The 72,089-nt window shown below is 43.1% G+C and overlaps 2 protein-coding genes across 3 annotated transcripts; both read right to left on the bottom strand.

The window, feature by feature from the left end:
* Window positions 1-14,385: 14,385 nt before the first annotated feature.
* Window positions 14,386-38,124, bottom strand: LOC106565709 (uncharacterized). Of its 2 annotated transcripts, none has more exons than XM_045691856.2 (9): window positions 37,908-38,124; window positions 20,690-20,795; window positions 20,202-20,327; window positions 17,152-17,307; window positions 16,914-17,025; window positions 16,602-16,789; window positions 16,105-16,179; window positions 15,942-16,006; window positions 14,386-15,743 (listed from the first exon to the last, which is right to left on the bottom strand). In XM_045691856.2, the coding sequence occupies exons 1-9, from the start codon at window positions 37,983-37,985 to the stop codon at window positions 15,264-15,266; spliced, it is 1,386 nt and encodes a 461-aa protein (XP_045547812.1). In that variant the 5' UTR covers window positions 37,986-38,124; the 3' UTR covers window positions 14,386-15,263. The 2 variants fall into 2 exon arrangements, with proteins under 2 accessions (XP_045547812.1, XP_013988586.1); XM_014133111.3 differs by having other exon boundaries at window positions 16,914-17,007.
* A 1,161-nt stretch (window positions 38,125-39,285) lies between these two features.
* Window positions 39,286-47,675, bottom strand: LOC106565937 (uncharacterized). Its single transcript, XM_014133628.3, has 10 exons — window positions 46,910-47,675; window positions 45,717-45,762; window positions 42,561-42,665; window positions 42,266-42,446; window positions 41,832-42,046; window positions 41,467-41,667; window positions 41,124-41,279; window positions 40,858-40,877; window positions 40,501-40,753; window positions 39,286-39,723 (listed from the first exon to the last, which is right to left on the bottom strand). The coding sequence occupies exons 1-10, from the start codon at window positions 46,967-46,969 to the stop codon at window positions 39,494-39,496; spliced, it is 1,467 nt and encodes a 488-aa protein (XP_013989103.2). The 5' UTR covers window positions 46,970-47,675; the 3' UTR covers window positions 39,286-39,493.
* Between the last annotated feature and the right edge of the window lie 24,414 nt (window positions 47,676-72,089).

The following is a 72,089-nucleotide window of genomic DNA, read 5'->3' as shown; positions in this document are numbered from 1 at the left end:
CCTGACGAGCCGCCCCCAGGTGGTGAGGGTAGGTAGCAACACATCTGCCACGCTGATCCTCAACACTGGAGCTCCCCAGGGGTGCATGCTCAGTCCCCTCCTATACTGCCTGTTCACCCACGACTGCATGGCCAGGCACGACTCCAGCACCATCCTTAAGTTTGCAGACGACACAACAGTGGTAGGCCTGATCACCGACAATGACAAGACAGCCTATTGCGAGGAGGTCAGAGACCTGGCCGGGTGGTGCCAGAATAACAACCTAGAATAAGGTGATGATTGTGGATTCCAGGAAAAGGAGGACCGAGCACGCCTCCATTCTCATCAACGGGGCTGTAGTGGAGTAGGTTGAGAGCTTCAAGTTCCTTGGTGTCCACATCAACAACAAACTAGAATGGTCCAAACACACCAAGACAGTCGTGAAGAGGGCACGACAAAGCCTATTCCCCCTCAGGAAACTAAAAAGATTTGGCATGGGTCCTGAGATCCTCAAAAGGTTCTACAGTTGCAACATCGAGAGCATCCTGACTGGTTGCATCACTGCCTGGTACGGCAATTGCTCGGCCTCTGACCGCAAGGCACTACAGAGGGTAGTGCGTACGGACCAGTACATCACTGGGGCTAAGTTGCCTGCCATCTTGGACCTCTACACCAGGCGGTGTCAGAGAAGGGCCCTAATTGTCAAAGACCCCAGCCACCCCAGTCATAGACTGTTCTCTCTACTACCGCATGGCAAGCGGTACCGGAGTACCAAGTCTAGGACAAAAATTATTCTCAACCCCCAAGCCATAAGACTCCTGAACAGGTAATCAAATGGCTACCCGAACTATTTGCATTGTGTGCCCCCCTCAACCCCCCCAACCCCTCTTTTTACGCTGCTGCTACTCTCTGTTTATCATATATGCATAGTCACTTTAACTATACATTCATGTACATACTACCTCAATTGGGCTGACCAACCAGTGCTCCCGCACATTGGCTAACCGGACTATCTGCATTGTGTCCCACCACCCGCCACCCACCGCCCGCCAACCCCTCTTTTACACTACTGCTACTCTCTGTTCATCATATATGCATAGTCACTTTAACCATATCTACATGTACATACTACCTCAATCAGCCTGACTAACTGGTGTCTGTATGTAGCCTCACTACTTTTATAGCCTCGCTACTGTATATAGCCTGTCTTTTTACTGTTGTTTTATTTCTTTCTTACCTATTGTTCTCCTAATACCTTTTTTTGCACTATTGGTTAGAGCCTGTAAGTAAGCATTTCACTGTAAAGTCTACAGCTGTTGTATTCGGCGCACGTGACAGTTAAACTTTGATTTGATTTGATGAAAGAACACCCCAAATTGCAGGCCGCAATCACACACTTATGAGGGGGTTAGTTTATGTGGCCTGTGTTTCCCTGGTGGGAGGAGTTTGAACAGGTGATAAATGATTATCCATGTCCTAAACCATACACCATATCCAAGATGGCGTAGCAGTGCAGACGTCGTTTATCGTTCTCCCATGTACATTTTGTATTTTTTGTATATATTTCAATTTATTTTCAATCTCTTTTCCATTTTTAAATTAAATATACCTTCCGGTAACCCGCCTCACCCAATGTGATACGGATCTGCTATTTTTAGACCTAATAGGCAGAACCTTCATCAGAAGGTAGCCATCAGAAGCTAACCAGCTAATTGGCTACTAGCTATTTAGTCATTGTCAGCCACTGCTAGCGGCCGTTACCTTCTGCACAGACACCAGCCGCTTTTAGCCTGGATAATACTGTTTTCTCCACTACAACGCCGGATTCCTGCCGTAAGCCCTGGACCATTACTTCCGATCATCACAGCTTGCTAGCTGCCACCGAGTGGCCCAGCCCCGAAGCTAGCTCTGAGCCAGGCCCTACTCCCGGCCTGCTCAGTGATCACTTGGCTACACAGCTGATGCCTGCTGGACTGTTCATTAATCACGGTACTCCATTTTGTTTATTATTATTATTTTTTTATCTGTCTGCCCCAGCCTCGAAGTCAGGCCCTCTCTGCCCATTCATCGCCATTTTACCTGTTGTTGTTGTCTTAGCTTATTAGCTGTTGTTGTCTTACCCGTTGTTGTCTTAGCTAGCTCTCCCAATCAACACCTGTGATTGCTTTCTGCCTCGCTTTATGTCTCTCTCAAATGTCAATATGCCTTGTATACTGTTGTTTAGGATAGTTATCATTGTTTTAGTTTACTGCGGAGCCCCTAGTCCCACTCAACATGCCTCAGATACCTCCTTTGTCCCACCTCCCACACATGCGGTGAACTCACCCAGCATAACTAGCCCGTCCAGAGATGCAACCTCTCTTATCATCACTCAATGCCTGGGTTTTCCTCCACTGTAAACGCACCCCACCATACCCCTGTCTGTACATTATGCCCTGAATCTATTCTACCACGGCCAGAAATCTGCTCCTTAGCTGATTAGCTGTTGTTGTCTTACCCGTTGTTGTCTTAGCTAGCTCTCCCAATCAACACCTGTGATTGCTTTCTGCCTCGCTTTATGTCTCTCTCAAATGTCAATCACAGGTGTTGATTGGGAGAGCTAGCTAAGACAACAACGGGTAAGACAACAACATTCACTTTCCCCAACGCACTAGACAACCAGTTTTGATAGCCATTAGCCGTACCCTCATCCAACTCCTCCTCTGTTCATCGGGTGATGTGGAAGTTAAACCAGGCCCTGTAACCGAAAAAGCCTTGGTTTCATGCATGTTAACATCAGAAGCCTACTCCCTAAGTTTGTTTTACTAACTGCTTTAGCTCATTCCGCCAACCCTGATGTCCTTGCCGTGTCTGAATCCTGGCTTAGGAAGGCCGCCAAAAATTCAGAGATTTCCATCCCCAACTAAAACATTTTCCGTCAAGGGGGAGGAGGATAGCATGGCCAGAGATATCCTGCAAAGTTCTGTCATACTTTCCAGGTCTATGCCCAAACAGTTCAAGCTTCTAATCTAAAAAATGAATCTCTCCAGAAATAAGTCTCTCACTGTTGCCGCCTGTCATAGACCTCCCTCAGCTCCCAGCTGTGCCCTGGACACCATATGTGAATTGATTGCCCCCCATCTATCATCAGAGTTCGTTCTGTTAGGTGACCTAAACTGGGATTTGCTTAACACCCCGGCAGTCCTACAATCTAAGCTAGATGCCCTCAATCTCACACAAATTATCAAGGAAACCACCAGGTACAACCCTAAATTTGTAAACATGGGCACCCTAATAGATATCATCCTGACCAACTTGCCCTCCAAATACACTTCTGCTGTTTTCAATCAGGATCTCAGTGATCACTGCCTCATTGCCTGCATCCACTATGGGTCCGTGGTCAAACGATCACCCCTCATCACTGTCTAACGCTCCCTAAAACACTTCTGTGAGCAGGCCTTTCTAATCGACCTGGACCAGGTATCCTGGAAGGATATTGACCGGATATTGATCCCGTCAGTCGAGGATGCCTGGTCGTTCTTTAAAAGTAATTTCCTCACCATCTTAAATAAGCATGCCCCATTCAAAAAATTTAGAACTAAGAACAGATATAGCCCTTGACTCACTCCAGACCTGACTGCCCTCGACCAGCACAAAAACATCCTGTGGCGGACTGCACTAGCATCGAATAGTCCCCATGATATGCAACTGTTCAGGGAAGTCAGGAACCAATACACGCAGTCAGTCAGGAAAGCAAAGGCTAGCTTTTTCAAACAGAAATTTGCATCCTGTACCTCTAACTCCAAAAAGTTTTGGGACACTGTAAAGTCCATGGAGAAAAAGAGCATCTCCTCACAGCTGCCCACTGCACTGAGGCTAGGAAACACTGTCACCACCGATAAATCCACGATAATCGAGAATTTCAATATGCATTTCTCTACGGCTGGCCATGCTTTCCTCCTGGCTACCCCAACTCACGCCAACAGCTCCGCACCCCCCGCAGCTATTTGCCCAAGCCTCCCCAGCTTCTCCTTCACCCAAATCCAGATAGCTGATGTTCTGAAAGAGCTGCAAAACCTGGACCCCTACAAATCAGCTGGGCTAGACAACCTGAACCTTCTCTTTCTAAAATTATCCGCCGCCATTGTTGCAACCCCTATTACCATTCTGTTCAACCTCTCTTTCGTATCGTCCGAGATCCCTAAAAATTGGAAAGCTGCCGCGGTCATCCCCCTCTTCAAAGGGGGTGACACTCTAGACCCAAACTGTTATAGACCTATATCCATCCTGCCCTGCCTTTCTAAAGTCTTCACAAGCCAAGTTAATAAACAGATCACTGACCATTTCGAATCCCATCGTAACTTCTCCGCTGTGCAATCCGGTTTCCGAGCTACTCACGGGTGCACCTCAGCCATGCTCAAGGTACTAAAAGATATCATAACCGCCATCAATAAAAGACAGTACTGTGCAGCCATCTTCATCGACCTGGCCATGGCTTTCGACTCTGTCAATCACCGTATTCTTATCGGCAGACTCAACAGCCTTGGTTTCTCAAATGACTGCCTCGCCTGGTTCACCAACTACTTCTCAGACAGAGTTCAGTGTGTCAAATTAGAGGGTCTGTTGTCTCTGGCAGTCTCTATGGGGGTACCACAAGGTTCAATTCTCGGGCCGACTCATTTCTCTGTATATATCAACGATGTCGCTCTTGCTGAGGGAGATTCCCTGATCCACCTCTACACAGACGACACCATTCTGTATACATCTGGCCCTTCTTTGGACACTGTCTTAACAAACCTCCAAACGAGCTTCAATGCCATACAACACCTAGGTGTCTGGCTAGACTGTAAACTCTCCTTCCAGAGCCTCCTTTACTCATGCCGCTAAACATACCCTCGTAAAACTGACTATCCTACTGATCCTCAACTTTGGCGATGTAATTTACAAAATAGCCTTCAACACTCTACTTAGCAAACTGGATGCAGTCTATCACAGTGCCATCTTTTTTGTCACCAAAGTCCCATATGCCACCCACCACTGCGACCTGTATGCTCTCGTCGGCTGGCCCTCGCTACCTATTCGTCGCCAGACCCACTGGCTCCAGGTTATCTATAAGTCTATGCTAGGTAAAGCTCCACCTTATCTCAGCTCTCTGGTCACGATAACAACACCCACCTGTAGCACGCGCTCCAGCAGGTATATCTCAAAGCCAACACCTCCTTTGGCCGCCTCTCCTTCCAGTTCTCTGCTGCCAATGACTGGAACGAATTGCAGAAATCGCTGTAGCTGGAGACTTATATTTCCCTCACTAACTTTAAACATCAGCTATCTGAGTAGCTAGCCGATCGCTGCATCTGTACATTGCCCATCTGTAAAAGCCCATCTAATCTACCTACCTCATCCCCATATTGTTTTTATTTACTTTTCTGCTCTTTTGCACAGCAGTGTTTCTGCTTGCACATCATCATCTGCACAATATATCACTCCAGTGTTAATTTGCTAAGTTCTAATTGCTTCATTATAATGGCCTATTTATTGTCTTACCTCCTCACGCCATTTGCACACACTGTATATAGACTTTCTTTTTTTCTGTTGTGTTATTGACTGTACCCTTGTTTATTCCATGTGTAACTCTGTGCTGTTGTTTGTGTCGCACTGCTTTGCTTTATCTTGGCCAGGTCGCAGTTGTAAATGAGAACTTGTTCTCAACTAGCTTACCTGGTTAAATAAAGGTGAAATAAAAATTTAAAAAATGTCTAAATTATGTTCATTTTGGAACCGGGCTGCCTCCCAAGTGTGAGACAGGTGCCCCCGGCCTGGTCGACAACCAAGTTGGCTCAAAACAAAAGTGACGTAAATAAGCACGTGGAGTAAGGAGGATTCTGTAATGGGTGCGTGTTGGTGGCAGGGAAGTCAGGCGCAGGAGAATCGAACTTGGTATAAATGGAGTTGTTTAATCAGTGCTTCACAAAACTCCAAAACCAAAATTACAAAATAATAAAAAGTGGGTACAAAACCTGTCGCGCACCAACACATAATACACAAACATACAATCAAACAATCTCCAACAAGGACATGAGGGGAAACAGAGGCTTAAATACACAACATGTAATGATGGGATTGGAACCAGGTGTGAAGGAAGACAAGACAAAACCAATGGAAAATGAAAAATGGATCAGTGATGGCTAGAAGGTCGGTGACGTCGACCGCCGAACACCGCCCGAACAAGGAGAGGGACCGACTTCGGCGGATGTCGTGACAGATTCTGTGTTTTCACATGAAATAGTGAAAGCTTTTAATAAAAAAAATCTTTATCCTTCCCAATTAAAACTAGTTTGAAACATTTTATGGAAAAGAGATATATTTTTGGACGATGCACCATGCTGCCTTGTTGACAACATAATTACTGTTTTATTTGAGGAAGGAGCTCCCCCCTCCCCGCTTTTGCCTGATGACATGACGGGCCATTGCCCAGTTCAACCTGCGCCAGCGTAATAGAACTTCCTCATTGTCGGCATGGCCACTACCCTTTAAATACGTCACTCATTGCTTCAAGCCACACCCACCAAACGGGAGAAAATGCAGCTCAAAGTCTGTTCAAGAATGTACAGGAAGGTTTCAGGGAAAAGGTGTCGTTCAGTACAAACCGTTCCGTAATATAGCAAACGTTCAAGCGCTCTGAACGCACCTTAGCACTAAATTGTTTTCTGTAGGAGGTACAGAACCATAGATGCAACCATAGAGAATGATAGAGGCCTCTAGTGGCTAAAAGGCCGTATTAGCATGGACAGTGCCATTGAGGGCTTCCACCACTTCCAAGTTCATTGCCAGATCCCTTCTGGTGAACCTGGCAGAGTCATGTCCAACCAGGTCATCAGGAGGGATCAGATGATCGTGAAAAATAAAATGTACTACTTCAAAATGGAGATTACCTCAATGGGGCTGCCCAGGCTGTCACAGACACTATAATAGCACAGATACAAAGATGAGTCCTTTTGTTCTATCTATCTTTATGCATTCAACCTATGTGTGATTGAAATGCCAAACAAATGTTTTAAATGTTTACCATGTTATGTTGTTATCTATATGATTGCATATAGAAAGAATTGTGATCTTGACTGTACTTGGTTGGTTAGAAAGCTTTTTTGATGATGATTTTTAACCGGAAACTAAAGTTGATTCTGCTGGGCTGCGTGCAGTACATAAAAACTTTATGTAATGTTCAATTGGACGGAAATGGTGCTCTATTGGACAACAAATTGAAAAACGGGGTGGGGTTGGGTTGTGGGTTCAAAATGCACAGCTGTCCTTTAAATACGTCACTCATTGCTTCAACCCACCAAACGGGAGCAAAGTCTGTTCAAGAAAGTACAAGAACGTTTTGGGGAAAGGTGTCGTTCAATACAAACCGTTCCTCAACGTAGCAAACGTTCAAGCGATTTGGTTGAACATCAGTGGGGAGAGGACAGGGATTTCCTTGGAGCGTCAATCAACATTATTTTTCCTGTGTAGGCCACTCTAATAATTCCATATAAATCATAGTATAGTTACTGACAAATAAATACACAATGAATAACGATAACTTTGCTGTATACACAGGGTACCAGTATGTATTACTAATAATCTGTAACCAATCAATTGCTTCTTGTTTACAGAGAGAAAATGCACATGATAAAACAGGAAGGGGGAAAAGCAGTTTAATTTAGTCCATCATTTAAGTTTCTCAAAATATCAACAAAGAACCCTTACACTGGAAAGTTGAATCATGTTTTTCTCTAACAGTATATGTGTAAGGACCGACGCCGGAGACGAGAAGCAGGTACGGGGAGTTGACATTTAATTAGGAACAGACAAAGAGCAAGACAGAAACGCCGTCAGCCCACGGATACACAATGACAAACAACAATCAATGCAGCAGTGAGGAACAGAGCTGGGGAACTGACAAATATATGGGAGGTAATAAACAGGTGACTGAGTCCATTTGAGTCCAATAATCGCTGATGCGCATGACGGGGGGAAGGCAGGTGTGCGTAATGATGGTGGCAGGAGTGCGCAATGCTGGGGAACCTGGCGCCCTCGAGCGCCAGGGAGAAGTGCGGAAGCAGGCGTGACAGTACCCCCCCCCCTAGGGGCACCACCCGGCGTCCCACCTGGGCGAGCCTAACGGGCCGGGCCGAGGCACTGGCATTGGACAAGCCGGCTGGGCGTGAAACCCCGACAAACCGGCAGAGGCGTGAGAGCCTGGCGTGCCGGCTGAGGCATAGGAGCCCAACGATCCGGCTGAGGCATGAAGGCCTGTCGATCCCACTGAGGCGTGGGAGCCCGATGATCTGGCGGAGGCGTAGCAGCCTGATGAGCCGGCCAGGCGTAAAAACCTGACGATCCGGTTGAGGTCTGACGTGGGATGGGCGCCTTCCGAGCCAACCGGGTGAAGAAACCTCTCGAGCCAGCTAGGGTGTGACAGCCCAACGAGCGGGCTTAGGTACCCCTGGTTTCATTAGCGTCGGGCCCCGGACCCGACGTCACCCCCAACCGGAACGTCAGCACTCCCCGATGCTTCGTATAATGGCTGCTGCATTCTGTAAGGACCGACCCTGGAGACGAGAAGCAGGTAGGGGAGTTTACATTTAATTAGGAACAGACAAAGAGCAAGACAGAAACAGCATCAGCCCACAGATACACAATGACAAACAACTATCAATGCAGCAGTGAGGAACAGAGCTGGGGAATGTGGTAGCAAAACTAATGCAAAACTCATGACTCCAATATTAGCAGGCAGTGTTTAGACTGTCCACTTTGAAGTGCTAAGACAGAGTGGCTATATAAGGAATGGAACATATATGAACAGGGCCTGCTACCATTATAACCTATACAGCTGTCAGATGTGGGCGTTAACAAGCAAGAACTGAGATGAAAAGATAATGGTGGAGAAAGGTCAAGAGGAGTTATATTTTCTTATAGAGGGAGGGGATTCTATACGTAATGCAAAGATGGGAGAACTATAAGGCCAATAGGAGTTGTTCATGTACATACAAGGAGTGACTATATGTGCTATGTAAAGATGGGAAAAACTATAAAGTCAGAACTCTGTGATTAGAGAATTTGGTCTTTTCCATGGAAGGGCTCGGCTCTGTTACATTTGTAATAAAGTCTAAATTGAATTCACTTGTTCGGGTAGATTTTCCGCAACAGGAACTGACAAATATAGGGGAGGTAATAAACAGGTGACTGAGTCCATTTGAGTCCATTAATTGCTGATGCGCATGACGGGGAGAAGGCAGGTGTGCGTAACGATGGTGGCAGGAGTGCGTAATGCTGGGGAGCCTGGCGCCCTCGAGCGCCAGGGGGAAGAGCGGGAGCAGGCGTGACAATATGAATACAAATGAAATCTTCTCATACAAGCCATAATGAATCCTAAACAAAATTAAGGTATGAATCTAAGGTTATTTTCCTACTAATGGTGAAAAATTTGGGACACTTTGAGCCATGTAACATTTAAAGTGTACTGAACAAAAATATAAACGCAACATGTAAAGTGTTGGTCCTATGTTTCATGAGCTGAAATAAAAGATCCCAGAAAGGTTCCATATGCACAAAATGCTTATTTATCTCATATTTGGGGCAGAAATGCGTTTACATCCCTGTCAGTGAGCATTTCTCCTTTGACAAGATAATACATCCAAGAAGATGATTAAACAGCAAGATCATTAAAACAAAAAAATGCAGCCGGTGGGGATGGGTGCCGTTTTACGGGCTCCTAACCTATTGTACTATTTTGTGTGGTTTTTTTGCATTGTTTGTAACTTATTTTGTACATAATGTTGATGCTCTTATGACTGAAAATAGCTTCTTGATATAAGACCAGTGATTAGTCCCCTCGATCTGGACGAAGATTTGTTCTTTAATGAGTCTGAAGCGAAGGACATAATATTGCTCCCAGATAAGGCCGAAACCCCTGTCATTCGCATGACGAAAAGAAGGAGATACCAGGGGCCCAGATCAGGGTGCCTTGTGAGAATTCGCCGGTGAGTGGCTGACCCGCCTCTACCATCCGTTCTATTGGCCAATGTGCAATCACTGGAGATTAAACTGGATGAGCTCCGTTCGAGACTATCCTACCAACGGGACATTAAAAATGTTGTTTCACCAAGTCATGGCTTAACGATAATCATGGATAATATACAGTTGGTGTCACGACTTCCGCCGAAGTTGGTCTCTCTCCTTGTTCGGGCGGCATTCGGCAGTCGACGTCACCGACCTTCTAGCCATCGCCGATCCATTTTTCATTTTCCATTGGTTTTGTCTTGTCTTCCATCACACCTGGTTCCAATTCCATTAACATGTTGTGTATTTAACCCTCTGTTCCCCCCCCATGTCCTTGTCCGTAATTGTTTGTTGTAGTGCTTGTGCACGGTATGCTGGTAGTTACTGGGTTTTGTTTGACCCATTTATTATATTTTTCTGTTGACGGTGGTTTATGGTTATTAAACACAACCGTTGTAAATCAGTTTCCGCTCTCCTGCGCCTGACTTCTCTGCCGCCAGTAGCATCGCATTACAGTTGGCTGGGATTTCTGTGCATCGGCAGGACAGAACAGCTACATCCGGTAAGACGAGGGGTGGGGGGGTGTGTCTATTTGTCAATAACAGCTGGTGCGCGATGTCTAATATTAAGGTAGTCTCGAGGTATTGCTCGCCTGAGGTAGAGTACCTCATGATAAGCAGTAAACCACACTATCTATATTTTTCGTAGCCTTCTATTTACCACCACAAACTGACGCTGGCAGTAAGACCACACTCAACGAGCTCTATATGGCCATAAGCAAACAAGAAAATGCTCATCCAGAAGCGGCGCTACTAGTGGCCAGGGACTTTAATGCAGGCAAACTTAAATCCGTTTAACCTCATTTCTACCAGCATGTCACATGTGCAAACAGAGGGTAAAAAAACGCTAGACCACTTTTACTCCACACACGCGTACAAAGCTCTCCCTCGCCCTCCATTTGGCAAATCTGACCATAACTCTATCCTCCTGATTCCTGCTTACAAGCAAAAACTAAAGCAGGAAGTACCAGTGACTCACTCAATACGGAAGTGGTCAGATGACGTGGATGCAACGCTACAGGACTGTTTTGTTAGCACAGACTGAAATATGTTCCGGGATTCATCCAATGGCATTGAGGAGTATACCACCTCAGTCATTGGCTTCATAAATAAGTGCATCGACGACGTCGTCCCCACAGTGACCGTACGTACATACCCCAACCATTAGCCATGGATTACAGGCAACATCCGCACTGACCTAAAGGCCAGAGCTGCCGCTTTCAAGGAGCGGGACACTATTCCGGACGCTTATAAGAAATCCCGCTATGCCCTCAGAGGAACCATAAAACAAGCAAACCGTCAATACAGGACTACGATTGAATCCTACTACACCGGCTCTGACGCTCGTCGGATGTGGCATGGCTTGAAAACTATTATGGACTACAAAGGGAAACCCAGCCGCGAGCTACCCAGTGACGCAACTTTAGCAGACAGGCTAAATGACTTTTATGCTCGCTTTGAGGCAAGCAGCATTGAAGCATGCATAAGAGCACCAGCTGTTCCTGACAACTTTGTGATCACGCTCTCCGTAGCCGATGTGAGCAAGAAATTTAAACAGGTCAACATTCACAAGGCCGTGGGCCAGACGAATTACCAGGACGTGTACTCAGAGCATACGTGGACCAACTGGCAAGTGTCTTCACTGACATTTTCAAACTGTCCCTGACCGAGTCTGTAAAACCTACATGTTTTAAGCAGACCACCATAGTTCCTGTGTCCAAGAAAGCGACGGTAACCTGCCTAAATTACTACAGCCCCATAGCACTCACGTCGGAAGCCATGAAGTGCTTTGAAAGGGTGGTCATGGCTCACATCAACACCATCATACCTGAAGCCCTAGACCCACTCCAATTTGAATATCGCCCCAACAGATCCACAGATGATGCAATCTCAATTGCACTCCACACTGCCCTTTTCCACCTGGACAAAAGGAACACCGATGTGAGAATGCTGTCCATAAACTACAGCTCAGTATTCAACACCATAGTGCCCATAAAGCTCATCACTAAGCTAAGGACCCTGGGACTAAACACCTCCCTCTGCAAATGGATCCTGGACTTCCTGATGGGCCGCCCCCAGGTGGTAAAGGTAGGCAACACACTGATCCTCAACACAGGGGCCCCTCAAGGGTGCATGCTTAGTCCCCTCCTGCACACCCTGTTCATGACTAATACACCATCATTAAGTGTGCTGACGACACAACAGTGGTAGGCCTGATTACCGACAACGGTAAGACCGCCTATAGGGAGGAGGTCAGAGACCTGGCAGTGTGGTGCCAGGACAACAACCTCTCTCTCAATGTGATCAAGACAAAGGAGATGATTGTGGACTACAGGAAAAGGAGGGCCGAACACACCCCCATTCACATTGATGGGGCTGTGGTGGAGCGGGTCGAGAGTTAAGTTCCTTGGTGTCCACATCACTAACAAACTATCATGGTCCAAACACAGCAAGAAAGTTGTGAAGAGGGCACGACAACGCCTTTTCCTCCACAGGAGACTGAAAAAATTAGGCATGGGTCCTCAGACCTTCAAAAAGTTCTACAGCTGCACCATCAAGACCATCCTGACTGGTTGCATCACCGCCTGGAGTGGCAACTACTAGGCATCCGATCATAAGGCGCTACAGAGGGTAGTGCGTATGGCCCAGTACATCATTGGGGCCAAGCTTCCTGCCAACCAGGACCTACAGTGCATTCGGAAAGTATTCTGAATTCTTATGTATACAGTGCCTTCGGGAAAATATTCAGCCCCCTTGACTTTTTCCAGATTTTGTTACGTTACAGCCTGATGCTAAAACTGATGAAATGTATACACAATACCCCATAATGACAAAGCAAAAACAGGTTTATAGAATTTTTTTCTAATGTATTAAAAATACAATAACTGAAATATCACACTAACATAAGTATTCAGACCCTTTACTCAGTACTTTGTTGAAGCACCTTTGGCAGCGATTACAGCCTCAAGTCTTCTTGGGTATGTCGCTACAGGCTTAGCGCACCTGTATTTGGGGAGTTACTCCCATTATTCTCTGCAGATCCTCTTAAGCTCTGTCAGGTTGGATGGGGAGCATCACTTTACAGCTATTTTCAGGTCTCTCCAGAGATGTTCGATCGGGTTCAAGTCCGGGCTCTGGCTGGGCCACTCAAGGACATTGAGAGACTTGTCCCTAAGTCACTTCTGCGTTATCTTGGCTTTGTGCTTAGGGTCGTTGTCCTGTTGGAAGGTGAACCTTCGCCCCAGTCTGAGGTTCAGAGCACTCTGGAGCAGATTTTCATCAAGGATCTCTCTGTACTCTGCCTCGATCCTGACTAGTCTGAAAAACATCCCCACTGCATGATGTTGCCACCACCATGCTTCACTGTAGGCATTCAGGCCAAAGAGTTCAATCTTGGTTTCCTCAGACCAGAGAATCTTGTCAAAGACTCCAGTCACCCAAGTCGTAGAATGTTCTCTCTGCTACCGCACGGCAAGCAGTACCGGAGCGCCAAGTCTAGGTCCAAAAGGCTCCTTAACAGCTTCTACCCCCAAGCCATAAGACTGCTGAACAGTTAATCAAATGGCCACCTGGACTATTTGCATTGACCCCACCCTTTGTTTTTGCACTGCTGCTACTTGCTGTTTATTATCTATGCATAGTCACTTTACCCCTACCTACATGTACAAATTATCTCGACTAACCTGTAACCCCGCACATTGACTCAGTACCGGTACCCCCTCTACATAGCCTCATTATTGTTATTTTATTGTGGGACTTTTGTTTTTACTTTAGCTTATTTAGTAAATATTTTCTTAACCAACAATGCAGTTTTAAGAAAATTGAGTTTAGGGCTTAAGGAAGCATTTCACTGTAAGGTCTACACCTGTTGTATTAGGCAAATGTGACAAATAACATTTGATTTGACTACACAGGTGCACCTTGTGCTGGGGACAATAAAAGGTCACTCTAAAATGTGCAGTTTTGTCACACAACACAATGCCACAGATGTCTCAAGTTTTGAGGGAACGAGCAATTGGCATGCTGACTGCAGGAGTGTCCAACAGAACTGTTGCCAGAGAATGTAATGTTCATTTCTCTACCATAAGCCACCTCCAGTATCGTTTTAGAGAAGTTGTCAGTACGTCCAACCGGCCTCACAACCACACACCACGTGTAACCACGCCAGCTCAGGACCTCCACATCGGGCATCTTTACCTGCGGGATCATCTGAGACCAGCCACCCGGACAGCTGATGAAACTGAGGAGTATTTCTGTCTGTAATAAAGCCCTTTTGTATAACGACACAGGGCGAGACCCAGATGCAGACACAGGAGGCAGATGGTTTGAGTCTCTAATATTTATTAAAATACAAGGGGCGGGCAATAGGCAAGTCGAGGACAGGCAGAAGTTCATTAACCAGGTCAGAGTCCAAAAGGTACAGGGAGTCAGGCAGGCTCGAGGTCAGGGCAGGCTGAATGGTCAGGCAGGCGGGCTCAGTGTCAGGGAAGGCAGAACAGGTCGGAACCGGGAGGGCTAGAAAACAGAGACTAGGAAAAACAGGAGCACGGAAAAACATGCTGGTATGCTTGACAAGACGAACTGGCAACAGACAGAGAACACAGGTATAAATACACTGGGGATAATGGGGAAGATGGGCGACACCTGGAGGGGGGTTGAGACAAGCACAAAGACAGGTGAAACAGATCAGGGTGTGACATTTTGTGGGGGGAAACTCATTCTGATTGGCTGGGCCTGGCTCCCAAGTGGGTGGGCCTATGCCCTCCCATGCCCACCCATGGCTGTGCCCCTGCCAAGTCATGAAATCAATAGATTAAGCCCTAATTAATTTATTCCAACTGACTGATTTCCTTCTATAAAATGTAACTCAGTAAAATCTTTGAAATTGTTGCATGCTGCGTTTTATATTTTTTTCTATTGTATATTTACAACATTCACAGTAATTACATACATTATTCACATATCAATCATTCTTTGAACAGTCATTGACAATCTATTCAGGTGCTCAAGGCTTTCCAGCACAGCACGTTATGACAAGTCCATGCCTAAGACACATGAACAGTCATTCTGTGCAGTCTCTCTCCACCAATTCAGTCAGCAACAGTAGTAGCATTCATATAAAAATAGAGCCAACAACCAGCGTGAAAAAAACATAATTAAAACAAATCTATTGTCTGGTGCTGTCCTATTTGCTACCAGTCCTCAAACATCATTTCCACTCTCCTGTATTGCTGTAAGTGCCTCTTTTCCGCCCTCTTGCTGTGGCATGTTCACATACACCTCCTCCTCCCTTGATAGAGGGAGCTCAGGGTCAGCCTGGGATGAGTCTATGTGGGTGCTGGTAGGTGTGGGGCATGACCCATTTCCTATGGCCACAGGGTAGTTAACAGTGATGTTGACATTAACTAGAGGACTAGATGGCAGGGGACTGGTAGGCTGGGGGCTGGTGGGTTGAGGGCTGGGCTGGGTGCTGGGCTGTGGAGGAGTGGACTGGAGGGGGCCTATTGACAGGCCCTCCAGGCTGTTGGAGCACCCTGACACCCAGGTCCTTCTTGTATCCTGCTGGTTCTCTGCCTGACTGGGATTGCTGCAGTTTCCCTTTCCCAGCAAACATTGCTGCTGTTCCTGATAGCTGGTAATGAATGAACTGTTCTGAAGAACCATTGGTCCGTCACTATCAAACTGAGAGAGAGAGAGAGAGAGAGAGAGAGAGAGAGAGAGAGAGAGAGAGAGAGAGAGAGAGAGAGAGAGAGAGAGAGAGAGAGAGAGAGAGAGAGAGAGAGAGAGATGTGATATGTTTAAGATTGAGTTGAAGCTGTTGAAATGTTCTTGTCTCCAACATATGCTTTACTTAGGTCAAATGGCAACAAAAAAACTAACTTTAATGGCCTCACAATTTCCATGATTATCTTCTGTAGAAGATACAAGCCTGGACCCTGTGAAGACTGTAAGAGAACATAGTAAACCTACACTAAAATGTCCTTACAGTCGGTCAATTATATTGTTATTACCCTAATCAAGTGCTTAATCTCTAATGCTTTACCTTTCTTGTAAATGATTGTGCCTATGATCAGCAGCAGGATAACACCTCCGATAACACCTCCGATAACACCTGAAACTAATAGACACAGGAGCAGAGGTACAACAAAGCGGTATCCGTACATAGGAGAGATGGAGGCAAAGAAATAAAAAAATCCTGTGTGGTTCAACAACTTCATATCTCTGACACATGGACTGCTGTACAGTTGTAGAATCTTAATTTGATCACTCTTTTTTTGCTGAGAATTCTCCTGCACAGCACGAAATGCAAACATGTAATGTATTCAAGGTTTAAGAAAACTTCTAAAGTTTGTCATTTCCACTTTAAAATGTCAGACTTGATTTTCCATAACAAAAAATGTATCAACCCCTACAAAATATTTCCATGAATTGTAATCCACATAATAATTCACATTTTCTCTTGCTGCAGGATTATTTTCTTGCTGTAGCAAACTTTCTCAATTTAAGATCCTACATCTGTATTTAGCTGCCTATATTTACCTATACGAAGGTCAAAGCCTGGTGATTTGCCCTCTGTATGCAGGCTCTGTAGACTTGGTGTGGTATGCCCTGTACCAGAGGTCGGAATTCTGGTCGGTGGGCTGGTTGGTGGTCTAACCTTAGGTCCACACACCGCATTTGATGTGGTGTTACCATAAGTCAGTACACTCCTTCTCTGCGACACACAGCTGAGGATACAGTGTCATTGTATGAACATAATAAAGTTTGTGTGTGTGTGTGTGTGTGTGTGTGTGTGTGTGTGTGTGTGTGTGTGTGTGTGTGTGTGTGTGTGTGTGTATGTGTGTCACTTACTCTGTGTGGTGCTGGCAGGTCTGGGTGTAGGAGTGCTGGTCAGAGAAGGTTCCATCAGGGCATGGTGCACAGTTCACATCTGAATCTGTTGTCCCTGAAACATTAACCAACACTAACACATTTACAGTGAAAAGTCATACTCAAACTTTCAACTTTCAGTATAATGTTTAATGAGGACAGAATCATGTTGAATTTGTGAGAAATACTGTCAGGCCGAACTCCTGTCTAGCTATAGTACCTTCTATGGCAACACCATGGCCAGGCTGGCAGTGTGTATAACTGACACACTCCTCACAGTTTGGGTGTTGTTCCATTATGCAGAACATCCCAGTCTGGCACATACACTGGGTTTTGGTGGTGCTGGAGCAATTCTGGGCATACTGCAGGCCTTTGTCTTCTCACATAAACAAATAAGATGCTCATTACAGATTAGATGTATCAACTCACACACACACACACACACACACACACACACACACACACACACACACACACATACATACAAACACACACACACGTACACACACACACACACACACACACACACACACACACACACACACACACACACACACACACACACACACACACACACACACACACACACACACGCAAAGGAATAAATACAACAAATCTAAATCACTGCTACAGTGCCTTCAGAAAGTATACAGACATTTTTACAAATTAATAAAAAATAAACACCTCTTACATCTAGATGTTCCGCTAGCGGAACGCCTCACCAATATCAAATGGTAAAGCGTGGCGCGAATTACAAATACCTCAAAAATCCGAAAACTTCAATTTTTCAAACATATGACTATTTTACACCATTTTAAAGACAAGACTCTCCTTTATCTAACCACATTGTCCGATTTCAAAAAGGCTTTACAACGAAAGCAAAACATTAGATTATGTCAGGAGAGTACCCAGCCCGAAATAATCACACACCCATTTTTCAAGCTAGCATATAATGTCACAAAAACCAAAACCACAGCTAAATGCAGCACTAACCTTTGATGATCTTCATCAGATGACACTCCTAAGACATTATGTTATACAATACATGCATGTTTTGTTCAATCAAGTTCATATTTATATCAAAAACCAGCTTTTTACATTAGCATGTTTTGTTCTGGTGAATTCACTAAATTACTCACGATAAACGTTCACAAAAAACATAACAATTATTTTAAGAATTATAGATACAGAACTCCTTTATGCAATCGCGGTGTCCAATTTTAAAATCGCTTTTTGGTGAAAGCACATTTTGCAATATTCTGAGTAGATTCCGTCTAGCTATTTTGACACCCACCAAGTTTGGCACTCACCAAACTCAGATTTACTATAAGAAAAATTGGATTACCTTCGCTGTTCTTCGTCAGAATGCACTCCCAGGACTTCTACTTCAACACCCAATGTTGTTTTGGTTCCAAATAATCCATAGTTATATCCAAATAGCTGCGTTTTGTTCTTGCGTTCAAGACACTATCCGAAGGGTGACACGCCGGCGCATATCGTGACAAAAAAATTCAAAATATTCCATTACCGTACTTCGAAGCATGTCAAACGCTGTTTGAAATCAATTTTTATGCGATTTTTTTCGCGTAAAATAGCGATAATATTCCAACCAGGAGACGTTGTATCCGTTCAATCACTGAAAGTAGAAAATGGAGTCTTCACATGCACGCGTGCGCCAGTGTCATTGTTCTCAGAACGACCACTTTCCAAAACCCCTACTGTTTTTCGCCCAGGGACTGCAGTTATCATTCCACGTTCTGGTGCCTTCTGAGAGCCTATGGGAGCCTTAGAAAATGGCACGTTACAGCAGAGATCCTGTATTTTCGATAAAGAGGCTACAGAAGGCCAAAAAATGGTCAGACAGGGCACTTCCCATATAGAATCTTCTCAGGTTTTGGCCTGCCATATGGGTTCTGTTATACTCACAGACACCATTCAAACAGTTTTAGAAACTTTAGGGTGTTTTCTATCCAAATCAAATAATTATATGCATATTCTAGTTTCTGGGCAGGAGTAATAACCAGATTAAATCGGGTACGTTTTTTATCCGGCCGTGAAAATACTGCCCCCTATCCTAAACAGGTTAAATGTTTTGAGTAAATAAGTATTCAACCCCTTTGTGCTTAACAAGTTATATAATACGTTGCATGGACTCCCTCTGTGTGCAATAATAGTGGTTAACATGATTTTTTTAATGACTACCCCATATCTGTACCCCACACATACAATTATTTGTAAGGTCCCTCAGTCAGGTAGTGAATTTTAAGAACAGATTCAACATCAAAGACCAGGGAGGTTTTCCAATGCCCAGCAAAGAAGGGCACCTATTGATAGATGGATAAAAAAAAAAGCAGACACTGAATATCCCTTTGAGCATGGTGAAGTACGATGTTCGGCTGCATTAACAACACTGTTCGCTTGAGAAGGGTTCAGTATGAAACCAGAAATCTAGTCGTGCTGAGAGCTTTTGTGAAAGCTGTCACTTCCGCAGGTAAGATAGGCGAAAATGACCAGTTGGTGGGCCAGTGACTCCATTTATGTAGGCAAGGGACTCACTTCATTCGCCACTCAACCTGTCTGTCTCCAACAGATGATGTGATTGGTTACTTCAAATGTTCTCAAGTGGTTTAGTTACAGTTTTGACTTAAATCAGCTTGAAAATCAATGGCAAGACTTGAAAATGGCCGTCCAGCAATGATTAACAACCAACTTGTTGAAAATGGCCGTCCAGCAATGATTAACAACCAACTTGAAAGAGCTTGAAGAGTTGTAAAAATAATAATGGACTAATATTGTACAAACCAGGTGTGCAGAACTCTTAGCAACTTCCCACTGGTACACACTGGTTGAATCAACGTTGTTTCCACGTAATTTCTATGGAATTAATTTGACCCAACGTGGAAAAGACATTGAATTGACGTCTGTGCCCAGTGGGTTACCCAAAAAGAGTCACAGCTGTAATCGCTCCCAAATGTGATTCTAACATGTATTGACACGTTGAATAGTTATCTAATCAAGATATATTAGTGAATCAAATGCTTTATTTTTTAAATAATGAAAAAATCTGTCTCCAGACAGAAACAACATAACACATTCTGAAGTCATATGGGGCAGTCTTACAGGCATGGAAACAACATTGGCTATGGATACGGTGGGAACATGTGTGTCTGAGCAAGTACGACGTCATTAATGTTTGAGAAATGTATGAATACTTTCTGAAGGCACTGTATATAACATGACCAATCATTTACTGCAATATAATCCACCCACCTTCTGAACACTTGGGACATCTGAAGCATTTTGGGAAGTAATTGAAGTTCCCACTGTATTGGCCTCTGGGACATGGTTCACACACTGTGTCTGAGGTAGTGCTGCATTCATTCTTCTGGCGTGTCCCTGTCATGACATTTAAGTAATAAGGCATGAGGGGGGTGTGGTATATGGCCAATATACCACCGCTAAGGGCTATTCTTAGGCATGACGCAACATGCAACCCCCGAGGTGCCTTATTGCTATTATAAACTGGTTACCAACGTAATTAGAGCAGTAAAAATAAACGTTTTGTCATACACATGGCAAACTGTCTGATATACCACGGATGTCAGCCAATCAGCATTCAGGGCTCAAACCACACAGTTTATAATAATGCATAACTTACAGTAATCATCTCAGTACATGTACATCTTTCTATCCCTGAAATCCTGACTTTCATATTATGTACGGAAACAGTTTAATTAATGTTGACGATCATCCCTTACCAGGAGCACACTTGCTGCAGCACAGGTTTCTAGGTGTGTTATAGTATTCAGCTATTTTGTTGCGACAGGCATCAGCAGAGTCTGGCGTGTATGGCAGAGTGTACACCTGTAGGGAAAAAGAGACCATGAAGTGCACCTGATCAGAAGGAGGAATGATGAGTAACATGTCCACCAATATTTTCCTTTTTCTTCTATTTAAACTCCTAGTACAACCCAAAGGTTGTATATTGTGTCCGAATAAAGACTGATTATATTCTATCTGTTGGAGACTAGGGAATATACACTGAAACATTAGTGGTATAGTCATTATTTGCCAGTAGACACAGGGCATGTAAAACACACAATGTACTGACAGTAAAACACATTTTAAAAACCTGTGGTAGGAGGAGTGGTAGGTGGTAGGAGGAGACAGGAGAGAGAGAGAGAGAGACTTTTGATAAGCTGCCAGGACTGGCTACGTGTTCTGACTGAACAATACAGCTATACCACTGCCAAGGCCTCACACTATCATCCTCCCTCGCAGCCTTTAGGACAGAATGCCTTTAACAGCCATTTCCTTTTCACGTATGGCAGCCACCCAAAACAAACACATAACAAATCAGGAAAAGTGAATCTGGAGTTTTCTTGACTGGAGGAAACCCTCAATCTTTTTCTCTGGCACTCCCCTAGGACTAGTGTCATTGAGGAAAGTGGTGACTACAGAGGCGTACACAGGGTGGGGAGCAGTTACACGAGGGAAGAGAAATAAAAGATTGTGGTCCCCACAGCTCTGCCACATTCATATAAATAACCTTGAACCGATGACAGTGCTTCATGCTTTGATGCCCTTCAGGACAGACAATATGTGTAGAATATTATGTACATCATGCGCTGGGAGTTCGACCCTAGTCCCTGTGTCTTTGGTTCAAATGACGATGCAAGCCGATCATTCACTGTGAACACTTTAATTCCAATAGTAGCCAGAAGAATGATGGGAATAGTTCTAAACATGTTGTCACGCCCTGTTCTTTCACCTGCTCCTGTGATTGTCTCCAACCCCTCCAGGTGTGGCTTATTTTCCCCAGTGTATTTATCCCTGTGTTTCCTGTCTCTCTGTGCCAGTTCGTCTTGTATGTTTAGTCAAGTCGGTGTGTTTTTCCCGTACTCCTTTTGCTATTCTCCTTTTTCTAGTCCTCCCGGTTTTGACCCTTGCCTGTTTCTGGACTCTGTACCCGCCTGCCCGACCATTCTGCCTGCCTTGACCACGAGCCTGTCTGCCACTCTGTACCTCTTGGACTCTGATCTGGTTTTGACCTTTTTCCCTGTCCACGACCATTCTCTTGCCTACCCCTTTGGATTAATAAACATTGTAAGACTCCAACCATCTGCCTCCTGTGTCTGCATCTGGGTCTCGCCTTGTGCCTTGATACATGGAGTTATAAAGATGTGGTTTTAACAAGAGAGAAACAATTAAAAAAAGATACAATTAGTCATGTATAAGGAATCATCAACAACACAGTAATGGCAATTTGTTGGATATATGCACAGTGGCGTGTATTCATGGATGCCAAGGGAAGCCAGGCTTCCCCCAAAAAATTTGCCAAATTATCTTTCGTCTCTCTATTTCATAATTTTCCTTCAATTCGCAAGAGGCTGAATGTATCTCTCACAGGAGAAAGCATCCAACCGAGTGAAACTGCGCCCGTCTGTCTCTCTATGTGTAAGCCATCTGATGATGTCTGGTCCAAATGAGTATGACATTGTTGCCGCCCGTAGCATTGATTGCAAGGGAAGCCAGCGAGCATTTGGCCTCCCTTGATAGAAAAAGTATAAAAAATTAGCCAATCAGCGTTGAGCTAAACTGAGTTGAGCTCAATTCTGAATGGTCCTGGCACACTCAAAAAAAGTGTCAAGGGAAGCCAGCTTGGATTTTGGCATCACTCTAATCAAATCGCATTGAGCGAATTGTTGCATCTCGTTGCGTTGTTGTCCTCCGGTGGCTAGCTAGCTAAAATTGGCACTTTCCGAAATTAGCCATGGATAGGGAATTGGACTTGTGGTTGTATTTAATTCTCCGTACTGGCCAATGATTATAATGGCGATTCTGATCCAACCATTAATTCATACATTGTTGTCCCCCTGGCCTGAGAGGATGGAAGTTCAATATGTAGCTAGATGTAGAAGGCTAATGTTAACTAGCTAACATTGCCCATGAATGGAAGTTAGGCTAGCGAGCAAGCATTTTAGCCAGGTAGCCTAGGACAACAAAAAATAAAAAGTGGACTCTATGACAGAGTGATAGACCGTTTCGTCAACATGAAAGAGAGGAGGATGGCATTGGCGTTTCTCTACCAGTAGGCTGAATCAACATGTTTTTCTACTTGCGTGAACCAGCATGCACACACACACACACACACACACACACACACACACACACACACGCACACAGAAACCAGAACCATGGACAGCCACATCATATTTAGCTTACGTTGATTGGTGCTGGAATAGTGGAGGCAGCGCTTTGTGGACTTCACTGGACAGAGGTTGATATCCAGTTGTATGATAAAACAAAGGTTGAATTTATTCTGCCACTGTGTCTTCTTATTGTCTCAGCCTTAAGGCCTATATATCACGGTCGCAAAGCAAATTAATTAACAGGTTAACCTCTTACATCTAGACGTTCCGCTAGCGGAATACCTGCTCCAATATCCAATGATAGGCGTGGCGCGAATTACAAATTCCTCAAAAATACAAAAACTTCAATTTTTCAAACATATGACTATTTCACAGCATTTTAAAGACAAGACTCTCCTTTATCTAACCACACTGTCCGATTTCAAAAAGGCTTTACAGCGAAAGCAAAACATTAGATTATGTCAGCAAGCCAGAAATAATCAGACACCCATTTTTCAAGCTAGCATATAATGTCACAAAAACCCAGAAGACAGCTAAATGCAGCACTAACCTTTGATGATCTTCATCAGATGACACACCTAGGACATTATGTTATACAATACATGCATGTTTTGTTCAATCAAGTTCATATTTATATCAAAAAACAGCTTTTTACATTAGCATGTGCCGTTCAGAACTAGCATACCCCCCGCAAACTTCCAGGGAATTTGCTAACAATTTACTAAATTACTCACGATAAACGTTCACAAAAAGCATAACAATTATTTTAAGAATTATAGATACAGAACTCCTCTATGAACTCGATATGTCCGATTTTAAAATAGCTTTTTGGTGAAAGCACATTTTGCAATATTCTAAGTACATAGCCCAGCCATCACGGGCTAGCTATTTAGACACCCGGCAAGTTTAGCACTCACCAATATCAGATTTACTATTATAAAAGTTTGATTACCTTTTGTTGTCTTCGTCAGAATGCACTCCCAGGACTGCTACTTCAATAACAAATGTTGGTTTGGTCCAAAATAATCCATCGTTATATCCGAATAGCGGCGTTTTGTTCGTGCGTCCCAGACACTATCCGAAATGGTAAATCAGGGTCGTGCGCATGGCGCAATTCGTGACAAAAATCTAAATATTCCATTACCGTACTTCGAAGCATGTCAACCGCTGTTTAAAATCAATTTTTATGCCATTTTTCTCATAAAAAAAGCGATAATATTCCGACCGGGAATGTCCATTTAGCTAAACAGAGGAAAGAAAACAAAGCTTTCGGTCGACGCGGGCACGAGCCTGAGTCTCACAGTACTGTAACCAGCCACTGGCCCAGAAATTAGAATATGCATATTATTAGTAGATTTGGATAGAAAACACTCTGAAGTTTCTAAAACGGTTTGAATGGTGTCTGTGAGTATAACAGAACTCATATGGCAGGCAAAAACCTGAGAAAAATCCAAGCAGGAAGTGGAAAGAATTGTAGTTCTTCTTTTGATTCTCTATCGAAGCTACAGTGTCTGGGGTGACGTTGCACTTCCTAAGGCTTCCATTGGTTGTCTAAAGCCTTCAGAAAGTGGTTTGAGCATTCTCCTGTCACTGGGCAGAGTATAGGAGCTCAGTTACTGAGTGGTCTGCCTGGCAACAAAGGGATTGAATATGCGGGGTCACGCGAGCACGCCGTTCCTTCTTTTTCTTCTTGAATGAATATGCTATTGTCCGGTTGGAATATTATCGCAATTTTACATAAAAAATACCATAAAGATTGATTTTAAACAGCGTTTGACATGCTTCTAAGTATGGTAATGGAATATTTTGACTTTTCGTCTCTCGTTCCGCGCTCAAGCGTTATGCCTTTGGATAAGTGATCTGTACGCACGAACAAAACAGAGGTATTTGCACATAAATATGGATTATTTCGAACAAAAACAACATTTCTTGTGGAAGTAGCAGTCCTGGGAGTGCATTCTGACGAAGATCAGCAAAGGTAAGAGAATATTTCTAATACTAATTCTGAGTTTAGGTTGCCCCGAACTTGGCGGGTGTCTGAATAGCTCACCGTGATGGCTGAGCTATGTACTCAGAATATTGAAAAATGTGCTTTCTCCGTAAAGCTATTTTAAAATCTGACACAGCGGTTGCATCCAGGGATAGTCTATCTATAATTCTTAAAATAATTGTTATATATTTTGTCAATGTTTATGATGAGTATTTTTGTAAATTGATGTGCACATTCACTGGATGTTTTGGTGGGAATACATTTTCTGAACATCACGCGCCAATGTAAAATGCTGTTTTTGGATATTAATATGAACTTTATCGAACAAAACATACAGGTATTGTGTAACATAATGTCCTAGGAGTGTCATCTGATGAAGATTGTCAAAGGTTAGTGCTTCATTTAGCTGTGTTTTGGGTTTTGTCCTTGCTTGGAAAATGGCTGTGATTATTTTTGTCTATGTACTCTCCTAACATAATCTAATGTTTTGCTTTTGCTGTAAAGCCTTTTTGAAATCGGACAATGTGGTTACATCAAGGAGAAGTGTATCTTTAAAATGGTGTAAAATAGTTGTATGTTTGAGAATTTGCCGCCCTGATATTTCACTGGCTGTGTCCCGCAGGTCTAGCGTCCCTCCTAGCCCATAGAAGTTAAAGAAACAATTGTAATTGTAGAGTTTAAAAAAGCAAGTGTGTCAAGCGCCAGCATATCTTTGCCTTCTTGGGTACAGTATCCCAAAGGTCTAGAGTCAGGCTAAGGGAGAGTGGGAATCATGTTAAACTTCAGTTTTTGCCATATATGACTATGCATAGCTTAAAATAAGCATTACTAATACTTGTCATATTTTGTGTTTCTTTTTCTTTTCAAGTCTTTTGCTATCACTCTCTTAAGAACCCAAAGGAGGAGGAGAAAGTGAAAAGCTCCAGCTGAAATGGCATTATCAGTTGTACAACAGGAGGGGTAATGGTAGATAGAGTATGCATAGTGTGATTATAAATTTGAGGCCAGGGCTTTATGCCATGGAAGCAGATTACATAGTCAGTGGCCATAAGTCTCTGAGGTGTAAACATACAAATCAACTGAGAATATGAATCATGTATTCATTTCAAAGTTTATATAATGTTGAACAGTATGGAGTTACTATTCAAAAAGGAGGGACTGTTGGATTCTAGCTTGAAATATACTCATTCATGTTACCATACTAGAACTTATTGATTACCTTACATGTATAAGGAATATATATGTTGGGGTCAATGAAGGGTGGATAGGAACTTGGTGTATGGAAAGTTACTGAGTGAGACAAGGGGAAATGCAGAAAGTTCATATTCTGTTCCATGTTTCTAAGGAGGGAGGTGAAGGGTAATAGTTAGTCTCTGATAAGGCAGGCCAGCTGTGGGACTAAGGAGGAGCGAGGACTTCGGCTTGAGGTCAAGTCAACAGATGACGTGAAAAGAAACCCTTGGGAGGGGGGCCAGAGGGGCCACCACAACGACCCTCTTACTACAGTCCTATCTCACACACATACACTTCCACACCCACAAAGGTTCAAGCATCAGGCAGGGCCATGACTACACCAGTGAGAGGAACCAATTAAGTTCCTGCCTGTCTAGATTCCTGTCTAGATGTGTAAGGAGTAGGAGGTTATAAATATATGTGATTGTGTAATCATGCTGTCTTTGCAGCTGTATGACCCAGTGGGTGAATAAACTTGGTTTGAGCTTTTTCTAGTGATCTGTTTGAGTTTTTACACATTTTAAAGAAGACACTGGGATTGCAATATTTTTCCTAGAGTAGACTTTGGCACTAATTACAGGCAACTTTGTGAGATTATAAATAATGTTACAATCAAAATGTTTAGGGTTATGTATGTTATAGCAGAGGTAACATGAGGTAACGTGTAAAGTTACCACTCAAATCTGAAAACAGTTTTTCCCAAATTCCACCAAAATGTCTCCTGCCCCACTGGAGGAGACAATACAGTAGACCACATGTATACAAACATTCCGGAGGCTTACAAAACCATTCCCCTCCCCCACCTGGGACAGTCTGATCACCTTTCACTCTTCCTACTCCCCAAGTATTTACCCCTCATTAAACACCATCAGTGAGGACAGTGAAAGTGTGGCCAGAGGGGTCAGACTCATTACTACAGCACCAGTTTCAACACACAGACTGGAGATTGTTTGCCACTCAGGCCACCCTTGACTCCCATACGGACATTGACACATATGCTTCTTCCATTCTGGATTACATCAACATCTGCATCAACAATGTCACCACCCATAAACTAATAAAGACCTTCCCCAACCAGAAGCCTTGGATGAAGAAAAAGGTCCGACTACTGCTAAAGGCACACAACGCTGCTTTCAGATGCGGAGGCCTACAGATCATCCAGGGCCAACCTGAAAAAGGGCATCAAGATGGCTAAACATGACCACAAACTGCAGATTGAGGAGCACTTCAACAACAACTCTGACCCTCGACGCATGTGGCAGGACATCCAAGCCATCACAGACTACTGGCCAAAACACCCTACCCCACAGCCAGCGACATCTCCATCGCCAACGAATTAAACAGGTTCTATGCTCACTTCGACAGGGACAACAAAGATCCAGCCATCAAAGCTGAGCTCCTCCAAGACGACCCCCCCCCCCCCCCAGACTATCGATCGCAGATGTGTTTTCTGCACTGAGCAGGGTGAACGCATGCAAGGCTGCTGGTCCTGATGGCGTCCCCAGTCGTGTGCTCAGAGCATGTGATGGGCAGCTGGCCGAGGTCTTCACTGACATTTTCAACCTGTCACTGGCCCAGGCGGTTGTCCCCACGTGCTTTAAGACCGCAACCATTGTGCCAGTGCCGAAGTAGTCGACAGCATCAAGCCTGAATGACCTGTTGCACTCACCCCCACGATCATGAAGTGCTTCGAAAGACTGGTTTTGGCCTACCTTAAGTCCTGCCTCCCTCCAACACTGGATCCCCACCAGTTTGCCTACCGACCGAACAGGTCTACAAAGGATGCCATCTCCACAGCATTACACTCTGCCCTGACCCACCTGGACAGAACCAACACCTATGTGAGAATGCTGTTCATAGACTTTAGCTCAGCATTCAATACGGTCATTCCCTCTAGGCAGGTCACCAAACTCCATGACCTAGGGATCAGACCCTCTCTCTGTAACTGGACTTAGGACTTCCTGACCAACAGACCCCAGTCTGTCAGGTTAGACAACTTCACCTCCTCAACCCTGAACCTGAACACCAGTGTGCCACAGAGCTGCGTGCTGAGCCCCCTCCTGTACTCCCTCTTCACCTACGACTGCGTTCCTGTACACGGTTCCATCACCATCGTCATGTTCGCAAACGACTCCACGGTGGTAGGCCTGATCAGTGACAATGACAAGTCAGCCTATAGGGAGGAGGTCAAGCACCTGCCTGCATGGTGCGTGACAACAACATGGTCTTCAATGCAAAGAAAACTAAGGAGCTCATTGTGGATTACAGGAAATCTAAAAGCTGCAGCCACACCCCAGTTCTCATTGATGGCACTGAGCTGAGGTGGAGCGTAAGCCCAGCTTCAAATTCCTGGGTGTCTATATCTCTGAGGACCTCTCCTGGACCCTTAACACCTCAACCCTGGCCCAAAAGGCGCAGCAGCGCCTGTACTTTTTGAGGAGGCTGAAGAATATGGCCTGACTGTCTCCCAAGGTCCTGGTGAACTTTTACGACAGCATGGTTGAGAGCATTCTGACTAACTGCGCCACAGTGTGGTTTGGCGGATGCTCCGTGGCCGACCGGAAGGCCCTGCGTTGGGTGGTGAAAATTTGTGGCAGGTGTGCCCTCTAGCAAACTCTATGGTAAAGTATAAAACTAGGCAAGTTTGCAGGTGCTTCCCTGGGATTTGGGTCATTCACAAACTCAGACAGTTAAGAGCACACCAAACGCTCAGATTAAACTCTCCAAAACAATCCAAAGTGTGTGTGTCAATGAAAATGTGAGTACACAATGTTATCACATTGAAGAAGGAAACTCAATAAGAACATTTGTTTTATGTAGCATTTTGGCCGCTAATGCTAATAGTCCAAGTAAAACAGCCATTTTGATTAATTGATCAATTTTCTTGATGCTACATGTAGTTGTTAATTGACACGTCATTGTTTGCAACTTTCGTGCACATGTTATGTTATGCAAAGGAAGGCCTGCTTTTAGTTTATACTGCTGGCTGGTTAGCCTACTAGTTGAGTTTGATCTACTGTTTGATGTATACCCCACATGCTATATGGTACACTAAATAGCCACTGCCAGTTTAGCTTGCTCTAGCTTTGGCCTAAGTCTTAAAAACACTAAGCGGGATTCTTCTTCTCCCTACAGTTTTCAGCTGTCAGCTTCGTCCACGACTGGCTCATGTGAACTACAATGCTGACACTGTTTTACAATTTTCAAACCTCAATCATTGTTTGCAATATGGCTTTTGAAACATATGGCCCTTATCTTTCATCAGCGAGAAAGAATCCTTCAAATAAAAATGCTTACTGTAGCAATTTTACATAGATCCATACAGCTATGGGTGCCTCCATCTGCCAAAAATACACTTCTGCTACACATCCCGAGAACAAACAGGTGTTCGGAGTGCGCTAGATAGCTAATTAGCACAGGTGGTCACCTCTGTCTTCTGTCTGTTTTCCGTAAACAAGCACTATAACATGCAGATATAGCTGTGTGGAAAACTAACTCTACAAATGGTCTGTATCAATTTAACCTTAAATGTTTTTATTATTTCTCGCTGAAAGAAGGTCTTTATGCTTCCAAAACCGAACTGCAAGAAACCAACCATCTGGCTCTCAACAAAACTAACCGTACAGAAGTTATCTTCGTCCAATGATTTATGTGTAAAGTAATGGAATTGAGAGTTATGATTAGGGCTGGGTGATGTATAAAATGAATTCAAATGTATGTTTTTGCACGTTATTTCAAATGCCTGTATCGCAAGAATCAAGGTTTTGTTGTTTTTCATTTTTATGAGCGTTTATGACCTATTAGACCCTGGTTCGACCCCGGCTGTATCACAACGGGCCGTGATCGGGAGTCCCATAGGGCGGCGCACAATTGGCCCAGCGTCGTCCGGGTTAGGGGAGGGTGTGGCCGGGGTAGGGCGTCATTGTAAAATAGGAATTTGTTCTTAACTGACTTGCCTAGTTAAATAAAAATGTCAGATTGTTCTCTTGTTATATTTTTGGTCTTGTCGCTTTCGATCCTTCCGTCCTGTCTGCACTCCCCATTTACACCAGAGATCTGTAAATAATGACTAGATGCCCTAAAAATGGGAGTTGTTGTCCCGAACACTGGAAGGCAGGCGACAAGTTTAGGTCCCAAATAAGCCCCTAGAAATGCATTGGGCTTATTAATGCCAGAGTGAAACCTTTCGCTTCGCCTCTTTCTCTATGGTTTACACACACACACACCAAGCCTCTCACAAAGTTGAGAGATCACATCTTCCCCTCTGACAAGCGGTTTCAACTCGTTATTCGCATTTGAGGTTTGGTCCAAGTCCAACATAATCGCTCATATGTACATCAAAACACATTGAGACATTATTTTACAGAAATGCAACTTTAACGATACTGACATTGGGGTACCGCAAGCAGCATTTTAGCCAAAGATTGTTATATTAGCTGTCTAGTCTGTATTTCTTATATATAAAATGTGCAATAAGCATAAAACACAATTATATAAGGAATGGGCAACTCATTCTCATTCTGAGAAACAAGGTAGGTCACTTGATTTCAACATCTGAACAAAGTGGACAGGCTAATATGCTTTTCAAACACTTGGAGACAGACATGGGTGTGTTCATAACAATTTAACTGTGTTAAGCCTTGTTAGCTAGCAAATAGATCCAAGTTGGCTAAACTTGAAATATAAAGATTAGTTAGCTAATCACTAGCACGTGGGCTTGAGATTGTTCATTTTCTATAGCCTAATGCCTGCTACAATAAGTTAGTCATTATTAGTGAATGTGCATTATGCATGGTTCTAAACTCAGCAAAAAAAGAAACGTCCTCTCACTGTCAACTGCGTTTGTCAGCAACCTTAACGTGTGTAAATATTTGTATGAACATAACCAGATTAAACAACTGAGACAAACTGAACAAGTTCCACAGATGTGTGACTAACAGAAATGGAATAATGTGTCCCTGAACAAAGGGGGTTCAAAATAAAAAAAAGTCAGTATCTGGTGTGGCCACCAGCTGCATTAAGTACTGCAGTGCATCTCCTCCTCATGGACTGCACCAGATGTGCCAGTTCTTGCTGTGAGATGTTACCCCACTCTTCCACCAAGGCACCTGCAAGTTCCTGGACCTTTCTAGGGGGAATGGCCCTGACCCTCGAATCCAACAGGTCCCAGACGTGTTCAATGGGATGGAGATCTGGGCTCTTCGCTGGCCATGGCAGAACACTGACATTCCTGTCTTGCAGGAAATCACGCACAGAATGAGCAGTATGGCTGGTGGCATTGTCATGCTAGAGGGTGTCAGGATGAGTCTGCAGGAAGGGTACCACATGAGGGAGGAGGATGTCTTCCCTGTAACGCACAGCGTTGAGATTGCCTGCAATGACAACAAGCTCAGTCCGATGATGCTGTGACACACCGCCCCAGACCATGACGGACCCTCCACCTCCAAATCGATCTTGCTCCAGAGTACAGGCCTCAGTGTAACACTCATTCCTTCACGATAAACACGAATCCGACCATCCCCCCTTGTGAGACAAAACCGCGACTCGTCAGTGAAGAGCACTTTTTGCCAGTCCTGTCTGGTCCAGCGACGGTGGGTTTGTGCCCATAGGCGACGTTGTTGCCGGTGATGTCTGGTGAGGACCTGCCTTACAACAGGCCTACAAGCCCTCAGTCCAGCCTCTCTCAGCCAATTGCGGACAGTCTGAGCACTGATGGAGGGATTGTGCGTTCCTGGTGTAACTCAGGCAGTTGTTTTTGCCATCCTGTACCTGTCCCGCAGGTGTGATGTTCGAATGTACCGATCCTGTGCAGGTGTTGTTACACACGATCAGCTGTCCATCCTGTCTTCTTGTAGTGCTGTTTTAGGCATCTCACAGTACGGACATTGCAATTTATTGCCCTGGCCACATCTGCAGTCCTCATGCCTCCTTGCAGCAGGCCTAAGGCACGTTCACGCAGATGAGCAGGGACCCTGGGCATCTTCCTTTTGGTGTTTTTCCAGAGTCAGTAGAAAGACCTCTTTAGTGTCCTAAGTTTTCATAACTGTGACCTTAATTGCCTACCGTCTGTAAGCTGTTAGTGTCTTAACGACCGTTCCACAGGTGCATGTTCATTGAATGTGGTTCATTGAACAAGCATGGGAAACAGTGTTTAAACCCTTTACAATGATGATCTGTGAAGTTATTTGTATTTTTACGAATTATTTCTGAAAGACAGGGTCCTAGTTCAACTTGCAAAGTGCATTTTCAAAAGCCAGATCAGGATGATTGCAAAAAGCTATTTAGAAAAAAATCATTAAATTATTAGTGGGTCTTATGGTTGTGGAAGGCTTCTATTTAGCCTGTCACAAGCCCTGAATTCCTTCGATTATTGCTGAATGTTTGAAATGCAGTGTGTTTTACCTTTAAATTGTACAACGCTTATTTAGAGAAAATATTCAAATTGAAATGTATATGTGAATTGCCCATATGTTTTCTTTTTTTAGATTGTTAGGCCATATTGCCCAGCCCATGTCATGATCAAGGGCTAGCTTTGGGCTACCACACATGTTATTGCATCCCACTTTTGCCATTCATATTGTGCTCTTGCTATGTTGTTGCTATGTTTGTATAGCTTAATCATGAATATGTTTTTTGCAAATTGCTATTGATATGTTTAATAATGCTATTCATAGCGCAATGTTTTACAATTATAGCATTTGATAACCTAATTATGCATTCATGTACTAACATTATTGCTTGTTATTATTTGCTTCCGACTTCAACTGTAGTTCTGTTTCTTTATGTCTAATGCTTAACTCTGTGTTGGACCACTCCTGCACTTCCATATGGTTTCGACCTTTATTCTGTTTACATATGTCTAATGTTTAACCTTATACTGCTTCTTCTTCCTACTTCCAAAGGAAATAGTATGGGCACTGGAAAATTACTAGGCGACCGGAGACTCTCCAACATGGGTACTGGAAAATTACCAAAGAGATGGATTTTTCACCCTCACATACAATGACATTCTAGACGATTCTCTGCTTCCAACTTTGTGGCAACAGTTTGGGGAAGCCTCTTTTCTGTTTTAGTATGACACTGCCCCTGTGCACAAAGTGAGGTCCATACAGAAATGGTTTTTCGAGACCGGTGTGGGAGAACTTGACTGGCCTGCATAGAGCCCTGACCTCAATCCCCATCGAAAACATTTGGGATTAATTGGAACACTGACTGCGAGCCAGGCCTCATCACCCAACATCAGTGCCTGACCTCACTAATGCTCTTGTGGCTGAATGGAAGCAAGTCCCCACAGCAATGTTCCAACATCTATTAGAAAGCCTTCCCAGAAAAACAGAGGCTGTTATAGCAGCAAAGGGGGGACCAACTCCATTTTAATGCCCATGATTTTGGCATGAGATGTTCTAGGAGCAGGTGTCCACATACTTTTGGTCATGTACTGTGCCTTATCAATATACAAATGTGAAAGACTGTTCAAGTTTTGTAATTTAATAATAAAATAAAGCACTGAAGCTTCAATCATTTATTGAAAATAATTCTGTACAAAATTATTATTCTGGACAACACTCATGTTTGTTTGAGCATAATATTGTACATTTGACCGTCTGTAATTACTGAGGAGTTTATAAACACCATGTATAGGGGCGGCAGGTAGCATAGTGGTTAGTGTTGGACTAGTAACCAAAAGGTTGGAAGATCAAATCCCTGAGCTGACAAGTTAAAAATGTCGTTCTGCCCCTGAACAAGGCAGTTAACCCACTGTTCCTAGGCCGTCATTGAAAATAAGAATTTGTTCTTAACTGACTTGCCTAGTTAAAGGTAATAAAATAAGAGCAGGGAAAATTCTACAATAAGAGGGACTCCCATTTACAGTATTTGAAAACTCCAGAAGAAGAAGGGATTTAATTCTGCAATAGACAGGATTCAAAACATCATAGTGTTTAGGAGCTTTAGAGAGAATAAGCAGCAAGAGGAGGGGATATAATTCTGGACTTGAAACACCATAAATGTTTTCAACCTTTTCTGGTTTAGTGCTCCCAGTCTCTGGCAAAGTGTTGCACAACTCTTATGTGGTGTTACATCACATGGCATGTTTCAGAACCCCTCTGGATGAATGTTTCAATAAACCTTAAATATGTCCCAATACCTTCACAAGCATGTGTTTCAATACTCCAGCAAAGTTAAAGTTTTGTCTCCTTTTTAAGGTGGTGGCAGCTCAGTTGCCACTTTTTTAGTGTTACAAAGCACTTCATTTTAACAGTGTAGTTGCTCATTCAACATAGGTTTATTTGCTGCTACTTCACTCAATCCCATTTTAAAAATCACACCTTCCAAACAGAAATATTGATGCCCAGACATATCCCATAGTGAGACATCGCACTGATATTCTCATAGAACCAGGGTTACATAAGTAACCTTATGTTTTGTTTGAATAACAGAAGTACACAGTGAAATATATATTGAGTTTTGCAAAAACAGCAGTATTTCTTCTGATGGTAAAATTGGTAACCGAGCGTGTCTAACGGTCAGTGTGACGTCATCAGAGTGCGCAGCTGAACACTTACGCTGGAAAACACTTGGTTTGTTCATTTTGATTAAAACGAAACCGTTATTAATTAAATATGAATACCTAACGTGTTTTTGCGTGGATTCCGCGAATGCTAGCTGGCTGTACTACAGACACCTGTCGTTGTCGTGGGAAAGACTCATTGTTATATTTTCGTTAAACAACTGGTTACAGTAAATAGCCAACCTGGATACTAAGAATGAATTGTGGTTTATTTGGTAGCATTTCGTAGTGTTACTCATTTTACTAATTGCATTAGTACTGTACAAGGTTAGATGTGCGTTATTTGATAGATTCCCCGCTCCCCCTACCTCGAGGGCTTCCAGTGGGGAGACCTGAGGTCAACCTACCCCCACCCCCCTCCCCATCTCGTACTTCTGAGTGGGAGACCTTCCCAGGCAGTAGTCTGGCTAGCTCAGAAGCTAGAATCAGGGCGCCCACTCCGACAAGGTTAAATGACCCACAGTCCCATACGGTTGTTATGGGTGTAAGATGGCACAGTGATACCATGTGTTGGTAAATGTTAATTACTGCAACTCCAGTGTTTTCACCGGTGTACTTGAGATACCCGGATGTATTTCAATGTACTGAACAAGTCTGGTTACTCGCATCAATGCCTCTGTGACATGATAGCCTTCCCTGTAGCTCAGTTGGTAGAGCATGGTGTTTGCAACACCAGGGTTGTGGGTTCGATTCCCACGGGGGGCCAGCACAGTAAAAAAAAAAAAATGTATGAAATTGTATGAAATGTATGCATTCACTACTGTAAGTCGCTCTGGATAAGAGCGTCTGCTAAATGACTAAAAATGTAAAAATATCATTGTCGTGAAGTGCAAATGAGCAATAGAAAACCGATCGCGCAAATGACATCATTCTGAATTTTTGCCCCCTTGGGCGGCTGCCCATGTCGCCTATACCTAAATCCGCCACTGATCCACAACTAGATAATTAAACAAATTAACTATTGACCATCTGGGGCTAAATTGTAGGTCTACTCCTGGTGTGGTATTTGGATTTATTTCATTCCTTTCTGAACAGACAGCAGTAATTCTATAACTTTGGCAAATGTATTTCAATGTATATTGGCTGCTGCAGCACCTCCAGAACCCCTTCGTTCTGCTATGATTCTATAAGGAAATACATTATTTAGTGCAACGCTGGAGAGATGAGAGTTACAGGCTCATGCCTATCAGTAGAGAGTGGGAGAGAGATCATAGAAAGTGAATCTCATTCTAGTTCTCTGCGAGATACAAGTGCGCTTCTCTTATCACAGCAATGGCCACGTGATGGTCTATATAGGCTACAATGTTGCGCAAATCTTAAACCCAGGCTCTCACAACAAGAATCAATTATCTGTTTTCACATGACGTTTTTTTAGAGGGCAGCCAGGAGAATTAGAGGAGTCAAATTGAATTAGCCTAACTCTGATTGCTTTTATTATAATTTCTACATTGCAAACAGTGAAAAGTATTTGTAATGCCAGGAGAGATACCGGATCCTGGTAAATGGGTTCAGGAACGAAACCAAAACTGAGAGGTACCGGATCCTGTTCAGTAACAGACTGTTAGTTACATGACCTACAAGTATATGTTTCCGACATTTTCAGACCACTAAACAACTATTGACTGAGGGCTCCGGAGTGGCACAGCTGTCTAAGGCACTGCATCTCAGTGCTAGAGGCGTCACTACAGACCCTGGTTTGATTCCAGGCTGTATCACAACAAAGTCCCATAGGGCGGCGCACAATTGGCCCAGCTTGGTCTGGGTTAGGCCAGGTAGGCCGTCATTGTAATTAAGAATTTGTTCTTAACTGACTTGCCTCGTTAAATATAAAATGAAATAAAAAAACAATTAAAGAAGTCGCAAAGAAAACAGGAGCTGCCTCCACCATTTCAACGTTATCAAATCACCTCTTCTTATTCTAATATAGTGACAACTGAAAGATACCAAAAACGATTTACTCCAGTAAGCTAAATATGATGTGGCTGTCCATGGTTTTGAGTTGTGTGTGTATGTTGTGCAAGTAGAAAACATGTTGACTCAGCCAACTTGTTGAGAAACGCCAATGCCATCCTCCTCTCTTTCATGTTGATCAAACATCTATCACTCTGTCATACTTTCATTTTTTGTTGTCCTAGGCTACCTGGCTAAAATGTTTGCTTGCTAGCCTAACTTCCAATCAAAGGCAACATTCGCTTGTTAACATTAGCCTTCTACATCCTCATCCTCTCCTTCTACATCCTCTCCTGAACTTCCATCCTCAGACCAGGGGCACAATGTATGAATTAATGGTTGGATCAGAATCGCAATTATAATCATTGGCCAGTACGGAGAATTAAGTTAAACCACAAGTCCAAATCCCTATCTCCATCCGTGGCTAATTTAGGAAAGGGCCAATTGTAGCTAGCTAGCTGGCTATCCACTGGAGGACAACAACAACAACAATGACGAGATGCAACAATGAACGTTTTTCTGTCAGTGATGTATGCTCTCAATGGGATATGATAGGAGTGATGGCAAAATCCAAACTGGCTTCCCTTGACACCTTTTTTTGGTGTGCCAGGACCAGTCACAGTTGAGCTCAGTTTAGCTTAACGCTGATTGGTTAATTTAGTATAATTTTATTATCAAGGGAGGCGAAATGCTCGCTGGCTTCCCTTGTCTACAATGCTATGGCGGAAACAATGTTTGGACCAGACAGCATCAGATAGATGGCCTACACAAGGGCGCTGTTTCGTTCGCTCTGATGCTTCCTCATGTGAGACACATTCAGCCTCTTGCGAAATTAAAGAACATTATGAAACAGAGACACGAAAGATACATTATTTCATATTTTGTTTGGTCAATTTATTTGAATACACGCCTCTGTTAAGCACTGGACCTACCCGCATTTGTCCTATAGAGACTGTCGTTTGCATTTTCCGTTTGTAGTAGTTTTTTTGTGGGGTTTTGCATTACCCCGCCCCCTCCCCGTTACACAGTAATCTCGCTTCTTTTGGTCGCTCAACTCTCCTTAAAGTCCGCAGGACACTTACCGTGTTTTCAACAGGCTGAACCGTGATCGCGAGAAGAATCCTTACTGTAAAAATGCCACTTACAGTGTTTAGTATCATGATTGATTCAATTATTATTGCCCCTTTAAGATCTTGAGGAAATAGTCCATATAATAGTGAAACCGCGTAGATTGCCTAGCCTACAGAAGAATGCTCGAATTACCGCCCGACGGGAAGATAAATGAGCGTTTCCTTGAAATGCTGAGTGTTTGAGGAAACAGAGGGCGTCTTTCTACTTTCAGCAGTTACCCATTTAGTAACGGAATTACGACATCTAAACACTTAATAATTCAGAAACAAAATCTCTAACTTATTGGTAGGTCTACCATCAAATCCAAAAACAAATCGATTTATTAGTCAGATGCTTCGTAAACCACAGGTGTAGATTAACAGTGAAATGCTTACTAATCGGTCTTTTTCCAACAATGCAGAGTTAAAGATGCAATTAAAATATAAGTAGTGACACGAGAAATACATACTTGTTACTTCTGTGAACTTTCATTGTCCTCCAACCTCATGAGGGAGAGAAATTAGAAAATATCTTAACGACAGTATGTGGGTTTTTGGTAACGGAATTACAAGGCATAAGACTTTTTCTATTATATGTTTTCTAAGACCCCTTTTCCATTGATTTGTCCAGAAATCAATGCCTTTACTTATGCCTAGTTTTTAAGATGGAAATGTATCTATGCCTTCATTTCCCAAAAATATAGACCCTTACCTTTCATTTGACACCTAATTTGATATTCTCCTATTTCTGTCAAGGAACAGACTGGAGATCATACATGTAGGTTACCGTATAGCAATGTCTTGAACATAAATTCACAGAACAATGCTTGTGACCAGATGTAGGCTACTGATAACATAGCAATTATATGGCTTCATGTCTGCAAATGTGGATCATTTTATTTGAAAGAGAATTGTATTATTATTGCTCTTCCCTGTAAGAGGACATTAAGACAGTAGCCTTGTAAAATTGTCATGTGATGCTGTCATTAAAATTATTCAAATGAAAATATGACCTATGCTGAACATGGCTATGTTTGAGTATAAATTGCCCAGACAGTCCATGTATTACTTCACAATGAAAATGGTATGCTCTTTACACCCCAACTATCATGGTTATTGAAGTTACTTCACACCTCGTATGAAGTGCTTGTCTTTGCGGTTTCTGTGGTTGATACAGTTCAATTTGAGCAGAACGCTGAGGGCAGCTCTCACACTGTCTGGCTGCATTGTGAACATGTACCCTAGCATGGGAAACTCCACCTCACAGCGTCATTACCGCATATCAAACAGAACACGCATTCATCTCTTAGGTACTGTCCCAGCACTGCTGCTGTGAAGTAAGACCATAACATACAGTTCAAACAAGTTGTCACTCTTTAATAATAGAAGGCCTATAGACAGGCCTATAGACCCCAGTGGATTTTGCAATTCAGTCTGTCTTTACAGTAGCAAATAATATTCAGTCTCCACTCTCCCAGAGATGGTATGATATTGACTGAACTTGCTCCCCCTCACACTCTTCCCTAAATGAATCCTCAATTTCCATTTTTTTCTAGTTTTCAATTGCTGGTGGCTGGGACGGGGTAGCTCAGCTCTTTGCAGGTATCCTTCGGTGTACTCATTCTCTCTGGCCCCAGAGCGGAGCCCCAAGGGAGGGGGTAGGAGGATTCCTGCTGGGGCTTGCTGGTGAGGGGACAGCCCTCTCCTCCACTCTCCCCTTGATCCCCCTCCCTCTCTGATTTGTTGGATCCCAGGACAACCGTCCCTGGAGAGTAGATGTATATGGACCCTGAATCAAACACCAACAAGCACAAACATTATTAGATGAAACTATTGAAACAGGTGACACAAATTCATATATATTATGCACAGTAAATGCTGATGTACAACCTGGTGGACTTAGTAGTGTAATAAATTAAGAATATCACAGAGAGGAAGTGAAAAGCTTGAATCACTCAGCAGCATATGCTTCTGTTTTTGTATGCATGATTCTGGCTTCCTGTAGCCTCACTAAATTAACCTCTGACCCTGATTTAAAGTATGCACTGCACTGGTACTACTGTTTCTTGGCAGGGAAACGTTAACAGGAAGTTCAAACTAGAAGAAGTATGTCTCAACTCGCGACCAAAGAAAACAACTGGAAAGGGTAATGTGAACTCGGACACAAGTGGGGGGAAAAAAACTCACTTCCTTGCGAAGAACAAGGAGTCCCATTTTTCCAGACCTGAGTTTTTCCGGCCCTATAGACCAGGGGTATCCAACTCTTACCCTACGAGGTCCGGAGCCTGCTGGTTTTCTATTCTACCTGATAATTACTTGCATCCACATGGTGTCCCAGGTCTAAATCAAACCCTGATTAAAGAGGAACTATGAAAATAAGGTCCAGCGTTTTGAGGTCCAGAGTTGAGTTTGAGGGCTCTAGGCCCTAGTTATTGGACAATGTAGCAGAAAATCTGTCTCTCCAAATGTGTCTGCACATCACGCAAACATAAGATACAGTATAATAATATGACATGCATGCATTTAATAAATCAGTAACAGTGCAGACTTGATGCACTACACCTACCCACTATGTTGCTAATGTTTTCTCCTCCAGAGGGGTCTACTGAGACATTCTGCATGCCCCCTGGAGGTTGCGACCCTGTACCCTCCTGTCTAGGATCTCCCCCAGTCTCCCTCCCCAGAAGATGCTGGGCCTCCAGGTGTGGGATTCTCTCCTGTGGCAGCTTGGCCTGCTTATAGGAAGCTGTCTGTAGGGCAGCAGGACAAGGCTGGCACTCCCACACTTTATAGCTCCCTCTTAGACTTTCCTTACAAATCTGGTCGTCCCAAAGGCAGAGAAGTCAACATTTATTCTTCTAGCAACAATGGACATTAGTTTGATTCAAACTTTATGCAAATAGAGAATAAGTACTGTACTCACATATTTCCCAAATATTGGACCTAAAGGAATCAAAATGGTCTTTATAAGTGGTCAAGTCTTAGACTGAGTATAATAGTAATCAAAATACATTGTTTTTCACGCATGTATACACACAATGTTTCACTGTCTCCCCCTGCAGGGGAGTATAGGTGGTGTTAGTGTTCGCTTTGTCAATAATTGTTGCTAGTGTATTTTATTTCTTCTTATAGAAAAATTCCATGCATCACTGCATATGTGTTTGTTATCTAACCACTTTACTCGCTCACCTTTCCACTTGTGCATGGACTCCAGTGACCTCCCCCTACACCCCACAACGTAACCAACCAGCAGCAGAGTGACCCCTAGGAGCCCAACCATCAGCAGCAGCCAAGGGAGACTGGGAGGGCTCTGTCCAGAGGCTGGGACTGGGAGATGAGGTGAGTCTGGGGTGAACAGAGAGACAGAAGCAGGCTGTAGTGGTGAACCTGTCAGTGTTATGTTACTTTCACTGAATATAACAGACCATTTAAGGGACTACACCAAATACAAATTAATTTCTGAAAGAATTATGAATTGTCACATCTAGTAGAAATTGAGAGAGGGGATAATCTAGTCTTTTGAGAACTATACCATTGTCTTTTGTGGTAAGAGGGGGTGCAGAGGCAGACTCTGCAGGTGAGATGTCACTGTCCACCTTGCAGGGCTTTCTCCTGGTGGTGAGCTTGGTTGGGAGGGAGATGGAGGGGTCTCTCCTGGCTTGGGACAGAGAGGACCTGATGAGAGCGGCTGATGAACGGTCTACAGATTTGTACATTGGGGCTGTAGGATAGTCTGGAATAAATAGACAACATGTGTGATTAAATGGCAGGATGATGTCACGGGACAACAGGACCTCTAGTACTTGACTGGTGAAGCTTGTTAAAACACTCCAGGGGACAGAGCAGGAAATGCTTGGATTTCACTCAAGTATGAGAAAGCTTTTCTAAGAGCCATACCCTCAGAAGACCAAACCAGTCGAGATGCGGATCCCGCGGTGAGGAGTTTTCTGTTGGTGCTGACTCCACTAGATATAGCAGAACGAAGGGACAGCTTTGAGCTATGAGCAGGTGGAGGTGCAGTAGTTGTAGAAGAGGTGGGGGAAGTCTGGGCACACAAACGATCCTGAGAGGCAGTGCCCTCTGTTACCATGGTCATTCCCTTATGGCCACAACTGGTAGGAGAGAAGCCAGGAGATAACTTGTTTATCTAAATGAGAAAGTACAGTGTTCGATACTACTAGTACTAATAATCATTTCATTTACTGTAAAAGTAGGCCTTGGGTACAATTGTTAGTTTCAAATTACTCAAATCCAGTAGAAGGATTTGAGACATGTGAATCAGTACAGTGCATGTGGTGCTCAGTACCAGTGTTCTGTAGCTGTGGACTCACACTGTGTGGGGTTTGCAGGACATGGCTAGGTTTGGTGTGTTGGAGAAGGTGCCAGATGCGCACGGTTTACACCTCCTGCAGGTATACTGGGCAGTGCTGGCACAGAAAAAGCCCCTGTCACAGTGGCACTCACGGTTTGAGTCCCGGCGGCATTCCTTCACCTGTGTTAAGTGCCGATCAACTTTGCCCACCAACAAAGACAAGACACACAAACACACAAATGATCAATGAGACATTTGCTCTGAATATGTTTATCCACTCTATTCAACTAAAGTAAAATAACTCTAAAAGTTACCTGAGCAGGCTTCAGTACAGAAGTCACACTTAGGACGGCCATTAAGCTTGTACCAGTAGTAGCCATCGGGACAAGGGACACACTTACACTTGTTAATGATGAAGCCTACAAACACAAATGACAGAGAGGTGTTCACATAATGTATCAACATCCTGATTACACACTCATTCCTTCCCTAACTCTTTCTCTCTCTCAATGCATTGTCACTTTAGTAAGTACAATGGGTTCACTGAAGTTAAGATCCAGGAATGGAAGATAAATGATTCCCCAAAGACTGTTCTGAATGTGAAGTTGCCTGCAAACCACAACCAATCTTTCCTTTTAAAGATGCACTATGCAGAAATCGCTCTGCCAGTTCCTGGTTGCTAAAATTCTAATAGTTTGCTTAATTTCAGTTTGTGACAAAACAATCAAGTATACAATCAAGTATAGTGTAGAGAATCATTGTACCATCTAAACCGCTGTGAAATATATGTTCAATAACACAAAATATTGTATTTTTATCTGTTTGTCGACCAGACCGGGGGCACCTGGCTCACACTTGGGAGGCAGCCCGGTTCCAAAATGAAAATAATTGATTACATTTTTTTTTTTAATTTCACCTTTATTTAACCAGGTAAGCTAGTTGAGAACAAGTTCTCATTTACAACTGCGACCTGGCCAAGATAAAGCAAAGCAGTGTGTGACACAAACAACAGCACAGAGTTACACATGGAAAAAACAAGCGTACTGTCAATAAAACAATAGAAGAAAAAAAAAGTCTATATACAGTGTGTGCAAATGGCGTGAGGAGGTAAGGCAATAAATAGACCATAGTAGCAAAGTAATTACAATTTAGCAGATTAACACTGGAGTGATAGATGAGCAGATGATGATGCAAGTAGTGAAACTGGTGTGCACAAGAGCAGAAAAGTAAATAAAAACAATATGGGGATGAGGTATGTAGATTGGGTGGGCTATTTACAGATGGGCTGTGTACAGCTGCAGTAATCGGTTAGCTGCTCAGATAGCTGATGTTTAAAGTTAGTAAGGGAAATATAAGTCTCCAGCTTCAGCGATTTTTGCAATTCGTTCCAGTCACTGGCAGCACAGAACTGGAAGGAAAGGTGGCCAAAGGAGGTGTTAGCTATGGGGATGACCAGTGAGATATACCTGCTGGAGCGCGTGCTACGGGTGGGTGTTGTTATCGTGACCAGTGAGCTGAGATAAGGCGGCGCTATACCTAGCCCAAGGTAGATTGAAGCTGTCTTGGGGCTGGTGGTGGCTCAACATCCTTAAAGCGCTTTATGTTGGTGTTTCCTTTATTTTGGCAGTTACCTGTATGTGCTCAGCTACTTCCTGTGCCATGACGTTTCATCACAGTTTTTCAATTACTGAATGGTTCAAAAAGATTTTGCGGAATGAAAGCATGAAGTAAATTCACCATGTATCAGTAACCATGATATAATAACCATCATATGGAAGTAAACGTGGGAGTCACACAATGATTTGTTATTCTGTGGATTTGTGGTTGTACTTAATTCTCTGTTTTGCCAAATGATTATAATGGCGATTCTGATCCAACCATAAATTCATACATTGTGCCCCTGGCCTGAGAGGATGGAAGTTCAACATGTCGTTACAGTGGATGTAGTATGCTAATGTTAACTAGCTGGCCTGGCTTATCTTTCCTATGAAAGTAAGTTAGGCGAGCAAGTATTTTAGCCAGGTAGCCTAGGACAACAAAAACTAAATGGCGTGTACTGTATGACAGAGTCAGACCGTTTAGTCAACATGAAAGAGGAGGATGGCGTTGGCGTTTCTCTACAAGTAGAGTGAGTCAACATGTTTTTTTTCTACTTGCACGCACACACATATTTGCACACACATATTTGCACACAGAAATCAGTACCATGGACAGCCACATCATATGTATCTTACGTTGATTGGATTAAATCGTTTTTGGTATGTTTTAGTTTTCACTGTATTAGACTAAACATTGGTAATTAGATGAAGTTGAAATGGTGCTGGAATAGTGGAGGCAGCTCCTGTTTTCTTTGCGACTTAACTCGGTGGTTCTAGATCAATAGTTCCTTAGTATTCCGGAAATGCTTGAAACGTTACATTGATTGACCATGCTGCAGGTCATGTAACTGTTTGTACATGCAATTTGTTTTATGGACTTTCCGGTTTTGGAAGGAAACCAATGTGTGGTTGAATTTATTCTGCCACTGTGTATTTTTATTCTCTCGGTTTTAGGGATATATATCACGGTGTCAAGGTATGAAGTTCAACTAACAGGGTATTGAGCAAACAACGCAAATCTCACAACACATTTTACCCACGCACCGCTACTGTTTATTAGGCTACAGATGAAATACGTTATTATGAACTTCAGGTGTTGAAAGTGCACGCGGCGATTAATGCTCCTTTCCAATAAATATCGAGGGCCTTATTCTGGAGACATGATTATCGATGCTTGGTTGCTTTTTGACCAATAAAAATAATATCGCTCTTTCATCCATAATAATCTCATCATGTAGGCTACATGTGTCAAACTCATTCCACAGAGGGCTGAATGTCTGTGGGTTTTCGCGCCACCCTTGTACTTGATTGAATTAAGGTCACAAATTAGTAAGGAACTCTCCTCACCTGGTTGTCTAGGTTTTAATTGAAAGGAAAAAACTAAAACCCGCAGACACTCGGCCCTGGGTGGAATGAGTTTGACACCCCGATGTAGGCTTTCATACCCGCACTGTTTCTGCGAGCTGTTGGCTAGAGCGCATGTGCCAAGACCAGAGTGGGCACATTTGCAATATAAGGCTAAACATTTTTTTTAACAAAACCATCAGTCATTTATTTTTTATAAAACCAATAGTAGATTTGAAAATTCGATGGAAACCCATTTAACTTGTATTCTTTATTTGGTACATGAGAATTTAACCGCAAAAGTTATGCTTATGTGCACACGTCATCACGCACAGCCTTTTATCTGCAACTGGTCAATTTGATGGAAACATCTCAGGTGGGAAAATGCGCATATTGTTTTTATGTGGATTTTAGAATATTCGCATGAAGATATGTTGCCAATTAGATGGACACGTAACTACTGTGAGACAAGTGTAATCTTTCACCACACTTTTACACTCTAGATCAGGAGGAAGCTGATTACTTTACCTGAGTCACAGGAACGAGGACAGCTAGACAACAACACAGAGCAAACCTGAGAGAGAGATAGGGAGAATATTTGTCATTAAAATAATCATTATTTTATTTCGCAACAACAGGATTTTTCATTTCCCAGAGTGAACGTCAGCTATGACGAACATTGCACGCACGATTGCATGATGGAAATGCCAAGGCCACCTCACACTTATCTACAGGACACCTAAAGTTCCTCTCAAAACCACAGACCAGTATCCAGTTCAGAAAACAGTGACCAATGTCACAGAATGTACCAACAAATACCTGGCAAAACCACCCACACAAACAAACCAAAAATGAATAGTATTATAATACTAGTTATTATTATTATTTGTAGTAATAGTATTATCTCCCTATTGGGAAAGATTGTTTGACTAAGTGGACAAATTCCAAAGGGTCAACTTGAGCTCCACATTCAAGTTCATGTTGACGCATATTAAACTTATTATGGCTGTAGGCTACTGGCAATCAAAACAACATTAGGCCAAATCAATAATAGTGCTGTCATAAGTTAAGTTTTTGTTAAGCAACAAAATAACAACTACACAATTTAAACTCTTATATTATCAGTTCTTAAAGATTGATAAGCTTTATAAAACAGTCAATAAACTAACCCCTAGTGTTAACTAACATGTTATTAGAGCATTCTTGATTTCAGTGGATGACCTGCTCTACATATAACTATGTACAATACCAGAATGACTTTTTACTGGCAGTATAGGACCAATTACCATCAGGCCTCGCTGGGGTTATGGTTAAAAAGGTTTCTGTTCCTGTAAGAGCAGTGGCTACCTAGTCATTTCTTTCTTGTTCATTTACCTGCAGGCTATTTTCCATTATTAAAACATGTATCAGCCAAGAGAGAATAGTGTTACGTTTAAGAATAATGGTTACACTGCAATTTATAACAATGTCAAATGTGACAGACTACTGTAATTGTAACTATAAAATATTTATTATAAACACAAATAAAAACACCAATAACAACAATCATTATAACATATGATAATAAACCACCATCATCATCTCCACAATAATCATAAACATGTCGTCATAATAATTGTCTAGGTCTCATCATCCTCCTCATTAAAAATACAATTACATTAGGTCTACCTAAACTAAACCCAATCGCATCAGTAAAACATACGGTTGGCTAGGCTACTCACCAGATTAGAAAGGCAAAGTATTCTCAAAGGACATGAGGTAATACGGCGCTGATAATCCATTTCAAACTACTGAGATGCTTGTTGTAAAAAAAGTCGTCTTTCAAAAGAAACAAGCCGAAACGTGTTGATTTACCTTGCCTGATTGAATCTCTCTCTGATCAAGGTGCTCAAATAGATGCGGTGGAGGTTTTGTTCATGTTCGAGTTTGGCGGGGTTATGTCGTCAGTGGGTTGTCCAATAAAGAAGCAGATGAACATAGTGTTGGCCACCTCCATCTGCGGTAACCGCTCCTGGACCGACTCGGGTAACATAACAGGTCATGAAGAATTTACGCCACATTTAAATTCTGGTTTTCCCAGATCACACCTGTGGTGAAGAATTTACAGCACTAGAGGCTTAGCCTGGTTGCCATCTGTTCATTTATTACATTACACTCCTTGCCGCTCCTGTCATTTGGAAAATACCAGAATGTTAGCTAAAAAGACTGGTGCCCAGACACGTTACTAGAGGCTGACTGCGTCACGAAAACCAACTTTCTGATATTAACTTGAAGATCTTGAATGTTGACATTTCCAATTGTGTGATAAAGGGGACATTTTCCCGAGCCATACCTCTATATCTTCGACACATCCTTATTTCAGATAAAGGAAAGGAGCGATGGGGGTTGCTTTTCTAAGTATTCAAACAGGGTCTTCCTCTCTGTTGATTTATACATGTTATAATGCAGGGATTTAAAAAACTTTTCTTGCTCATGGAACCCCGCCCAGGCAAACCGGCGACGCAGGGACCCCCATCATATGTTAGCAAAAAACAAAATCACGTCTTGTCCTGTCCTGTCTTCAGGTGAATGATAATGTCAAGTAGAAGTAATTACCATTTAAAAATGTTGACCTTGTGGTATAAAGAAACTAAGCGAAAATAATTTGAAGTACAACTTAAATAGTTTTTTTGAGTATCTGTACTTTATTTTACTATTTATATTTTTGACAGCTTTCAAGCCTACTTTTACTCAAGAAAATATATACTTTCTATTCCCATACATTTTCCCTGACACCCAAAAGTAGTCTTTACATTTTGAATGCTTAGCTGGACAGGAAAATGGTCCAATTCATGCACTTATCAAGCGAACATGTGGTCATCTCTAGTGCCTCTGATCTGGTGGACTCACTAAACACAAATGCTTTGTTTGTAAATTATGTCTGAGTGTTGGAGTGTGCACATACCTATCTGTCAATTTTAAAAACAAGACAATTGTGCCATCTGGTTTGCATAATATAAGGAATTTGAAATTATTTATAGCATATACTTTCTAGTTTTTATTATTTCAATTCATAGGATTCATACAATACATTATTCATTTATATATATAAAATCCCCCCGCCCCTCACCGGCAATCTGATAGCATGTAAAATAAATCTTGGGATAAAAACAAATAAATTAACATTACATAGTAAATCTGCTGAACAATATATCATATAGCCTCAGAAATAGTGACAAATTACTGATACACATTCATGGGTGTAAAGGCCCATTGGTTAAGAGTTCAGAAATGTCCACTGTTGCTTTTTTCCATGTGTCCAGAGTGAACACCTTGGTCCTGTCACATCTGCTCCTGCCACACCCCCCCCCGGTGGTCATCTGGTGTCTGCTTGACCTGCAGCCATTCCCCCAGTACACTCTCTCTCTCCCCCTCCCTTTCTGTTTGTGTGTGATTGTGTGGTTGTAGACAGGTGTGCTGGAGTCAGAGCAGATCCCTACCAGCTGCAACTCGTTCCATTATCAAGACCTCTACAAATTCTCAGTTCTGCCACTTCCACTCTGCTAGATCGTAATCTCTGCTCAGTCAGTTTATGATTCTAACTATTATTATTATTATTCAAGATCCTGTTACCCTGCTGTGTCTGTTTCCCTGCCTGACGCTGTTTATCCTCTCACTGCAGTTTTGCCGCTCTGACTCTGGCTCCTGTCTCCTGTTCCACATCTCACCACCCTGCTACCCTGTTCTGGATTCACCACACCACCACTCCCTTGGATTCCCCTCCGGACCTGTTTACCCTCAATCAACATGACCAAGCTCTTAAAACCCTTCTGGAGACTATCAATGAGTTTTCACAGAACCTGTCTGTCCTACAGAGTCAAACCTTCGCCCAAAGCTCACAACCTGTCCCTCCGCTCCGCCCCGGGAGCCGATTGTTCCTACTCCAGAGCGCTACGATGGTAATCTCGGAACCTGCAGAGCCTTTTTGGTACAATGTTTACTAGTATTTGAGCAACAGTTCTACTCTTATGCTCGTGAAAGAGCCAAGATTTCAATTTTTTTTAATTTGTTGCCTCTGTGGAGCAGCGCTTTCCTGGGCCCTGCTGTGTGGGAGAGACAGTCACCCATTTGCTTCTCCTATAGTAGATTCATGGAGGAGATGAGAAAGGTTTTCGACCACATGGTTTGTGGAAAGGACGCTGCAAAACGACTCCTGTCCCTCCATCAAGGCTCCCAGAGTGTTGCTGAAATGGCATGTGAGTTCAGCACCCTCGCCGCAGAGAGCGGCTGGGATGAGGAGGCTCTTCAGGGAGCATTCCGGAACTCACTGAGACTCTAAAGGACGAGTTGGTGTCCAGGGAGGAGACTGATCTTGATGAACTCATTTCTCTCACTATCTGCATTGACAACCGTCTCCGGGAGCGGCAGAGGGAGAGGGTAGTTAAGGTTGCAAGTTCCTTAACATCTGCTTCAGTGCCTTGTTATTTTCCTTCGACTGTATCCCAACCCCAGGCATGTTCTGAACCTGAACCCATGCAGCTCGGCCGGACCCATCTATCTCCGGAGGAGAGGCAGCGGCGTGTCGATACTAGGAGCTGTCTATACTGTGTCCAGGTTGGTCACCTGGTTTCCACTTGTTCCCTGCGTCCAGTAAGAAGAGGCTCGGGCGATATGGGGAAAATACTATTGGGTCAAATCGCCTGCCCATTTTCCCCCAGACCCATGTTTGAGGCCAACCTTGTGTGGCAGCCAGGCTTTTCCTCTAGCTGCTCTTATAGATTCAGGTGCCGACGAGAGCTTTTTGGACCGAGGTGTTGTCAACCAGTTGGGCCTGGACACTGTTCCACTTAATTCACCTCTCGATGCCTACGCTCTCAATGGTAAACTTCTCTCCCGTGTCTGTGAGAAAACCGTTCCAGTCATCCAGCGTCTCTCTGGTAATCACCAAGAAAAAAATCAGTTTCCACATAATCGACAGTCCCTATTCTCCTCTGGTTCTGGGTCATCCATGGTTAAAACTACACAACCCACAGATTGACTGGACCACCGGGAGGGTTACTACTTGGAGTACATTTTGTCATTCCAATTGTCTACATTCTGTCCTTCCACCTGCCTTGTCTGTACCCCAGTCCATTCTAGAACCCCCAGACCTGTCTTCTGTTCCTCCAGAGTATCACAGTTTAGCTTCTGTATTCAGTAAGCACCACACCCCGTCTCTGCCGCCTCATCGCTCATACGTCTGTGATATTGACCTCAAGCCTGGAGCTCCCCTCCCCAGTAGCAGGTTGTATAACCTTTCTCGCCCCAGATCTAAGAATACCAAGCCAGACGCCTTCTCCCGTCAGTTCACCGCAGACAACACAGGTTCCGAGCCAGAAACCATTATGGCATCCTCCTGCATCGTTGCTGCTGTCTTCTGGGAGATTGAGTCCTGTGTTCGTCAGGCTCAGCTGAACCAGTCTGATCCAGGAAACGGTTCTTGTAAGGCTCTGTTTGTGCCAGATTCAGTTTGCTCTGAAATTCTTTAGTTGGCCCATGCTACTCACCTTACCTGTCACCCTGGTATGAACCGGACTGTCGCCTTCCTGCGGTAGCGATTTTGGTGGCCCACCATGGTGAGAGACGCTCGGGAATTCATCTCAGCCTGCTCGATCTGTGCCCGGAACAAAACTTCCATCAAACCTACGTCCAGTCGGCTTCGCCCTCTTCCCATACCCAGTCGCCCCTGGTCACACATAGCTCAGGACTTCATCACTGGCCTTCCTCCATCTAATGGTAACTCAGTCCAGGACCACAGGTGCCGTTGTCATTGCACCTGGAGGAGGGACCGGTCTGTTCTTCGTGCCTCCGCCAGGACCCAATCCCAAGCTAACTGTTGCCGTGCTCCAGTCTTTTTAAAATATTTGATTTTACCTTTATTTAACTAGGCAAGTCAGTTAAGAACAAATTCTTATTTTCAATGACGGCCTAGGAACAGTGGGTTAACTGCCTTGTTCAGGGGCAGAATGGCAGATTTGACCACTAGGGGGTGTCAAAAGGATTTTCATACCTCACACCCTGACAAGCCGGGTTGTGCACCAGGTGGCGCCCGTGGGGGGCGGGGGGTGTATTGTCACATCTGCTCCTGCCACACCCCCTAGTGGTCATTCGGTGTCTGCTTGACCTGCAGCCATTCCCCCAGTACTCTCTCTCTCACTCTCTCTCTCTCTCTCTCTCTCTCTCTCTCTCTCTCTCTCTCTCTCTCTCTCCAGTGCTTTTGAGGGGCATCTGTCCATTTAGAAGTTTTGACCAATGGGTGTACTGCTAGTTCTGCTCCCCATGGGACCCCATAGGCTCACGTGAATAGGCGGAGTTGAAGGTAAAGACAAAATGATGAACCTGGACATTAAAACACTGGCGGATTTCCTGGAAACTGAGGAGTCCATTCAAATTGAATATGTCTTTGAAAGTATACATATCCTTCTTAGACCAAGAATCTGATATAAATGGTTTCTTACACGATAATAATTATTTATTACGCCATATTGGAGATTATGAATGCAATTTAAGATTAGATCTCATATGCTTCTCTGTAGCTTTCCACACATTTACTGAGTGTGTTATAATGGGTCCAAACAATAATGCACATTTTCTAGGAGTCAATCCAGAAAATAATACATCTTGTAATCTAATTGGGGAAACTATTGACTCTTCTATAGCACGCCAAGGAACAGAAGCCTCTGGGTTTATCCAGGTCTTCAGTAAATTCATTTGGAATGATAGGTGATACATTTTTGGGATTTTGAACTGCAAGTCCACCTGATGCTTTTGTTCTCTGTAGTGTTGCATATTTAATCTGTGGTCTCTTTCTCCCCCAAATGAACTTATTCATGACAGAGTAAAGTTTAGACCAATGGTCTACAGGAGGAGGCAGTGGTAACATGGAACTCATAAAATTGATATGAGGAAGGACATTCATTTTGATAATTGAGATTCTAGCATGCAAATAAGTGGCCATATCAGACCATCTTTTTATGTATTTTTCTAAGTAGTTCTTCCTGCCAGTAGTGTGAATAGATGGGTATATGGTAATGCCTAAGTAGGTGATTTGTTTCTTCACTGGGATCATGGGTGATAGTTGCATGCTTCCCATAGCTGAGTTAAGAGATAGTAGAGCTGATTTATACCAGTTGCTCTGAAAATAGACATTATTGGCTGGAGGGATTTCTGAGCGTTTGCGACGTAGAGCAGTATGTCATCCCATGTGGCTCAGTTGGTAGAGCATGGTGTTTGCAACACCAGGGTTGTGGGTTCGATTCCCACGGGGGACCAGTACGGAGAAAAAACTGTATGAAATGTATGCATTCACTACTGTAAGTCGCTCTGGATAAGAGCGTCTGCTAAATGACTAAAATGTAAATGTTTGTTTGATTTTGATATGTGAGGAAGCCGAATTCTGACGTATGCTTTGTGCCAGCGGTTCAAGAGGGAGCAAATAGCATAGTGGAGGCGGGACAGCCTTGTTTACGTCGTCGTTGTATGATAAATGGATTAGAATGGTTAGTGCCAGTAGATATAATAGAAGAATGATTCACATACATGGTGCGAATAATTTGTCTAAATCTGGTCCCAAAACCAAAATGTTCAAGAACAAGCCATAAATATTGCCACTCTAAGCAGTCAAAGGCTTTCTCTGCATCTAATGATAACACAGCAGACGGGGTATCCAGAAAGGAAGCCTCAGCAACCACATGAAACAGGCAGCACATGTTATCGGCTGCCTGACGATCCTTAATAAACCCTGCTTGTTCAGGATGTGTAGAGCTTGTTAATAACTATCTCTTGGTGCATGGCTAGAACTTTGGCATACATCTTCATTTATGTTCCGATTAAACTGATTGGCCGAAAATTAGCACAATTTGTGAGGTCTTTTCCTTTCTTAGGTATATAATAGCTGTATTGATGTTTCTGTGGAGGTCCTTTTTCAATAGCAATGTTAAGAGATTCAAGAATAACTGGTCCTAGCTCATCCCAAATTTTGAGAATGAGTTCAGGAGGTATTCCATCAATACCAGGCGATTTTTTTTTTTTGTTGAATTTTTTATTTTATTTTTTTTAATATATTTTTTTAATTATTATTATTTTTTTTTTTAAATCTCTTATTTAAAAGAGCAGCTTTCAGTTCAGATAAAGTGACAGGTTCTTCTAATAAAATTATTTATTCTTGAGAATGTTTGGGCAACGTAAGGTTTTCCAGGAACTGCCGACAAGCAGTGGTATCAAAGCTATGTGATGAACTGTATAAATCTGAATAATATGCTCTAAAAGTTGCATTTATTTCTGTAGGATCCAGATTTCAATCCCCTAGTAGATCTGATCAACTGTATTAATCTTGTTTAAGCTGAAGTGACAGTAAGTGGCTAGGACTACTCCCTTAAATAGTGTTTTTGTCACACCCTTTGCATAATGAATTCTGCTCTACGTCGCAACAGGTCATTAAGTTACTGTGTAATTGTTCTTAGCTCAATTTCTCTCTCTGTTGAATAGTTATTTTTAAGAGAGTCTTCCTGCATTTTACAATGATTTTCGAATCACAGATTTTCTGTAAATTAGAGGAAAAATGTGTAGTGTTTCCTCTTATGAAACCTTTAACAGCTAACCATACCATAGTTGAGTCCTCCTTATTTCTTAAAATTATTTTAAATTGAATCTAAACTGAAAGATGAAGTCAGAGTTGTGTAGTAAAATATTATTAAACCTCCATCTCAGTGCACGCTTTTTCATTGGGAAGGTTTGAAATGTATAAAGAAATCAAATAAAATTGTATTTGTCACATACACATGGTTAGCAGATGTTAATGTGAGTGTAGCGAAATGCTTGTGCTTCTAGTTCTGACAGTGCAGTAATATCTAACAAGTAATCTAACAAATTCACAACAACTACCTTCTACACACAAATCTAATAAAGGGATGGAATAAGAATATATACATATATACATATAAATATATGGATGAGCGATAGGCAAGATGCAATAGATGGTATGAAAAACAGTTGAAGTCGGAAGTTTACATACACCTTAGCCAAATACATTTAAACTCAGTTTTTCACAATTCCTGACATTTAATCCTAGTAAAAATGCCCTGTCTTAGGTCAGTTAGGATCATCACTTTATTTTAAGAATGTGAAATGTCAGAATAATACTAGAGAGAATAATCTATTTCAGCTTTTATTTATTTCATCACATTCCCAGTGGGTCAGAAGCTTACATACACTCAATTAGTATTTGGTGGCATAGCCTTTAAATTGTTTAACTTGGGTGAAACCTTTTGGATAGCCTTCCACAAGCTTCCAACAATAAGTTGGGTGAATTTTGGCCCATTCCTCCTGACAGAGCTGGTGTAACTGAGTCAGGTTTGAAGGCCTCCTTGCTCACACACACTTTTTCAGTTCTGCCCACAAATTTTCTATAGGATTGAGGTCAGGGCTTTGTGATGGCCACTCCAATACCTTGATTTTATTGTCCTTAAGTCATTTTGCCACAACTTTGGAAGTATGCTTGGGGTCATTGTCCATTTGGAAGACCTATTTGCGACCAAGCTTTAACTTCCTGACTGATGTCTTGAGATGTTGCTTCAATATATCCTCATCATTTCCCTTCCTCAATATGCCATCTTTTTGTGAAGTGCACCAGTCACTCCTGCAGCAAAGCACCCCCACAACATGATGCTGCCACCTCCGTGCTTCACGGTTGGGATAGTGTTCTTTGGCTTGCAAGCCTCCCCCTTTTCCCTCCGAACATAACGATGGTCATTATGGCAAAACAGTTGTATTTTTGTTTCATCAGACCAGAGGACATTTCTCCATAAAGTACGATCTTTGTCCCCATGTGCAGTTGCAAACCGTAGTCTGGCTTTTTTTATGGCGGTTTTGGAGCAGTGGCTTCTTCCTTGCTGAGTGGCCTTTCAGGTTATGTCGATATAGGACTTGTTTTACTGTGGATATAGATACTTTTGTACCTGTTTCTTCCAGCATCTTCACAAGGTCCTTTGCTGTTGTTCTGGGATTGATTTGCACTTTTCTAATCAAAGTACCTTCATCTCTAGGAGACAGAATGCGCCTCCTTCCTGAGCGGTATGGTGGCTGCGTGGTCCCATGGTGTTTATACTTGCGTAATATTGTTTGCACAGATGAACATGGGACCTTCAGGCATTTAGAAATTGCTCCCAAGGATGAACCAGACTTGTGGAGGTCTACAATTGTTTTTCTGAGGTCTTGGCTGAATTCTTTTGATTTTCCCATGATGTCAAGCAAAGAGGCACTGAGTTTGAAGGTAGGCCTTGAAATACATCCACAGGTACACCTCCAATTGACTCAAATGATGTCAATTAGCCTATCAGAAGCTTCTAAAGCCATGACATAATTTTCCAAGCTGTTTAAAGGCACAGCCAACTTAGTGTATGTTAACTTCTGACCCACTGGTATTGTGGTACAGTGAACTATAAGTGAAATAATCTGTCTGTAAACAATTGTTGGTAAAATTACTTGTGTCAAGCACGAAGTAGATGTCCTAACCGACTTGCCAAAACTAGTTTGTTAACAAGAAATTTGTGGAGTGGTTGAAAAACAAGTTTTTAATGACTCTAACCTAAGTGTATGTGAACTTCCGACTTCAACTGTGCATATGAGATGAGTAATGTAGGATATGTAAACATTATTAAAGTGGCATTATTTAAAGTGACTAGTGATACCTTTATTAAAATGGCCAGTGATTTGGGTCTGTATGTTGGCAGCAGCCTCTCTATGTTAGTGATGGCTGTTTAACAGTCTGATGGTCTAGAGAGAGATGCTGTTTTTCAGTCTCTTGGTTCCAGCTTTGATGCACCTGTACTGACCTCGCCTCCTGGATGGTAGCGGGGTGAACAGGCAGTGACTCGGGTGGTTGATGTCCTTGATGATCTTTTTGGCCTTCCTGTGACATCGGGTGCTGTAGGTGTCCTGGAGGGCAGGTAGTTTGCGGGGTTGAGACCCAGAGCCTTAAGCTGAATGATGAGCTTGGAGGGTACCATGGTGTTGAATGCTGAGCTGTAGTCAATGAACAGCATTCTTACATAGGTATTCCTCTTGTCCAGATGGGATAGGGCCATGTGCAGTGTGATGGCGAATTGCATCGTCTGTGGACGATATGATCCTTGACTAGTCTCTCAAAGCACTTCATGATGACAGTAAAATCATCTTTGCCTTCTTTGGTACAGGAACAATGGTGGCCATCTTGAAGGTGACAGCAGACTGGGATAGGGAGCGATTGAATATGTCCGTAAACACACCAGCCAGCTGGTCTGCGCATGCTCTGAGGACGCTAGGGACGCTACGTCTAGGGATGCCGTCTGGGCCAGCAGCCTTGCGAGGGTTAACACGTTTTAAATATCTTACTCATGTCGGCCACATAGAAGGAGAGGGAGGGCCCTCGGTCCTTGGTAGCGGGCTGCATCGGTGGCACTGTATTATCCTCAAAGCGGGCAACAAAGGTGTATAGCTTGTCTGGAAGCAAGACGTCAGTGTCCGTGACGTGGCTTGCTTTTTGTAGTCTGTAATTGCCTGTAGACCCTGCCACATACGTCTTGTGTCTGGGCCGTTGAATTGCGACTTCATTAGCTTTGTTACAATCCCCAACTACAATAAATGCAGCCTCGGGATATGTGGTTTCCAGTTTACATAGAGTCCAGTGACTCTATGTAAACTGGGGGGGAGGGGTTGGAATGCACAGCTGTGACTATAATCGAATAGAATTCTCTTGGGAGATATGCGGACGGCATTTGATTGTAAGGAATTCTAGGTCAGGTGAACAAAATAACTTGATGTCACAGCTGTCAAAAGGAGAGGACCAAGGTGCAGCGTGTGTGTAGTTACACATTTTATTTACTCTGTGAAACTATGCAATACATCAAATAACTGAATAGACAAAACAACAAACCATGACGCAGCGAAACAAACACTACTCAAAAATAATCACCCACCAAACCCAGGAAGAAAAACCCCTACTTAAGTATGATCTCCAATTAGAGACAACGAGGACCAGCTGCCTCTAATTGGAGATCATCCCAACCAAAACAACATAGAAATACAAAAACTAGAACCTAAGAACATAGAAATAGAACACATAGAATAAACCCCCGTCACGCCCTGACCTACCATAGAAAATAACAGCTTACCATGGTCAGGACGTGACACTTGAGTTCCTGTATGTTGTCATTATTACACCAAGAGTCGTTAATCATGAGGCATACACCCCCGCCCTTCTTCTTACCAGAGAGATGTTTGTTTCTGTCAGGGCGACGCATGAAGAAACCCGGGGGCTGTACCGACTCTGACAACATATCCCGAGTGAGCCATGTTTCCGTGAAACTGAGAATGTTACAATCTCTGTCTCTCTGGAAGGCAATTTGTGCTCTAATTTCGTCCACCTTGTTGTCTAGAGACTGGACATTGGCGACTAATTTGCTCGGAAGTGGTGGGTGGTGTGCTCGCCTTCTGAGTCTAACCAGTAGGCCGCTCCATCTGCCTCTCCTGCGGCGACCGCGTTGTTTTGGGTTGGCCTCTGGGATTAGATTGCATGTCCAGGGTGGAGGTCCAAACAAAGGATCCGCTTCAGGAAAGATGTATTCCTGGTCGTAATGATGGTAAGTTGACATCGCTTTTATATCCAATAGTTCTTCCCAGCTGTATGTAATAACACTTAAGATTTTCTTGGCTAACAATGTAAGAAATAATACATTTTAAAAAATGACTGCAAAGTTTCCTAAGGACTTGAAGCGAGGCGACGGCATCTTGCGTCTTGAATGGGATTATGATCAGAGAATGGCCGATAATGTTTTTAGAAATTCCATACCTGTAATATCAGTAGATGTTTAAAAACATAGTCAATTCTCGAGAAAGTCTTAAATCTAGCAGAAAAGCATGTATAGTCCTTAGTTGTGGGAATATGAAATCTCCAGCAGTCATTAAGACGAAGATCTTTAAGAAATGGTTTAAGTGCATTGGAAGCATTCACTTGTGATGAGCTATGAGAAGGTCCAGATAATCTTATAATCAATAATAGCATTCATGTCAGTTCCAATAATAACCATATAATCCGATAAATTGATCAGGCTACTGGTTACAGAAGGGAGAAAATCTTTGTCATGAGTTAAGAGCATAAATAGATAAAACTGCTATTTTCCTTCCGTACAGAGTGGAACATATGTAAGTAAATCTGCCCTGTTTAGCATTTTTTTCAATTGTACGGGGTAGATTGCGTTTATGTTAAAAAAAATAAAAAAAAAAAAAAGCACCCCTTTAGATTTAGATGTAAAGCAGGAAGCAGCTGCCAGTTTTTAGTATTTTTATGGACATCACCCTCTTGTCACGACTTCCACCGAAGGTGGCTCCTCTCCCTGTTCGGGCGGTGCTCGTCGGTCGTCGTCGCCGGCCTACTAGCTGCCACCGATCCCATTTTCCTTTTCATTTAGTTCTGTCTGGTTTTACACACCTGTGTCTAGTTTTTCTGATTTCGGTGGGTTTTTATTTCCCCGCTGCAGGTTAGGCTGTGTGCGGGATTATTGCTGTATGGTACATGTAAGGGGTGCGTGCCTGCACCACGGGCTTTGTTTTGTTTGAAGTACGGTATTGTTTACCGTGGACATATTGCTTGTAGCTAGCGGAGTCGAGGTTTCTCCTCTGTGTGTATCGTTCCCTCCCTGGGAGGGGATACGACATTTGTGCAGTTTTCCTTTGTGTCTGTGTTGCGCCTTCGGAACCGCCAAATAAACTGTTGATTTCCCCTGGAACCCATCTGCTCTCCTGCTCCTGATTCCACACACCCCCCACCATCGAGAGGCACTGTTACACCTCTAAAAGATATCTCTTGCAATAGAGCAATGTCGACTTTATTCTTATGTAATATGTCAAGACATTTAATTAATTTATTTGGCTAATTACAACCCTTCAGATTACAGGACACTATCACTAAATTTGCCATGATCCATCTGTGGTGATGTGAATACCCGTTTAATGGATAAAAGGGGGGAAAAGTAACTTATGATAGCTAGAAAATGACTATTCACTTGTCAACTAAATAATTGTAAACCAGATATTCCAGAAAAGAAAAAAAAACATATCAATTGTTTGATAAAATTACAAAACCCTTCAGATTGCCATTCCATCCCAATAACCCTGCAAAATGTATCAAAAAATGTGAAACAAAGAATCCCTCCCCTCCCTGACCGATTAGGACACAAGTCTGCCCTCTCCACTCAGTGTTAGACACCGCTGCGTTCAGTCACGGGTCTATCACTAAAACCCTCCCAATACCCCAGAATGTCTCACTCCATTTCTTAAGCATCTTGCATTAACTGGCACAATGGAGATATGAGAACGACAAGAAATGCGCAATTGACTTAATGATTAAGTCTTAACGTAGCACAAACATGGAGAATTAACTTGCTAAATAATTCAGTGGCGATAGTTGACTTCTCTAGCTACGCAGTTGTTGTCATAGCAACATGAGACCAGTTAGCTATTTTATTTATTTATTTATTTTATTTCACCTTTATTTAACCAGGTAGGCAAGTTGAGAACAAGTTCTCATTTACAATTGCGACCTGGCCAAGATAAAGCAAAGCAGTTCGACAACATACAAAAACACAGAGTTACACATGGAGTAAAACAACATACAATCAATGATGCAGTAGAAAAAAATAAGACTATATACAATGTGAGCAAATGATGTGAGATAAGGGAGGTAAAGGCAAAAAAGGCCATGGTTGCCAAAGTAAATAAAGTATAGCAAGTAAAACACTGGAATGGTAGATTTGTAGTTTGAAGAAAGTTCAAAGTTAAAATATAAATAATATGGTGCAAAGGAGCAAAATAAATAAAATAAATAAATACAGTAGGGGAAGAGGTAGTAGTTTGGGCTAAATTATAGATGGGCTATGTACAGGTGCAGTGATCTGGGAGCTGCTCTGATAGCTGGTGCTTAAAGCTAGTGAGGGAGATAAGTGTTTCCAGTTTCAGAGATTTTTGTAGTTCGTTCCAGTCATTGGCAGCAGAGAACTGGAAGGAGAGACGACCAAAGGAGGAGTTGGCTTTAGGAGTGACCAGAGAGATATACCTGCTGGAGCGTGTGCTACAGGTGGGTGCTGCTATGGTGACCAGTGAGCGGAGATAAGGGGGGACTTTACCTAGCAGGGTCTTGTAGATGACCTGGAGCCAATGTGTTTGGCGACGATTATGAAGCGAAGGCCAGCCAACGAGAGTGTACAGGTCGCAGTGGTGGGTAGTATATGGGGCTTTGGTGACAAAACGGATGGCACTGTGATAGACTGCATCCAGCTTGTTGAGTAGGGTATTGGAGGCTATTTTGTAAATGACATCGCTGAAGTCGAGGATTGGTAGGATGGTCAGTTTTACGAGGGTATGTTTGGCAGCATGAGTGAAGGATGCTTTGTTGCGAAATAGGAAGCCAATTCTAGATTTAACTTTGGATTGGAGATGATTGATGTGAGTCTGGAAGGAGAGTTTACAGTCTAACCAGACACCTAGGTATTTGTAGTTGTCCACAAATTCTAAGTTAGAACCGTCCAGAGAAGTGATGCTGGACAGGCGGGCAGGTGCAGGCAGCGATCGGTTGAAGAGCATGCATTTAGTTTTACTTGTGTTTAGGAGCAGTTGGAGACCACGGAAGGAGAGTTGAATGGCATTGAAGCTCGTCTGGAGGGTTGTTAACACAGTGTCCAAAGAAGGGCCAGAAGTATACAGAATGGTGTCGTCTGCGTAGAGGTGGATCAGAGATTCACCAGCAGCAAGAGCGACATCATTGATGTATACAGAGAAAAGAGTTGGCCCAAGAATTGAACCCTGTGGTACCCCCATAGAGACTGCCAGAGGTCCGGACAGCAGGCCCTCCGATTTGACACACTGAACTCTGTCAGAGAAGTAGTTGGTGAACCAGGCGACGCAATCGTTTGAGAAACCAAGGCTACTGAGTCTGCCGATGAGGATGTGGTGATTAACAGAGTCAAAAGCTTTGGCCAGGTCAATGAATACGGCAGCACAGTATTGTTTCTTATCGATGGCGGTTACGATGTCGTTTAGGACCTTGAGCGTGGCTGAGGTGCACCCATGACCAGCTCTGAAACCAGATTGCATAGCGGAGAGGGTGCGGTGGGATTCGAAATGGTCGGTAATCTGTTTGTTGACTTGGCTTTCGAAGACCTTAGAAAGGCAGGGTAGGATGGATATAGGTGTGTAGCAATTTGGGTCAAGAGTGTCACCTCCTTTGAAGAGGGGGATGACAGCAGCTGCTTTCCAATCTATGGGAATCTCAGACGACACGAAAGAGAGATTGAACAGGCTAGTAATAGGGGTTGCAATAATTTCGGCAGATAATTTTAGAAAGAAAGGGTCCAGATTGTCAAGCCCAGCTGATTTGTAGGGGTCCAGATTTTGCAGCTCTTTCAGAACATCAGCTGAATGGATTTGGGAGAAGGAGAAATGGGGGAGGCTTGGGCGAGTAGCTGTGGGGGGTGCAGTGCTGTTGAATGCAGTAGGGGTAGTTAGGTGGAAAGCATGGCCAGCCGTAGAAAAATGCTTATTGAAATTCTCAATTATAGTGGGCTTATCGGTGGTGACAGAGTTTCCTATCCTCAGTGCAGTGGGCAGTTGGGAGGAGGTGTTCTTATGCTCCATGGACTTTACAATGTCCCAGAACTTTTTAGAGTTTGAGTTGCAGGAAGCAAATTTCTGTTTGAAAAAGCTAGCCTTGGCGTTTCTAACTGCCTGTGTGTATTGGTTTCTAACTTCCCTGAAAAGTTGCATATCGCGGGGGCAGTTCGATGCTAATGCAGAACGCCACAGGATATTTTTGTGTTGGTTAAGGGCAGTCAGGTCTGGGGAGAACCAAGGGCTATATCTGTTCCTGGTTCTACATTTCTTGAAAGGGGCATGCTTATTTAAGATGGTGAGGAAGGCATTTAAAAAAATAACCAGGCATCCTCTACTGACGGGATGAGGTCAATATCCTTCCAGGATACCAGGGCCAGGTCGATTAGAAAGGCTTGCTCGTTGAAATGTTTCAGGGAGCGTTTGACAGTGATGAGTGGAGGTCGTTTGACCGCTGACCCATTACGGGTGCAGGCAATGAGGCACTGATCGCTGAGATCTTGGATGAAAACAGCAGAGGTGTATTTAGAGGGCACGTTGGTTAGGATGATATCTATGAGGGTGCCAGTGTTTGCGGCTTTGGGGTTGTACCTGGTGGGTTCATTAATAATTTGTGTGAGATTGAGGGCATCAAGCTTGGATTGTAGGATGGCTGGGGTGTTAAGCATGTCCCAGTTTAGGTCACCTAGTAGCACGAGCTCTGAAGATAGATGGGGGGCAATCAGTTCACATATGGTGTCCAGAGCACAGCTAGGGGCCGAGGGGGGTCTATAGCAGGCGGCAACGGTGAGAGACTTGTTTTTGGAGAGGTGGATTTTTAAAAGTAGAAGTTAAAATTGTTTGGGTACAGACCTGGATAGCAGGACAGAACTCTGCAGGCTATCTCTGCAGTAGATTGCAACACCGCCCCCTTTGGTCGTTCTATCTTGTCTGAAAACGTTGTAGTTAGGGATGAAGATTTCAGAGTTTTTGGTGGACTTCCTAAGCCAAGATTCAGACACAGCTTGGACATCCGGGTTGGCAGAGTGTGCTAAACAGTGAATAAAACAAACTTAGGAAGGAGGCTTCTAATGTTAACATGCATGAAACCAAGGTTATTACGGTTACAGAAGTCATCAAAAGAGAGCGCCTGGGGAGTAGGAGTGGAGCCAGGCACTGCAGGGCCTGGATTCACCTCTACATCCCCAGAGGAGCAGAGAAGAATAAGTATGAGGGTACGGCTAAAAGCTATAAGAATTGGTCGTCTGTGACGTCCAGAATAGAGAGAAAAAGGAGCAGGTTTCTGGGGCCGATAAAATAGCTTCAAGGTATAATGTACAGACAAAGGTATGGTGGGATGTGAGTACAGAGGAGGTAAACCTAGGCATTTAGTGATTATGAGAGAGATATTGTCTCTAGAAACATCATTGAAACCAGAAGATGTCATAGCATGTGAGGGTGGAGGAACTGAGAGGTTGGCCTTCCCTGTAGCTCAGTTGGTAGAGCATGGTGTTTGCAACACCAGGGTTGTGGGTTCGATTCCCACGGGGGGCCAGCACAAAAAAAATAAACATGTATAAAATGTATGTATTCACTACTGTAAGTCGCTCTGGATAAGAGCGTCTGCTAAATGACTCAAATGCAAATGCAAAATGTATGATGAGCAGGGCTAGAGGCTCTACAGTGAAATAAGCCAATAAACACTAACCAGAACAGCAATGGACATTGCATATTGACATTAAGGAGAGGCATGCTTAGCTGAGTGATCAAAGGGTCCAATGAGATTCAGACAGCTAGCCGGGCCATAGGTAGCAAGCTGGTGGAAGATGGAGGGAGGTCTGTTTTTAGCCACCTCGTGCGTTTCCGTCTGTGGGTTAGTGGGGTTCCGTGTGGAAGGGGGGACCTGTCCAAGTTGGCAAAATAGTTAGTTATAGTGGCCCAAGAAAAGTGTCCGATAGACCTATTCAGATCGCAGCCGATAAGACAGCTAACGATTAGCCGGCCGCAGATGGGCGATCAGGTTACGTCGCGACGGAGGGGCCAGTTGGATAACTCCCTCGGGCAGATAACGTCGGTGGTCCAGTCGTGAAGACCCGATGGGGCTCCGCATCGGCAGTAAAAAGGGTCAGGATAGGTGATTGTAGCCCAGGAGACACTTCAGCTGGCTAGCTCAGGAAAAGCCCACGAGTGGCTGACGGAACTCTTCAGCTGGCTAGCTCCATAATAATGTGTGTTAATTCCGTGACCGACGTTGCCAATAGTCACTCAGGTAGCAGCTAGTTAGCTGCAAGATCCAGGTGTAAATGTCCAGAGCCTGCGGTAGAAATCGGGGAAAGGAGAGAGAATAGGTCCGGTATGCTCTGGTCTGAGTCGCGCTGTACAAAAACTGCCGATAGCTTTTCGAGCTAATGGATAGCTGACGACAGCTAACCGTGGCTAGCTGAACTCCAACGTTAGCCAGTGAAAATGGCTAACCTCTGGCTAGCTTCTGTTGTGGAATTCAGATGAGGTAAATAATACTTTCTTTTTTAAATTGGTGAGGCGGGTTGCAGGAGAGTGCTTTGAGGTTGAGTTTTTAGAAGAAAAAATGTAAAAGATAAGTGAAGAAAAATATGTAAATATATATATACACGGGACACGACAAGAGGAGGGTAGAGGACGTCTGAACTGCTACGCCATCTTGGATTAAACAAAAGCCAGCTACCACCAGACAAAGTTATCACATGAACGTTATAAACATAACTAAGTTGTGAAATACAATTTTAGTTTATAGAAGCTAGATAAACTTTCAACAACATGTAGGTTATACTGAAGAGATAATTGGTTAGCTAGGTAACAGTTGTGATGATGACTTACTTAGCTGGCTGCTAACTTTATTAGCTGTAACGTTACTTTCCCAATCACCCAGCTAGCTGGAAAGCTAGTTCGCTAGCTAGTGTAAGGTATAATTATCTTTTTACATCAGCATATGTTGTATTGTTTTGTTAAGCTACATGCTTGTGTGATTATTATGTCCTAAGAGACCGTGTATGTGACTGGCTGTGGCATATTGCTGGGTAGTAGGGGTGTAGACTCGTGACACACACACACACACTGCCTGGTTGTGGAACCACTCAAGGACATGTGTACGTGAGGGACTGGTAGAATGGAAGATAGCTGTAGCACAAAAGCAGAAACTGTCCTAACTGTAGCATAAAAACAGACACTGTCCTTGGGTGTCTGACTCTCGGATACACACACGAAGATAAACTGGAAGACAACTACGTTTGGCAACAATGATGCGTCTAGAGGCTGGGACCAGCCTGCACTCCAACGATAGGATGAGTAAGTTTAAACCATGCTCATCCTCCCTCTGACAGGCCAGCAGTGAGCGGGAACTATCTCTGTCAGAGTATTTAATGAAAAGCAAAGGATGTGTCACTCAGTTCTCTGTCTGCCCTGCGAGCTGTTACAGTGAGCCCGTATATACGAACATTGCATTTATCACTATTTACTTAGCTTAATAAACAGCTGTGAAACAGTACTAGAGACCAGAGTTTCTCTTTGTTCTGACACCAGATTCGAATTGACGCAACCCGACACTAGCTAGCATGCTGGTGCTCCGTTGTCGAAGTTCATAATGATCACAAGTAAAGTTAATTAGATCAAATGTTCCTCAAATCTCCTTGGAGTTGTGGAAAAATTATCTTGACCAGTTCACTTAATCCATAGGTTCCCTGGTGCTTGCATGGCCCCGTTGTTGAGTCTTCCTCCTCACAACAGGACCAGTGGCGTGGTGCTCACTGCAGTGCTTGTGGTTGTCCTCACCCAGTGATGCCACGAACTCCTCGACGTCTTGTGCTGTGGTGAATGACAGACACTCTCCCCTGTGTGTGACCCGGAGCGTTGCTGGATAGGTGAGGGATGGCTGGATGCCTCTCTGTCTGAGTTTGTTCCGGACCTCGTTGAAGACTTTGCAGCGTTGAGAGGTGTGTGTGCTGTAGTCAGGGAAAAACCGCAGAACCTTACCATCATGGTGAATGAACTCTGCTGCTCTGGCTCCTTGTAGAATGGCTTGGCAGTCGTTGTATCGGAGGACCTTGAAGATTAGTGTCCTCGGGTCTGTCTGAAGCATTACTAGTTCCAGATCCCGAGTAGATGCGATGGGCTCTTTCTATTTCAACCTTGTGAAATATTGATGGGATCCATTTAGGGATCTGTAGGAATTCAATGGGATCTTCAGTCTCGTCTCCTTCTTTTGAATAAATTCATCTTACATTTGAGCGACGTGAGCAGTCCTCCATTTCTGCCATCTTGAGCTGCATCTTCTCCAGTTGTGAAGAACAGTCGTTGATTTTCCGTTTCCTTTCCCTATTTTCACCTTGCAGATTGAGAATCTGTCTACTAAAGTGGACAATCACTTTCATTCTTCTCTCAACGTCGATTGTAATAGCTTCAACAGCCGCGAAAGCCTCTTGATGTTTTCTGTTGAGTGGTTCCACCGCCTCAGCTAACCCGTTGTAGCATATCCCTGAGAGAGTTCTGTTGCTTGGCTAACGTCTCAGAAATTGCGCCAGCTATGAAGGCCTCAGTTTCAGTGCCGAGGGCTGTTTCTGACGCTTAACTGTAGGGGAAGAAGTCTGAGAAGCGCCGTTTACCTTGCCTCCTTGGGTTCTCGACATGGTTAGTCAGTCTTGGGTTTGTTGTTTAAGAGTTCCTTTTTAAAATAATGTAATAAAATATGCAGCGCTTTGGTGACGAGCGACCATAACGGCCGTTGTTAACGTGACTTTTTTGCATTTACTTTCACTTTTGATACTTAAGAATGCTAAAATATACTTAAGTATATTTAAAACCAGAAACTTGTACTCAAGTAGTATTTTACTGGGTGACTTTTACTTGAGTATAGGTGTGCCAAGCTTGTAGCATGATACCCTAGAAGACTCAAGGCTGTAATCGATGCCAAAGGTGCTTCAACAAAGTACTGAATAAAGGGTCTGAATACTTATGTAAATGTGATATTTCAGTGTTTTTTTTATATACATGTGCAAATATCTCTAAACCTGTTTTTGCTTAGTCTTTATGGGGTATTGTGTGTAGATTGATGAGAGAAACAAAACTATTTATTCGATTTTAGAATAATTCTGTAACGTAACAAAATGTGGAAAAAGTCAAGGGGTCTGAATACTTTCCCGAATGCACCTTAACGCACATTTCTTTGTGAATTTGGTTGGGTCCCCAAAAAGTTAAATATTGCAGCTTTTTTTTAACCTTTATTTAACTAGGCAAGTCAGTTAAGAACAAATTCTTATTTTCAATGACAGCCTAGGAACAGTGGGTTAACTGCCTTGTTCAGGTGCAGAACGACAGATTTTTACCTTGTCAGCTCAGGGATTCGATCTTGCAACCCTATGGTTACTGGCCCAATGCTCTAACCATTAGGCTACCTGCCACTTTAAGAATCAATATAGTTCAACATCTGTTGTGCATGCTTTCTATCTGGTTTTGGTCATTTAAGTCGACAATTAACTGTTTTTCCATCCTGAAAATTATCACTTTGATGGCCAGCTTAAGAATTTTCTATACAGTAAAAACCTGTAATTAGTTCCAATGACTGTAATTTTCACCTTATTAAAGGGATAGGTCAAGATTTTGTCAATGAAGCCATTTATATAATTCCCCAGTGTCGCGTCTGGACTATCATTAAATGTGAAGACTTATTTTATCATATAAATTCTGTGTAATTATTACGTGATTAAAATAATAATGTAAACTTTAATTAACTAGGAAGTCAGGGCACCAAAAATACTATTTTTAAATTGTTTGCAGACCCCAGTTTGAAAACCCCTGTTATAATGCGTCAAGTCAAATTGCCTCTAAGGTATGCAAAACACTTACACGAATGTCAGCTATATTTGTCCCTCTTGAAACCCAATAAATCATCACCACAAAGACATCAACATACATTTATTTAAAATGTTTTTTAGGTGAAAGCTAATTTCATTTGGGATTATCAAAAACACATTCATTATGATCATTGTCAAGCCTGACAAATAAAACTGTAACGGTTGTCGTCGGATTGAGACCAAAACGCAGCGGGTATGTGTACTCATCTTCTTTTATTAAGGATGAAGGAAAAACCAAAATAAACATGTACACCAAAAGAACACAACGACAAATAAACAGTCCTGTAAGGCCATAAACTATAAATGGAACAAACACATACCCATATATAGGACTCTCAATCAGAGGCAATGAGAAAACACCTGCCTCCAATTGAGAGTCCAACCCCAATAAACTAGACATAGAAATACAAACATAGAACATTACCCAACAAACCGGAAATAATAAATCAAACACCCTACTAAATAAACCACCACCCCGAACCACATAAAACAAATACCCTCTGCCACGTCCTGACCAAACTACAATAACAAATTACCCTTATACTGGTCAGGACGTGACAAAAACTAAGGAAATTGAGGGCATCTCGACATAAGTAATTACACCAAGGTTATTATAGTTTTGTGTTTTAGTTATTTTTTCCCCCAAAAAATTCTAGTTTAGTTTCAGTTATTTTTTAAATTGGATTTACAAGTTTTTATTTCGTTTTAGTTGCGTTAAAATAATTATTTCATTTTTATATTATTTAGTTTCAGTTTTAATGTTCGGGACAGAAAGAATACATGGGAGGCTAGGAGCCATTTGTGATATCTGTTCTTACATCTTGCAATGGCTCACCAGCTGCTCCTTAGACTGTGGCTGTGTAAAGGGGAATCCAGGGATGCTGCCGTCGTATCCACAGAGCTCCTCAGATCCAGGCTGCTGAGCTGGGGCCCAGTGCTGGGGACTGTGTTGGACCAGCCTGACAGACAATACTGTAAGGAACATCAAAGGCTTGTGATGGGAACTAAAACTAGAACTAAAACCTGGGGTTGAACTATTGGCCAGGTAAGTAATGAGAATGAGCAATTGACAATTAACAGAGATTATAAACCGGGTGGTTCGAGCCCTGAATCCTGATTGGCTGAAAGCCGTGGTATATCACGGGTATGACAACAACAACAACACTTTTTACTGTTCTAATTACGCTGGTAACCAGTTTATAATAGTAATAAGGCACCTCTGGGGTTTGTGATATATGGCCAATATACCACGGCTAAGGGCTGTATCCAGGCATTCTGCGTTGCGTTGTGTCTATGTATGCCTCAACACTATACACGTCAGCTACTACAGCAACTGAAATCACTGCAACACTTAACAAAGAGCTGCAGTTAGTTCCAGAATGGGTAGCAAGGAATAAGTTAGTCCTTATTATTTCCAAAACTAAAAGCATTGTATTTGGGTTGAATCATGCACTAAACCCTAAACCTCAACTAGATCTCATAATGAATAATGTGGAAATGGAGCAAATTGAGGTGACTAAACTGCTTGGAGTAACCATGGATTGTAAACTGGTCAAAACATATTGATACAACAGTAGCTAAAATGGGGAGAAGTCTGTCCATAATAAAGCACTGCTCTGCCTTCTTAAAAGCACTATCAACAAGTCAGGTCCTAAGGCCCTATTTTTGTCACACCTAGACTACTGTTCAGTAGTGTGGTCAGGTGCCACAAAGAGGGACTTAGGAAAATTGCAGTTGGCTCAGAACAGGGCAGCACGGCTGGCCCTTAAAAGTACACGGAGAGCTAACATTAATGACATGCATGTCAATCTCTCATGGCTCGAAGTGGAGGAGAGATTGACTTCATCACTACTTGATTTTGTAAGAGGTGTTGACAAGCTGAATGTACCGAGCTGTCTGTTTAAAATACTTGCACACAGACACCCATGCATACCCCACAAGACATGCCACCAGAGGTCTCTTCACAGTCCCTAAGTCACACAGTACTACACAGAGCCATGACTACATGGAACTCTATTCCACATCAGGTAACTGATGCAAGCAGTAGAATCAGATTTAAAAAGCAGGTAACCTTATGGAACAACGGGGACTGTGAAGAGACACACACAAAGATACAGACAAATGCATACACATACATTTCGATATTGTTGTATGGTGGTATTAAACATTTTGTATTGTAGATATGTAGTGGTGTAATAATGTTACATGATGTACTGTTTTATCTTTTGTTTTATATGTGATGTAAATGCGTTAATATTTTGGACCCCAGGAAGAGTAGCTGTTGCCTTGGCAGCAGCTAATGGGGATCCTTAATAAATACAAATCCAACATGGTTGGGAACAGTCGGCTGCTGATCCTGGAACAGAACGTATTTAAACAACAAGGAGAATCAGATTCAGAAAGGACAGTTATTCAGGGTCTCTTCTTCAGTAAGCAATGGTGACATTATGTCGTTCTAATCCAAAAACGTGCTAAAGTTACTCATACACTTGGTGAATGCCCATGGTGTGCTGGGGGTTTTCCTTCTTTATTGACAGTGATGGGGGTGAGAGGTCCTCTTCAGATCATCTGTAAGGAGGGTATATCAACAGTCATTCATCAAATAATAATACTTAGCTATTTCAGTCATAGCCCTCATATTCTTTTGGTTAAAAATACTTGAACCCCAAATCATATTCACAGCTCAAGAAAAATATATTAGATTAAGTAAATGCACTTAGCCTGCTTGTTGACCTGTCGAAGTGTGCAGATCACTGAAGAACTGCTCAGAGCGCTCTGTCATGGAGCTCTATGCATCCACAATCCCTAAGGGAGGAGGGCAAACACTGTATCAATTTCAAACAGATAAACATCAGCTGCTACCCAACTAAAATGGTTGGGTTAGCTTTATTTCTGTGTAGAATTCATTTCTGCTAACTAGTCATAGCCCAGTAAAGGCTGCTGTCTCTCTGAGGCTGACGTCTGCTCCAGTCCAGGGGATTGGAATGTGTCGTTACCCACCTCCCTCTATGGACACAAGCAGAGGGAAACATTTTTAATGAGACTATGAAAGGTGAAATGTGCTGCTCAATAAAAACACAGCAGTGTATTGCTCCACTTTGATGATACAGTGCCATCTAGTGGGAGAAGATGTAGCCTTTCTTTAAATGGTCTATGGTAGTAGTAACAGAGTAATTGCAACAGTAACAACTTTGTATTAGGACTAACAAGTTAGACCTTCATTGGAAATTAGCCTAGTCATTGCTTTTTAATTGCATAGTAGTGGAGTTGAACAGAACTGTCCATACACCACTTCTGTAATAACAAAATCACCCGTTCACTCTCCTGATTATAGAGAATGGAAGGCCCTCCTAATATCCAGTGATCTGACAAGACTTGCAAGACAGCCGTTGGCTCGGTCTTGAAAAAGTCCTGTGTAAACAGTAGTGTGTTCTGCAGCTTGGCCTGGTTTGAGTTTGTGTCCTGTATAAACAGTAGTGTGTTCTGCAGCTTGGCCTGGTTTGAGCTTGTGTCCTGTATAAACAGCAGTGTGTTCTGCAGCTTGGCCTGGTTTGAGCTTGTGTCCTGTATAAACAGTAGTGTGTTCTGCAGCTTGGCCTGGTTTGAGCTTGTGTCCTGTATAAACAGTAGTGTGTTCTGCAGCTTGGCCTGGTTTGAGCTTGTGTCCTGTATAAACAGTAGTGTGTTCTGCAGCTTGGCCTGGTTTGAGCTTGTGTCCTGTATAAACAGTAGTGTGTTCTGCAGCTTGGCCTGGTTTGAGCTTGTGTCCTGTATAAACAGTAGTGTGTTCTGCAGCTTGGCCTGGTTTGAGCTTGTGTCCTGTATAAACAGTAGTGTGTTCTGCAGCTTGGCCTGGTTTGAGCTTGTGTCCTGTATAAACAGTAGTGTGTTCTGCAGCTTGGCCTGGTTTGAGCTTGTGTCCTGTATAAACAGTAGTGTGTTCTGCAGCTTGGCCTGGTTTGAGCTTGTGTCCTGTATAAACAGTAGTGTGTTCTGCAGCTTGGCCTGGTTTGAGCTTGTGTCCTGTATAAACAGTAGTGTGTTCTGCAGCTTGGCCTGGTTTGAGCTTGTGTCCTGTATAAACAGTAGTGTGTTCTGCAGCTTGGCCTGGTTTGAGCTTGTGTCCTGTATAAACAGTAGTGTGTTCTGCAGCTTGGCCTGGTTTGAGCTTGTGTCCTGTATAAACAGTAGTGTGTTCTGCAGCTTGGCCTGGTTTGAGCTTGTGTCCTGTATAAACAGTAGTGTGTTCTGCAGCTTGGCCTGGTTTGAGCTTGTGTCCTGTATAAACAGTAGTGTGTTCTGCAGCTTGGCCTGGTTTGAGCTTGTGTCCTGTATAAACAGTAGTGTGTTCTGCAGCTTGGCCTGGTTTGAGCTTGTGTCC

Source organism: Salmo salar, chromosome 12 (genome assembly GCF_965601325.2).
Source record: "Salmo salar chromosome 12, fSalSal1, whole genome shotgun sequence".
Classification (NCBI taxonomy): Eukaryota; Metazoa; Chordata; class Actinopteri; order Salmoniformes; family Salmonidae; genus Salmo; species Salmo salar.
This window is presented reverse-complemented; position numbering and strand designations above follow the sequence as displayed.

Coding starts and splice junctions, on each gene's coding strand:
- LOC106565709 (XM_045691856.2), bottom strand. CDS start 37,985: ATGATACTAAACACTGTAAGTGGCATTTTTACAGTAAGGATTCTTCTC. Junction 20,796..37,907: donor TTCAGCCTGTTGAAAACACG/GTAAGTGTCCTG, acceptor TTTTCCCTACAG/GTGTACACTCTGCCATACAC. Junction 17,308..20,201: donor ATGTCCCAAGTGTTCAGAAG/GTGGGTGGATTA, acceptor TTATGTGAGAAG/ACAAAGGCCTGCAGTATGCC.
- LOC106565937 (XM_014133628.3), bottom strand. CDS start 46,969: ATGGATTATCAGCGCCGTATTACCTCATGTCCTTTGAGAATACTTTGC. Junction 45,763..46,909: donor TACTTTGCCTTTCTAATCTG/GTGAGTAGCCTA, acceptor TCTCTCTCTCAG/GTTTGCTCTGTGTTGTTGTC. Junction 42,447..42,560: donor CTGTACTGAAGCCTGCTCAG/GTAACTTTTAGA, acceptor TGGTGGGCAAAG/TTGATCGGCACTTAACACAG.